Raw genomic sequence first — 71,509 nt, 5'->3', positions numbered from 1 at the left:
ATAAATACATAAAAAGATATGTGGAGGGGATCCCTGGGTGGCGCAGCGGCTTGGCGCCTGCCTTTGGCCCAGGACGCGATCCTGGAGACCCGGGATCGAAACCCACATCAGGCTCCCGGTGCATGGAGCCTGCTTCTCCCTCTGCCTATGTCTCTGCCTCTCTCTCTCTCTCTCTCTGTGACTATCATAAATAAATAAAAAAAAAATTTTTTTAAAAAAAGATATGTGGAATAGAATAGAAAATCATATACAGAAATTTAGTATATAATAAAGATGATGTCTCAAATCACCAGGAAAATAACGAATTTTTAAATAAATGATTAAACGATTAGATTAAATGATTAGAACATCAGGATAGTCACATGGAAGTTGATACAATTTGATCTATACCCCATACCATATACCAAAATCAACTCCACACTGATCAAAGATGTGAATTTACAAACTGAAATCATACACATACTGAACATACAGGTAATTTCAGTGTATAGAAAGGTTTTTGGCTTACGATACAAAATTGGCCATTTGAAAAAAATAAAAACATTTTTGCATGTAAAAAGAATTGCAATAAATGTACCACTCTGGGCTGAGACGTTGATAGCTGGAGAGGCTGGGGTCAGTGGGTGGAGGGTGGCAGAGGACATACAGCAACAATACGTACTCAACTCAATTTTGCTGTGAACCTCAAAGTACTCTAAAAAAAGTCTATTTTTAAAAAATGAAATAATTGAAAAGGGTATGGGAAATGCCCAATTTGACATACACTAAAAGTATGACAACCCATTTTGTTGTCAAAACCATGGGGAAATAAGACACTTTCATATGTTACACCAATTGGTACAACCTCTGGAGGGGAATTTGACAACGTAACTAATAAAACTAAATGCATGTATGCTTCAAAGTATTGGTTATTTTATGATTTCTAATAAAACTAAATATGCATTTCTATCTGACTCAGAATTCCATTTCTAGAACTTGACTCTGAAGATACACCTCCAACAATATAAAAATATACAAGCATAAGGTTAGTCACCGTAGCAATGTTTGTAACTTGAATATATTTAAAACAACTTAAATACCCATATGTAAGAAAGTGGTTGAACAAACTTGGTATAGGCACATATAATGGAGTACTATGAAGCTGTAAAAGAATGAAGAAAACCTTTATGAATTGACGTCAAGTGATTTTCAGGATATTCCGTAAACTTTAAAAACAATGGTATAAAAAAGCATGCTACATTTTGTATAAGAATGAAGTAAAAATAAAAAAATACACGTGTATGTGTGGGTACCTGGGTAGCTTGCCTCTTGTTTTTGGCTCAGGTTATATGATCTCAGGGTTGTGGGACCTAGTCCCCGTTTGGGCTCTGTGATGACCTTGGAGCCTGCTTGGGGGTTCTCTTTCTCCTTCTGCCCTCCCCCTGCTGATGCTCTCTCAAATAAATAAATAAATAAATAAATAAATAAATAAATAAATAAATAAATAAATAATAAACAACTATAAATCCATTCATTTGGCCAAAAATAACTTTTTTTTTAAGATTATTTATTTATTCATGATAGTCACAGAGAGAGGAGAGAGAGGCAGAGACACAGGCAGAGGGAGAAGCAGGCTCCACGCCGGGAGCCCGACGTGGGACTCAATCCCGTGACTCCGGGATCGCGCCCTGGGCCAAAGGCAGGCGCTAAACCGCTGAGCCACCCACGGATCCCAGGCCAAAAAGAACTTTGCAAAAGGTTAAAGAAACTAATGCATGTGGTTATCATCACAAGGTAGGTGAAATGGGATTAAAAGGACCAGCAAATGGCATCAGTGTAAATAGGTCAAGGACTATACATTTTTGTAACACACTCAACATTTTTACTTTTAGAACTGTTACATTTCACACATTCAATAAAACAGACAAGAGAAAAATGTTAAAATGTAATACAAACAAAAACAAATGAGTCTGCTTTTCAAATGATTAAACACCCAGAAGGGAAAAAAACAACTCAAATAGCACTTTAATACAGTCTTAGGATTATATAAACTCAAGCTAAACATAAAAGAACTATAAACAATTACTAAAATCTCATTAGTGGGGCTTTTTTCTCTCCTGTGGTATAGATATATTACTTAGTGTATACCCTAGAACTGAACAAGTATATACTTTGGGTAAAATGGCACACACATTCCTCTTTCAGAGAAGGGAATTATAAATATAGAAAAGGCAAAGGCAAGAATGAACTCTGTAGTGATTAAATGGAATTAGAAGTATCAGTATGAGGCCAAGGTTTTATAGTATATATGAAAAAAACAGGTGTGTATGTGTCAAAGTATGTGTTTATTTTTCTAATGACGTCTGCTGAAAGGTTATATAAAGAATGAAATCCTAGTAATAATGTGCATACTAAACACTCAGATCTTGGTTTCTAAACACATTCTCCACTTAATGCTATCAGGGCTCCTGGAGTAATGGCTGATTCCGGGGCTTAGAAAGTATAAGATGAACCAGAACATCTTATTGTGCCAGGTAAGAAGTGCTCAAATAGAGGTGACAATATGCCAAAAGGACCCAGGAGCCAGGCCGAAGGGGCTGCTACTGTACGAATCTGGAACAAACAGAACATCAAAATAAATATTGACTGTAATAAGTTTTTTTTTCCAAGATTTATTTATTTATTTTATGATAGACATAGAGAGAGGCAGAGACACAGGAGGAGGGAGAAGCAGGCTCCATGCCGGGAGCCCAATGCAGGATTCAATCTGGGGACTCCAGGATCACGCCCTGGGCCAAAGGCAGGCGTCAAACCGCTGAGCTACCCAGGGATCCCCTGACTGTAATAAGTTAATAACACAATAAGAATCCATACAGATTCAAAAAAAGTGAATAAAAATGGAGAAGGGAGTTTTTCTTATTTTACAAAAGTCAATAAGTAAATGTAGAAGAAATGATGGAATTTTAAAAACCACCATGTCAAAAAATAAATAAATAAAAATAAATAAAAATAAAAACCACCATGTCCAATCAAAAGAAGAGTATTTAATTGTTTCAGGTAGAAATCTAGTGGGTGAAAAGTTTATGAGATCAGGATATTTATACAATCTGAAAGTACTAGATATTTAATAATTACGAGACAAGAGTACTTCACAGTACCGAAACCTACAGAAACCTGGAAGATACCACCTTAACCAAATGATTAAAGTTACTATTACCAGTAACACGATGTCCAAGTTACCCAACAGAAGGTAAAGAACAGAACAAGACATCACCTCTGTGCTATCTTGCCAAAAATGTATAACCTAAATATGCGGAAACATCAGACAAACCAAATTGAGGGAAATTCTACTAAACACATGACCTAACCCCTTAAAACAAAAGCCAATGGGGCACTTGAGTGGTTCAGTCAGTTAAGCAGCTGCCTTCAGCTCAAGTCACAATCTCAGGGTCCTGGGATAGAACGCTGGGCATGGGGCATCCTGCTCAGTGGAGAGTCCGTTTCTCCCTCTCCCGCTTTCCCTGCTTGTGCTCTCTCTCTCTCCCTCTGTCTTCCTCTCAAATAAATAAATAAATAAGATCTTAAAAAAAAAAAAAGTCAAGGTCTGAGGACATATATTCCATGATAAAGAAGACATGACAATTAAATGAAATGGGGAATGATGGACTGATCTTGGGCAACAAAAACTGGTTTCTTCCCTTTCCTGAAAAGGACACTAGTGGAACAATTGACTCAACTTGAATAAGATAATAGTGTTATATGAGTTTTAATTTCCTAGCTTTGATAGCTGTAATGGTAAGGAGAACAGCCTTGTTTTCAGGAAATAAACTGCTGCGTCTATTTAGGACAGGCATTCTCAACTGGGGTTCTAGGAAAGAATGAAGCTCTATAGGAAACAATTTGAGTATTTTTTTAATTCTCCCAAGAATGGCATGTAACTAGGAGCACTGGACATGCATAGGAGAGAAGTTAATTCATTACATACTTTTAGGGCTTAATTCTCTTAAGACTTTAGTGCTTAGCATGTCATAAGACTTTAGGGCTTAATTCTCTCATAGTTTGAGGAGAATCATTATGCCTATAACCTAGTCTTAGAGGGTTCAGGGAAAACATATATATGAATATGTATGTGTATATAGAGACACAGAGAATCATAAAGTGAATACAGTAAAATGTTAACATTCAGGACCATGGACAAAAGGTAAGCATTCTTTGTACTACTCTGCAACTTTTTCTTACGTCTGAAATTATTTCAAAATCAGAAGGTATTTTAGTCTGTTTAAAAGAACATGAGAGCTGAGAGTTGATATATTGTACTAGTTAAAACTGAATGTTCAAGTTCTGGAATCAGATTTTGGTTCAAATTCCCACTATGCTTCTCTGTAGCTGCAAGAACTTGGGTAAATTACTTAACTTCCTTCAGCTTCAATTTCCCCTTTGATAAAATAGGAAAGATCCCATTACATGCCTCAAGAAGCTGCCATGAGAACTCAGACATCACCACGAAAGGACTCAGCTCAGTACCTATGTCTCTACAGATACTCAATAAATGACAGGTTCTATTATTTTCTTAATTTCATCTTCACACACACAAAAACCCTCTTTATCCAGTCCATCCTCTGCATCTGCCTCGTGTAAAGCTTTGTTCAGAATCCACTAAAAATTAACTAAATCATAAGCAATAAAATAACTCAGCCAGTTAACAATGAATATGGAGATTCTGCAAAAGCTAGAAAAACAGTAATGGATAAATATTAGGAGAAAAAAGAAAAATTCAGAATCAAAACCAAGTAAAGATATGCAGGCATATGGACAAATAGCTAGTAGAAGACAGTAGAGACTTTGTGGAAGCTTTGTCTTTTAAAATGTGTATTATTGCTCAGGTCAAAAGTACAGCAGAATGGAAATAAAGGATTCTGAGTTTGGCAATAGCCTGGTAAATGAAATCAGAGTCTTGCCTAAAGTTATCAGCCCAGGATATTGTATTTATCCTAAGTAGCCAATAAACTGTGGGACACCAAAAAGAAAAAAATTAAAAAATTAGGAAATCATTTTCTTATTCCTAAGTCTTTTAGAAGCCAGCACCTAGAAAATAAAACACTCTGGTTTGTCAAAACTTAAAGTAGACCATGACACTTCCCTAGCTCAAGATATTATCATTTCCTATCACACTCAGAATAAAACCCAGTTCTCACTGTTCTACATAATGTGGCACCTCCAACTATCTTTACCCTCACGAACCACCTTGGAACTTCTGCACTTGTTCCCTCTGCCTGGGACATTCTTCCCCCAGGTAGCTTGCTTCTTTCTTTGATCCAAGTCTCTGCCTGAAAATTAATTCCTCGAAAGGAGGCACATCCTGACTACTTTATATAAAATAACTATGTCCTCTTATTCTCTTTTATTTCTCTTCACAGCACTTATCATTCTCCAACTTTATGGTACATATTTTATATCTGTTCATTTATTTCTCTCTCCTACTAGACTACAACTTTCATTAGGGTTAGGACTTAGTATTTCATTCACTGCACTATCCCTATACTCTAGAACACATTTGTTGAATGAATGAAAAATATGAATAAATACCACAGCAACAAAAAGGACCGACCACCATAATTCTTAGGGCCCTCATAGCAATGCAACGGGCCAGGCTGGCAGTCCTGGCTGGTCCATCTGGCAATCTCAAACATATCCTGTGTGTCCTAGCTTCAGGGTGCCCTCCTCCAAGAGGTTTATCCTACCTCACCCTAGGGGGAGACTGGTTCTCTCTTCCATGGCTAGAGTCAGAGTGTGCACAATAAGCAGGCATGCAATAGAAGTCCAAACAGGGAATCTGAGTATTGAACTTCAAAGCTCAAGGTTATTCTTACAGTTGAAGGATATATGGGACAAGCAAAGTCGATAAGGCATTAATCTAAAAAACAGATAATGCTTATTGTATCAGGCCCAAGGCGATACATTTATCATTTATCTTTCATTGACTGCATGGATTATCTCATTTAATCTTCCCAAGAGCTTGGTAAAATAGGTATTAATACCAATATTTGCACTTAACAGAAAACCTTATGCGTAGGGCAATTAAATAATTACTCAAGAACTCATGGCTATTAGGTAGCATGGTAATGATTGAAATTTCAATCTTCTAACTAAGGAGGCTGCCTAAGCATTGGGCATACTGCCTTTTTTGGGCTGGAAATCAATCAAGAAGCAATTGCTACAAGCCTACTGCGAATACATATGTGGGAAAGAAGTAGAAAATACACTTAAATTGGCAGAATAGGATCCAGTTTTAACACTATCTCAGGACCTAAGAAAGTATCAATCTCTTTTTCCTGTTATCTTCTTCCAATCATTCTTGTCCTCCCCCACCTCCTGTTCCCAAATCCATATTTATAGAGAAACATGTAGTCTGGTATGCCACTTACCATTAACAAAGATTGAAGATGGCCTTCCTTTTGGCTTCAAACAGTCTCTAGTCCGTAAGTACTCACAATACTCAATTTTCTCTCCTAGAGAAAAAACCAATAATGTAGAAATTTATAATTTTTTGGTGAAATTTATATATTTTTCTGGAGCTGGACGTCTAAATATTGGTCCCATTTACGCCCCAGTCTGGTCAACATCCTTCAATCACATCTAACTCTTCCCACAATTGCTTACATTCCGTTTCTCCTGCAAGAAATAGCTGCCACTGGTAGCCATCACTTCCTTCCCAAGCAGCCCTAGACAAAACATCAAGAATCCTTCTGGATAATGACTAACTTTCTTAGGAAAACTCTGAGTCTTGTTTTACTTGTCTAAAATATTTTTTTGCTCATTTTTTCTTTGCATTATCTCCACTTCTAAGGTCAAGGACCCATTCATTATTCGACCACAATACATCCCAAGACACACCATTAAGTGTATACAATACACTTCTCCAAACATAGTTATGAATAGTTAAAAAACGGTATTCTTCTGCATATAGATCTGAGTACAACATAACTAATCTCCGCCTTAAAAGACGGGGGGGGGGGCTTCATTCAATGTCCTTGGGTTTTTCCCCAACAGGAGAGATACAGAGCGCTCAGAAAAGTGCCCGGTAATGTTTATTGTTATCCTCTCCAGGAAGGACCGGACTGAGCTGCTCTTCTTTCAACTTTTCATTGACCGTCTTTCAGTCCGCTGTCTGGGCGGGGGCGAGGCGGGGGAGGGGTTACGGACCCCGCTCCGCAGCCGGCTGCAGGGGCCCAGGGACCGTGGAGGGCGTGGGGTGGTCGGTCTCTGGTCCGGCCGCGCCCCCCCCCCGCCTCCGCCTCCGCCCCTGGGCCCCGCGGCCGCGCCCCTCCCAGGCCCCACCGGCCCGGCTTACCCCGGCGGCCGCAGGCACCGCCCCTCCGTCTAGGACCGCACTTCCGGTTAGTCTTCGGACACTCGGGTTTGGGTTTCCCGGCAGCCGCAGGCTTCGAGACGGCGGACCTCAGGGCCCACCTTCGGAAAGAGAAAGAAAGCAAACCTGGGGAGCCGACGAGAGCCAGAAGCAGCTTCCTTTGCGCGGCTCGGGAGGGGAGCCGAGGCCAGGCCGCCCAAGGAGCGCTTTAAGGGCCGACAAGGCCGGATCCGCGAGCCTTTTCCAGCAGGCTCGGAAGCAGCCGGCGTAGCCCCGCCCCCTAGAGTCACATGACCACCCCTGCTTCGGAGGCCGGGGCGCCCCGCCCCCGGCCTCTGGGCCAATGGGAGATGAGCTTCTGTGAGGGGGCGGGGCCCTGGGGCGCCTGCGCTCCGGGCCGCCGGCGGTTCGGGGCGGGGCGGCCAACAGCCGGGTGCCTGTGAGACCCCTGGGGTCCTGGTTTGAGGGCGGGCTCCCTTGCCACTTTGAAGAGAAACAACGTTGTTTCTGTTACAGTGTCTGCCTTCTGTGCTCTTTCCTGAAAAGCAATTAAAAGAGGACTCGAGCCAGAAGTAGCGTCACGGAGCCGAGGGCCACCCTGAGAACACCCGGAAGGATCCGGGAGAGATGGAGGCTCCCGGAGCGCGGCGGAAGCGCTCAGCCACCCGAGATGTGGCTGGCGAAACGGAGGAAGTACTTCACCGGGGGTGCTGGTAGCAGCCGCGCGGAGGATGGGACCGCCCGGGATCACGGGGGTCCCCGGTCCTGCTGCTGGGCTGCAGTCAACGAAGACCAATCACTTTTGTTTGGGTTGGAGCAGAAATAAGATTGCCTGCACAGTGAGAAATCTGTGAAGGTCTGCTTTCCCTGTTCGATTGTTCAGGGAACAAAAGTTTTTAAAAGGCCCTCAGGCAGCAAAGAGGGAGGATAAATACTAAGAAAATAAAGGAGGAAAGGCTGGGTGAGGTAGCCAGGGACCTGGATTGTGAGCTCAGTACTGGGGATAGGGAGCGGTGAAAACATCAGTGTTTTACCAGTCACGCCTTCAGGAGTAGCCAGTCATGTTTCTGATCCTGGAATTCTCCAGAGGAGCTGCAGTTCATTTTAATTTCATATATATTTTTAAAGATTTATTTAGAGAGCGTACAAGTAGGGGAAGAGACAGAGGGACAGACTCTTGAGCAAACTCCGCACTGACAGGGGAGCCCAACACAGGGCTTGATCTCAGGACCCTGAGATCATGACCTGAGCTGAAATCAAGAGTGGGTCTCTTAACCTAGGAGTCATCCAGGCGCCCCTTTGTTTTTAATGAGAACTAAGGCCAAAATATTCTATCTATCCAGAGTCGTCTTAATATTTGAAATAACAACTTTTAAATTGATATATGTGGTGTGTTCCAGACACTGTTCTAAACACTTTATATGTGTTATCTCATTAGCTTGTAACACAAATTCTGATATGTATTATTATTTTTATCTTAGAAGGGAACTGGTGCACGCAGAGATTAAGTGACTTGCCCAAGATCACACATTTAGTCACTGGTGAAGCTGAAAGATGAACAGTTTGATACCAGAGCCTGTGCTTGCACCCGCTCTGTTTGTATGGCTACCTGGATAGTGGTGAGTGTATTCTGGGAAAGTACTGTAGTAAAAATCAAGCAAATGGTTCTGATCCCTGCACTCCATGTAGGAAGGATTCAGTACATGTTGAACTCTTCAGCCTTTTCTTTCAAGAGACATTGGCCCAATCAAAGTGCTCATCCTATTTATTGTTTCATTCACTCAACAGGTGTTTCTCAAGCACTGCCAATTCATGTGACTATATTGGATTTTAGGGATTTATTTTTTTATTTTTTTTAAAGATTTTATTTATTTATTCATGAAAGACACACACACACAGAGAGAGAGAGGGGGGTAGAGACACAGGCAGAGGGAGAAGCAGGCTCCATTTAACCCCGGGACTCCAGGATCATGCCCTGAGCCAAAGGAAGGCACCAAACTGCTGAGCCACCCCTGGATCCCAGATCTTAGGAATTTAAAGATGAGTGAGACTCAGTCCCATTCCTCTAATGGCTCACATCCTAGCATGGAGACAACAGGGGCCATAAGTGGTATGACAGAGGTAGAAGTTCCATAATATATTCTGGGAGCATAGAGAAGGAGTACCTAAGATTTTTTTTTTTAAGTACATAAGAATTTGAGAAAAGTTCAGAAAAAACTCGGAGTGGGGAGGAGGGATGAAATATGAGGTGGAGCTTAAAAGAACAGAAGCAATGAGATGAGACTGGAATGAAAGATGGGAAAAAAGAGATACTTGAATGTGATTTCAATTAATGGATTTATCTTGTAGGAAATGGAAGCTATTCATGAGATAAGCTTAATTATTTTCAAGCTTAAAATCTTTAGAAATAATGGTTTTATTTTTATTATTTAGTTATTTAGAAAGATGATTTTACTTTAAAATACAGACAGAGGCAAAACAGGAAGCTGGGAGAAAAGGATAAAGAATAAGGAGTAGCCAGCAAATTATGAGGAAAATGAACAAACAAAAATGGGTCAGGACAACCAAGGGAGGAGAGTTTCAATTAAAAGTTTGACAACAGGGGCTCCTGGGTGGCTCAGTCAGTTATATGTCTGCTTTCAGCTAGGGTCATGATCCCAGTATATCGGGCTCTTTACTCAGTGTGGAGCCTGCTTCTCCCTTTCTGTCTGCCTACTGCTTCCCCTGCTTGTGTTCTCTGTCAAATAAATAAAATATGTAAAAATAATAATAAAAAAATAAAACGTTGACAACAGCAATGTCATATGTTATAGAGATCCGTTGGGAATTCCTATATTCTAGGCATGTTATAAAGCTCCTTATACCTACTAACTCAATCATCCAAGAACCCTTTGCTGTTTAATCCTCACAACAACCCCATCCTAGGGATGACGGAAATGGAAGTATAAGGAAGTTCAGTGTTTTGTGCAAAATCATGCTGCTGGTACATGGCAGAATGGGGATGTAAACCCTGGCAGTCTGGCTTCCTGAGTCTGTGCTGGTTACCATTACCTTATACTCTCTCTCTCTGAAGAGGATCTATGGAATTTAGGATAACCAGGAGTCTTTTGTGTTTAATAGGGGCAGCTTGCGTGCAGTATGGTGGAAAGGGAAGAAGGGGACACAAGCTGTATAATTTCTTTCCAGAATCTTGGTTATAAAAATGAACAATGAAAGGCCATCTCTACTGTAGAACATAGGACTACTAGAGGGAGTAGGGCCTACAGCTTCAGGGTGAAAGAGATTTGAATATGTTGCTAAAGGGAAAATGGCAGTGGAGAGGATGGAGATTCAGGAAAGGAGTATCTGAGGCCACTCAGGAGATAGGAGAGGCTAGGTTCTAAAATATCAGGGGAATCAATCCTTTAACCGAGAAAGAGTCTGAGATCAGAAGAAGGAAAATACATCTGCGCTGCTTGGGGCTTGTTCAGAAACCCTTTTAGGATTTGGAGGGAGGAATCCCAACTAGCCACAGGTACCTTATTCATCAGGCTTCCAATTTGTTATATTAGTCATTCACTAAAACCCTGATTCAGCAGAGTTAGAGTCTCACAAAGATGTCTTCTGTTTGATATACTCCAAAGTTAACAACCAACAGCACATTTTAAAAAAATCACCATCTTGCTGGTTCAACAATTCCAAGAGGATAGCATCGCTGTCCTTCATGTTTTGATTTCCTAGGGCAGCTCAGATTTTCTCACTGAGGAACACCCAAGCAAGAGGAAAATGAGCAGACACCCCAAAGTGGCTTGTCACAGGTATCAAATTAATTTGAGGGTCTCATTTTATCTTTTTGTTGTTAAGCCACAGCAATTGCTTCACTGTTAAAAGTATTTATTTTTAACTAAGTATTTTAGGTCACACAAAAGTTGGGAAGAGAAAGATGGATGTCAACTAGCCCATGTCCAAATCTGAGGACAAAGAGCTGCCTAAAGAAATGAGTAGCTGGAACAAACCACAGAGATCACAATGGCCACTGGCCAGTGGAGTCAGCTGCCTGGGTGCACATTCACGAGCCACATTCACAAGCACCACTGGGGTGTAGTGAGGGCAGCAAAGCTGCTGGCCCCGGTCATTACAACTTTTTAGGAAAGGAGAAGCATGAGCTCCCTCTTCAGACATGGCCTTGATGCATTTGTGCTCCTTCCTGGCCCTCTCCCAATCCATGGCATTGAATTCCTCAGTGGCCATGCTCCACACACCACTCTCCTTCAGGCGGGCAGCATGTGGCAATTCCAAAGCCTCCAGGGTGTGAGCAGGATGTGTAAAAGCTCTGAATGCCACAGCTCTCACAGAAGTGTGATGAGAAAAAAAGTCTCGAAAGACCTCATACACAAGGGAAGCCATTTTAAATTTCTTTCTAAGTTAGCATGAGTACCTAAATGTGGTTCAAACCCAAAGCCTAATTTATGGCCCACCACACATGCATTGTACATCGCTTTGTAAATGAGTAGCCTGAAGGAAAATCAACTTATCTTTGAGCTGTCAATGTTCCTACCACTGGCATTCCTTTGCTATAAAACTCATTCCTGCCTGTATGCTAATCTATGATCTTCTGAGCTCCTACAAGATGTAAAAAAGTATATAACGCTGTAAAAACTGTTCATTCTCCAGAATATTTTCTAATCTGTGAACAGTGTGTTTCCCTGGCAGCTGGCCTAAGTTGGGCTCAAGTAAAACACTCTTTCTTACTTTTAGAGATTCTAAAAGGCTTGTTCATTTGGCATGGGCCAGTGTGCTAGGCTTTGTTGTGCTTTGAGTGTATATGTGGTTATGCCCTTAGCTCCCTTCAGGAGCTTGGTGAGAGAAGCCTGAGCAATGAAGTATCTGTTCTGCTGCTTCTTGCAGATACTGCAATTGCAATCAGAAAGGTATACGTCTGGAAGATGGCGCCGAAGGCGAAGAAGGAAGCCCCTGCCCCTCCCAAAGCCGAAGCCAAAGCAAAGACTTTGAAAGCTAAGAAAGCGGTGCTGAGAGGCGTGCACAGTCACAAAAAAAGAAGATCCATATGTCACCTACATTCCAACGACCCAAGACTCTGCATCTCCGAAGGCAGCCCAAATATCTTTGAAAGAGTGCCCTCAGGAGAAACAAGCTTGATCACTATGCCATCATCAAGTTCCCCCTGACTACTGAGTCAGCCATGAAGAAAATAGAAGACAACAACACACTTGTGTTCATTGTGGATGTCAAGGCCAATAAGCACCAGATCAAACAGACTGTGAAGAAGCTCTATGACATTGATGTGGCCAAGGTTAACACCTTGATCAGGCCTGATGGAGAGAAGAAAGCATATGTTCGATTGGCTCCTGACTATGATGCTTTGGATGTTGCCAACAAAATTGGGATCATCTAAACTGAGTTCAGCCGGCTATAAATTTAAATATAAATTTTTTCACCATAAAAAAAAAAAAGAAAGGTACAAGTCTGCTGAGACCCAAATGTTAAAGTGTCCTGCTTTGCATTGGCAGCCTCCTGGGTGTTATCCCAAGGCATCCAGCAGCAGCTCAGTGGCCCACTGGCAGGGGAGCGCCTGACAGCTCCTGGAAAGTCTTCCACTGGTCACCAGGAGAAGAGAGCTGCTGTCCAGGGCCATCTCCTGGGCCCAGCGACCACTATCTCCATTGCTGCTTGTTCTGTGGGTGCCTCACTGGCCACAGCTCCCACTCCCAGCTGGCCTGTGGAGTGCTATTTGTGGCTGGTGTTCAGGCCTTGGAGATCCAGCTGCTTCTGCCCCAGGTGGCTTGGTGGCCCTGCTGCCCTTTGCTGAGAGCATTAATTTAGGAGTCTCATTTTATCTTTAAAAGTCATGCAGTTTACATTCTACTCTATAATCTAGTTGGGCACTAGAGATAGAAAATAAGAGACTGGTTCCTTACTCTTTATAAATCATATTTTATTTTTTTAAAGATTTTATTTATTTATTTATAGACACACACACACACACACAGATACACACACGCGCGCGCGCACACACACAGGCAGAGATACAGGCAGAGGGAGAAGCAGGCTCCGTACAAGGAGCCTGACATGGGACTCCATCCCAGGTCTCCAGGATTACGCCCTGGGCTGAAGGTGGTGCTAAACCACTGAGCCACCCAGGCTGCCCTAGAAATCATATTTTAAAATGAAATAGATGCATGCCTCACTCAGAGATGGCAAACTATTAGTCTCCTTGCCATATTTAGGCAGGTAACACCAAGCAGTTGTGACTTTCTTTTCCACTCAACAAAAACTTGGACTCCGGTTCTTCCTCGATACAGTATTCACTCAGGTTCATCTCGATACAGTCCATCCACAGAATGAACTTTGATTTGGGAAATCTCTATGTATAAGAGACAAGTTTAATTCAATAAGATATGCATTGGAGGAAAGATCAGTGCAAAGTGCAGTAAGAGCACTGAAGGAAGGGGTTTTCTGCTTGGACGGATCTAAGGGAACTTTACAACAGGAGGTATTCAGTCTGTGACTTGCTCTGGCTTTGCTCTACAAAGTCTTCAGGGGTCCCAGTTCCTTCCAACTTATACTTCATCATCCCTTGTCCGGTAGGTAGATTTCTAGTCGTCACATTCAGATTTTAGATAGAAACATGGAGGAAAAGACAAGAAAAGGTGAAGGGTTGTGGGCCAGCTCTTATTAAAAGAAGTCTCCAAGAAGCCACAGCTCAGGCAGCCCACCCTCATCTCCTTGACCAGACCTTAGTCACATAGCCACACCTACATGTAAGTTCCATTCCTATAGAAGAAGATGCATATGGACATTACATGGGGCCAGGGTGGGGGATGGGAAGGAGGGGGAAAATGGTTGTTTTGTTAAGTAAATGTAGGAAATACTGGATTCTATTAAATGGTCTATTTTTCAGTGTGACTCTTGTATGCCCAACCCCTGACATGTAATATATATGTCTTCTTCCATAGGAATAGAACCTCCTATAATTAAGTAAATGGACAGCAGAATAAGACTTAATTCCCTTACAGCAAGAGAGGATGAAGAGGGATATCCACTGAGTAAGAGGGATAAGAGAGGTTAAAACAACAACAACAACAAAACCTCAAAAACCTAGAGAGAATCAGCTTAGGGAAGCAACAAGAAATAAACCTAGTAGTAAGCAGGGTCCAGTACATAGGGAGGGAGTGGATTATATGGGGAAGGCAGAACTTTTTTTTTTTTTAAAGATTTTATTTATTCATAGACACAGAGAGAGGGGCAGAGACACAGACAGAGTGAGAAGCAGGCTCTATGCAGGAAGCCCGATATGGGACTCGATTCCGGGTCTCCAGGATCACATCCCAGGCTGCAGGCGGCGCCAAACCACTGCGCCACTGGGGCTGCCCAAGGCAGAACTTTGCGCAATCTGATAGAAAGCAACTGGAGATTTGGCCATATCCAAAATCTCCTTTCAAAAGAGCTCAAGTGGAAGGAGCTAGCTCAGACCTGGCAGGGAGAAACAGCAGAGGGATGTTCCTAAGCGTGTCTTGTCCTATGCCATCACTGGCTCCATTCCATCTTCACCAGAACATGAATCTCTCCCAGGAAGAACACAAGGAAGCAGGTCAAGTCTCTGTCTTGGCCCTCAACTTCATGGCCACCTTCTTGCTGAAATAGACTTATCCTTATCCTGGGTCCCTGTCATGTTCCTTGACAAGCCGATATTCAGTAGTGTCTGGGATATCTGTTTGGAAGGTGATTTTTTACTTTCTCCTGGTGCAAAGGGACTAGGTGACAACTGTGGGGAGTGGTTACTTTTATTGTAGGCTAGGTCCCCTCTAAGGTGGGTGTTCCTGACCCAGACCTTATATTGTGTTAGGAAGACTTAAGAAATGCAGACCTCTGGGGTACCTGAGTGGCTCAGTTGATTTGGCATCTGCCTTTGGCTCAGATCATGATCCCAGGACCTGGGCCCCACATTAGGCTTCCTGTTCAGCTGGGGGTCTGCTTCTCCCTCTGGCCCTCCTCCCCATTTGTGTTCTCTCTTAAATAAAATCTTTTTTTTTAAAAAAAAGAAAAGGAATGCAGGCCTCCAGGTAGACTTTTACCTCTAGGTAAGTGTCAGCAGGCAAACAGGCTCAGACTGAGATCTCACCCTTCCTGAACTCCTCCATTCTCTCTATCTTCTCCATCTTCTCCGAGTCCTTCAGCATCCTGTCCCTGAGCTCACCTGTCCATCTTTGAGTTCTCTCTCAGTTCTTCTCCTCTGCTCTTGACAGTCTGTGAATATGAGTAGGGCAGGTGGGGAGGAGCATGTGAATTTAGAGGCTAAAAGAATCAACTCCTGTCCCAAACTGGACTTTCCACTTCCTCCTCAGCATATTTGTGGCTGGTGTTTCATTGTCTTTGTCATTATACTCTCCTCCTCAAGCCTCATTTTGGTAGCATCCTTCCAGACCTTTCCTCTTTTTCCCTCAGAGTCATCTGTTTTTGCTGTCTGGGAATTCACTTTGGTTAAGGGATCCCCATCCAGTTGCTTTGGTTCTGAAGAGCATCTGGGTTTAGGGATTGAGATGAAGGGGAAGGGACAACATTGTGAGTAGGATTGAATGGTTAGAAATTGTGATCTGCAACCCCTGGACAGGCACATTTCATCAGTCTGAGACCTTTTTCTAGGATGAGACACTAGAAAATGAGATGCCATATTGGTCCTAAGGAGAGTGTATGGCATCTGGGGTTGCCAGATTTAGAATAAAAAAAAATACAGGGGGCCTACTTATATTTGAATTTTAGATAAATAATGTATTTTTAAGCTTTTTTTTTTACATGGGGCTACTTAAACTAAAAAAAAATGATTCATTGTTTATTGAAATTCAAATTAAAATGGGCATCCTGTATTTTATTTGGCAGCCCTAGAAGTAGCCTTTGTGCGGAAGGAGAGACAGATTGTGTGAAAGGAATTCATTTCTAAGTAGGAGGATTCGTGTTAAATGAGGCAGAAAATTCCACACCTTCCCTAGGATGCCTCTATTTGGGATGGTGAAGAGACAACCACATGAGTGAGATAGATCGTGTGATTAAGATAATGAGATCTGATTATAGGAGGGAGTGATATCTGTAGTTAGGGTGAAATATTTGGAAAGAATAAAGGTATGGCAATTTGGGAAAGGAGAAATTTAAGTTTGGGCTAATGGTAGGTAGGAAGACAAGGCATTGGACATGTGGGGGAGAGGACAGGATCAGGGGACAGCAGAGGTTTAGTGTGTGGGCCATATTTGGGTGAGTTTGGATGGAAAGTGATTTCAAATAGGTGGATGATAGATTTACATTGGTTGGACAAGCATAATTAGGCTAGCAGGTGGGCAGTACAGAGGTATGAGTTGTGCTTGGCTGTTTAAAGTGTGGAGAATTGATGAGTTGTAGAGGAAAGTGATCAATGAGCTTTTTTGAAGGATATGTTTTATAGATAACATTGGAATGCCATTTGAAAAGGTTTTGAATCCTCCTTAAACACTATGCAGTCTTTTTTTTTTTTAAATCATTCTGCAAAGCAACTTACACACTAAAGAAGCAGGCCTATTTTACCCGTATGACATGCACTAACACAGATGATCTTAGTGATGAGACATAATCAAGATCAAAGTGGAACTTCCTAGGACACTTTAAGGAAATAGCTGAGATCAGGGCTGAGGCTTTTCCTGCTCAAACCTAAGCTCACACCAATGGTGGACTCCAGAGAGCAGTACTTTTCTTACACATGGAGGATACATTTATGATTACTGAGCTCCTGAAGCACGCACTACCAATGACGACTTTCACAGGTGTCAGACCCCAAGTCACCTGTTAGTGTCCTCGCTTTATACTTCATCGTGTTCCTGAGTTCTGGTGATTGTCCTCGCACCTGTAAATCCAGCCAGATTTTAAGTTGGTCAAGGGAAAGGTTTTATGCCATGCCACCTCTTCTTAAATTACCTGTTCTCTCATTTGTTGAATTTATCTGGCTACCCATATGAAGACATCCATTATCCTTCTCCTGAATACCACCTGACTGCCCTTCTTGACAGTATGTGAATATGAGTGGGGCAGGTGGAGAGATGTCCAGCATTCCATATTCTCTGTTTTGCAACTCTCCATTGTGTCTTTCCATCTTGATTATTACAAGTTGATAATGCAACACCTCCTTCCCTGAGTTGTGGGAAGGTTGCAGTTGTGGTAATTGGTGCAAAGAGACCAGCACAGTGGCTAGGGATGAAATAGGTACTTATTAAAATGATAGTTCTCTGAAGAGCACAAACCACGGTTTGGTTTCTTTTGGCTCCAAACTGTCCTGAACCCAGCAAACACCAAACAAATACTGACAATTTGAGACTGCTTGTTAAAATCTGTTTCTCTTTTTGTCTCCACTTCTCAATGTTTTCATATCTCAATGGCTTTGTGAAATTTCTCTTCCTCCTTCTATTTCCCAGGATTCCTTTCTTTCAGTTCATCCTCAACCAAATATACCTGGAGGACTAGCCTTGAGGGATGAACACAACCTGAGGAAGTCTGAGCCTAAAGCATGTTCCTGGAATAGACTGAGGCCTTATGAGATAACCCTTTGCAGTAGTGAGAGCACCTGAGTATTTGACTTGCATCTGCGAGCCTTCCTGTGCATTACATTCTGTGCTCTAGGAGTCTCTCTCGTAGTTCATGAGTCGTTTGGTCAAATTCCCATTCATTCCTCCCATGGAATTAGATTCAGATTTAGACAAGAAGGTGGTTTAAAGAGATTCATTCTCAGCTCAGATGAGCAAGTGAAGCCTCTTGTACAAGCCTGTGTACACCTACACAACGTTTCTAAGCTTAGGGACTCCCGTGATTCTGCCTCCCCTAGCTGAGTGCCTATACAGCTATTTCAGAAGGCAGACTGCGAAGGAGACATAATGAGCCTAAGTTTAGCATACAGCTGGATCAGTGGGGTTGGGAGGAAAAAAACCTCAGACCACCACCCTCTCCTTTCTTGCCCTCATTTCAAGTGGATTATGCAAAAGCAGCTGGTTTTAAGTAATTTTCAGGCAATGACTTAGTCTGCCATTTGCTACTTCAGAGTTCCTGTTTTTCCAATGTTGACTGATTTTGCATTGTTGGGGGATCATGTTAAAAAATCAAATTTTTGGAACGCCTGGGTGGCTCAGCAGTTGAGCGTCTGCCTTTCATTCAGGGAGTGATCCTGGAGTTCCAGGAATGAGTCCCACATCAGGCTCCCTGTAGGGAGCCTGCTTCTCCCTCTGCCTATGTGTCTGCCTCTCTGTGTCTTTAATGAATGAATGAATGAATGAATGAATGAATAAATAAATAAATAACTTTTTAAAAGATCAATTTTTCTTTTTAAAAAATTGTATTGTGGTAAAATATATGGCGTGTAAAAAAATGTAAAGCATGCCACCTTTAACCACTTTTAAGTGTACAATTTGAAAACATTAAATTTACAGTGTTCTCCAACCATCACTACTATTTCCAAATCTCTATCACCCAACTAGAAACTCAACCATTTTATACTTGTTTTCCTCCAACTCCTCATATTCTCAAATCCATGTTGTCTCTATGAATTTACCCCTTCTAGGGCAGCCCCAGTGGGGCAGTGGTTTAGCACCACCTGCAGCCTGGGGTGTGATCCTGGAGACCCAGGATCGAGTCCCTGCATGGAGCCTGCTTCTCCCCCTGCCTGTGTCTCTGCCTTTCTCTCTGTGTGTGTCTTTATGAATAAATAAATGAAATTAAAAAAAAAGAATTTGCCTCTTCTAGATATTTCCTATAAATGGATTCATATAATATTTATACTTTGGTGTCTGGCTTATTTCACTTAGCATAATGTTTTCAAGATTCATCCATGTTTTAGCATGTGTGAAGACTTCCATCTTATGGCTGAATAATATTCCGTTGTGTACACACACACATTTGATTTATCCATTCATCTTTTTTTAAAATTTTTACTTATTTATGATAGTCACACAGAGAGAGAGAGAGAGAGGCAGAGAGAGAAGCAGACTCCATGCACCAGGAGCCCGACGTGGGATTCGATCCCGGGTGTCCAGGATCGCGCCCTGGGTCAAAGGCAGGCACCAAACCACCGCACCACCCAGGGATTTCTCCATTCATCTGTTCATGGATGTTTGTGTCATTTCTACCTTTTGTCTATTGTGAACAGTGCTACAGTGGGCATTGGTGTGCAAGTATCTGTGTGGATCTTTGTTTTCAGTTACTTTGGGTGTATACCTAGGAGTAGAATTGCTAGCTGATAATGGTAATTCTATGTTTAGCTTTTTGAGGAAGTCAGCTGTTTTGCACAACAATTTACATTTTACATTCCCATTGGCATTATATGAGGGTCCCAATTTCCCCACAACCTTGCCAACATTTATTTTCCTTTTCTTTTTAGTTATAGCCAACCTAGTAGGTATGAAGTGATATCTCATTGTAGTTTTAGCTTGCATTTTCCTGATGATTAATGATGAACATCTTTCCATGTACTTTTTGGCCATCTGTACATCTTTAGAGAAATTTCTCTTTGAATCCCTTGCCTATTTTACTTTTTAATTAATAACAAATTTTAATTGAAGTATAGTGGACACACAATATTACATAAGTTTCAGGGTACAACATAATGATTCAGCAACTGTATATGTTAGTCTATATTCACCCAAGTGTAGCCCCCATCTGTCACCATATAATGCTATTACAATACTATTGATTATCTTCTCATGTTTTCTGTACTTCCCACCCCTGTGGTTTATTCATTCCATGACTGGAAGCCTGGACCTTCCACTCCCTTTCAACCATTTTACCCGTTCTCTTGACCTCTTCCTCTGTCAAACACAAGTTTGTGTTTTGTATTTAAGGATTTTTTTCTGCTTTTGTGTTTGTTCTTTTGTTTTTTAGATTCCACATATAAGTGAAATCATGTGGTATTTGTATTTTTCTATCTGACTTATTCCACTTAACATAATACCATCTAGGTCCATGCATGTTGTCACAAATGTCTCATTCTTTTTTTATGACTAAGTAATGTTCCTATATCTGTTTCTATATACCACATCTTCTTTATCCATTTCATCTATTGATGGACACTTGGGTTGTTTCCATATCTTTGCTGCTGTAAATACTGCAGTAAACATAAGGGGAGCATACATCTTCTCAAATTAGTGTTTTTGTTTTCTTTGCGTAAATACCCAGTGGTGAAATTACTGGATCATATAGTAGGTCTATTTTTAAGTTTTTGAGAACATCCATACTGTTTTCCAGAGTGTCTGTGCTAGTTTGCATTCCCACCAATAATGCACAGGGGTTCCTCTTTCTCCACATCCTTGGCTCCACTTGTTGTTTTTTGTCTTTTTGATTCTAGTCGTTCTGACAGGTGTGAGGTGTTATCTCATTGTGCTTTTGATTTGCATTTCCCTGATGATTAGTGATGTTAAGCATCTTTTCATGTGTTTGTTAGCCATCTGAATATCTTCTTTGGAAAAATGTCTTTTCAGTTCCTCTCCCTGTTTTTTAATTGGATTATTATTGTTATATATCATACAAGAATATTATGTATTATATACAACTTACAATATTATATATTATAAAATATATAATATTATTATATTGTTTAAGTTCTTTATATATTTTTGGATATTAACCCCTTAATGGATACATCATTTGCAAATATCTTTTCTCATTCAGTAGGTTGACTTTTCATTTTATTGATGGTTTCCTTCACTGTGCAAGTTCTTTTTGCTTTGGTAGAGGTGGCAGGAATGTAGGAGCCCAGGCAGGATAAGGAAGACAAGTACAAAGACTTGGATTGTTTAACCCAAGGATAGTGCAGAGGGCATCCATTTAGGAACGGGCCCAAAGTATGGAGTTGGAGAAGAAGAGCGTGGGTCAGTATGAGGTGTTCAAGCCTAATTAGTGCAAGGAAGGTGTCTGTCAGAGGCAGAAGCCCAGCCAATGATGTCAAACCCTGAGCAGGATGAGGAGAGCATCTCTGTAGTATAAAGCAAAGGCAACTGAAATAGAATTTGTGAAAAGGACTTTGGAGTGAGCTGTTGGTGAGCTATTATTTTTGTACATTCCCCACATAGAAATGTTCAGAATGAGTTGTCTCTTCTTTTTTTACTAAATCTTCACAAGAGAGATGCCAACAAGGCCAGTCAATGGCACCAAAATATGGGGGACACAGTGGAGAGGCCATGGTTAATATTAAGGCAATGTTACCCAAATTAGTTCTTTATTGAGATTAGTCTGCAGTTTCAGAGCTCTTTGGGGACAACCAGGCATGAACATTTTCCACACGTGTGGGAAACAGAATAGAAAGAGGATTGGCCCAGGAGCAACTTAAAGCCAGTTTAGGGATGCCTGGGTGGCTCAGTGGTTGAGTGTCTGCCTTTGGCTCAGGGCATGATCCCAGAGTCCTGGGATTGAGTCCCACATTGGGCTCCCTGCAGGGAGCCTGCTTCTCCCTCTGCCAATGTTTCTGCCTCTCTCTGTGTATCTTTCATGAATAAATAAACAAAATCTTAAAAAAAAAACAGCGTAAATGGGCTGAATAGAGAAATGAAAGCAACTCAGAGAAAAAGAAGCAGGAGGAAAGAGAGAGGAAACATTTTCCCCAACAATTGTCAAGTAGCCGCCATTCAGCAGCTTCAGGGAGTGAAGGGAAAAGTTTGATATTTATGTCAAGTATGAGTTTGAATGTGACAGGGAGCTCAGCATTTTAATTTTGGGACTGAGACTGTATTACTCAGGATAAGTCATGAAACTACTTAGGTCTTCATATGGACATAGGGGAAAAAATGAGTCCCAGTGAATGGAAATAAAATGATAATGGAACACCTTCAAATATATGGTCTATATCATCATGTCCTAAACCCATAAGATAGTTATGGACTAGGAGTCACAGGGCTCAGGGAAAATAAGACAAGATCATATACGAATGAAAATAGCAAGAATGGGCCTTGAAGAATGAAGATGAGAAATCATGGATGTATGGATCAGGCATGAAGTTGGAATTCTTCTAATGACTTTTTTAATTGAGGAGGCTTTAACAAACACATAAAGGGAAGTAGTGACAGCAAAGGCTGAGCATTTTGAGCATGTTATGGGCTGAATTGTGTCCCTCCAAAATTTGTACGTTAAAACCCTAACCCTTGCTACCTCAGAATGTGGCTGCATTTAGAGATAGGGCCTTTAAAGACGTAATCAAGTTAAATGAGTTAGAGTGGACCCTAATCCAATCTGACTGGTATCCTTTAAGAAGAGGAGATTAGGACAGAGAGAAACTAGACATGTACATACAAAGGAAAAACCATGTGAGGACACAGAAGGTCACCATGGACAAGTCAAGGAGAGAGGCCTGAGGAGAAACCGAATCTGCCGACACCTTGATTTGAACTAGGATTTGATCTAGCCTCCAGGACCGTGAGAAGAATTTCTGTTGTTTAAACCATCCAGTTTGTGGTATTTTGTTTGCAGCAGCCCTAGCTGAAGAATACAGAGCGGAAGGGTTATGTTATCAAAATGAAGTATTTCAGAGGATATATTTAATTGTAAGAATGAGGAAGTTTGAGAGTGTGGGAACTGGGCCTTTGTTTATCCGGCCAGCTCCTGAGGTTAAGGATTGTTCAGGTCTCTGTAAATCTCCAACCTCAGTATAATGCTTGGCACAGAATGTGTTCTCAATAATTATACGTAAAATGAATGATGAGATGAAAAGGAAGAGAGATTTAAGAGAGGTTGTATAGAAATAATCTGTAGTGATTCTCAAGATTTCTGGTGTCAGGACCCTTTTTTTTTTTTTAATTTTATTTTTAAGTAATCTCTGAACCCAATGTAGGGTTTGAACTTATGACATTGAGATCAAGAGTTGCATGCTCTACTGACTGACTCAGTCTGGCACCCCAGGACTCTTCATACTCTTAAATATTATTGTGAAACCAAAGATCTTTCTGGATTATATCCATCAACATTTACTATGTTAAGATTTAAAACTGCAAATTTAAAAGCATTTACTTGTTGGGGTGCCTGGCTGGCTCAGTTGCAGAGCATGAGTCTTGATTATGGGGTTGTGAGTTTAAGCCTCATGTTGGGTGTAGAGGTTACTTTAAAAACAATTTTTAAAATCTTGGAAAAATTGTTAATTTTTTCTAAAATAAAAACAATCAACTTATTAAATAACATTTTATGAAAAAATAACTATATATTTTTTCTTTAACTGTCCTTAATGACTGGCTATGTCATATATGAACAAAGTTTGGCTTCATACAGATATGTTGTTAGAAAAAGTAAGAGTATTTTAATAGCTTTTTTAGTTAATTGTGGATATTCTTTTTTGATTTTATAACAAAACTTGACAGGTGGCATCTTCTTAGGGTTGGTTGTAATGTGGAATCTGAAGCCTTATCATTAAGTTTGAATGGATCTTTTAACCCATGTGCATTTGGTAAATAGGTTGGCATATTGGTCCACGGAGGCATTCAGCTTTTCCAAATATTGAAACATTTCAGTATATAATGTCAAACAAACAGGAAAGAACATTCATTAATACCATCACCAATCTCATCAGAATATATCTCATCAGAAATATCTCTAAGTATTAGGGACACCTGGGTGGCTCTGTTGGGTGTTTGCCTTTGGCTAAGGTCATGATCCCAGGGTCCTGAGATTAAGTTGGCATGGGGCTCCCTGCTCAGTAGGGAGCCTGCTTCTCCCTCTCCTCCTGCTTGTGCTCTCTCGCTCACTCACTCTCAAATAAAAAAAAATAAATAAATAAAATCTTTTTTAAAAAAGGAAATATCTCTAAGTATTGCAAAGCTGCAAGTTCATGAAGTCTCCTAACTGCTAATTTTCACTTGAAAGCTAATAATTCATCATTGTAAACAAATCCTCTCAATTATTTTCTTTGAATTGTTTTTTAGACAGATTTCTTTGATTTTTGAGAAAAATCTCTGAATATATCATAGTTTTACCTATTTGTGCTTTCAAATAAAAATGATGTTCCATGAAAACAAAACATCTAGATCAGTTTGCAAGTCAAAAGTCATCCAAACACTTTTCTTAGACAATCATCCTATTTTTATACACAACTGAAGTGCTTTTTCTGCACTTAACATTTATTCATATGGATTATTAAAAAGACATGTACTTAAGGGTAAGAGCTAATAAAGTGATTTTTTTTGTTACTGCATCATCAAGGATATTCTCAAATAAGTCAACAACCACCCCCGCCCCAGCCCTATATGTGACCCCTATGAACACAATGAGGGCGAGTACCTCTTGATATACTGCCTTGATCCATAAGAGGAACCAGCAGTTTTATCTACTGTTTTTGCACCATCAGCCTTTTTCATAACAAATAAAAGCCTTGATATTATTAGGAAAATAAGTTTGGCTTCACATACATTGAAAATGTCTCAGGATCTCCATGGATCTGTTCACCACACTTTGAGAACTGATGTTCTAAAGTATGGGGATTTGAAGGACAAGAGACCAAGCTTGCCTTGGAAGTTTTGAACTGAGTCCTCAAGCATATGGCAGGTTGCGAATTAATGTTGGTTGAATGGACTGGAGAATCCATAATTGTATAAATATTTGCTTAATTGAATGAGTGCAGTGATGTGGGTAAAAATGGTGGAGAGAATATGATCTAAAGTGGAGAAAGCATGCTTTTTGGAATCAGAATCTGCTTTAAAGGTCTGGCTTTGCCACTTAGCAGCTGTGGGGTTAATTCTGCAGAGCCTCACTTTTACCAGGATAATGATATATAGATTATGACCAAGAAATTAAATTGGGACTAAATGAAATTATGTGTATAAAAGTCTTTTAACAAGTGCAGTCTACCCCCTAACATGGTGTTTGAACTCAAAAATCTCAAGATAAAGGGTCACACACTCTACCCATAGAACCATCCAGGTTTCTTTATATGAATAAAGTCTTTAATAGAGTTTTTGGTTGTATACAGGTAGAGAAAGCATGGAGACTTTAAAAATCAGTTTGTGATATTTCAAGGGTAATATCTCCGGAGACATCAGTGGGAATGTAGTCAAATTGACAGGTAGGTAGGGACCATGGACATACTATTTAGTGAGTCTACTTCTCCAACAAAAGAAGCTGTGGACGGTAAAAGATCGGCATCTCTGAAGAGAAGACGATCTAGATCAATAGGGAATGAAGAAAATACTGGCCACAGGTCAGTTTTTTAGTAGGAACAGCAGAAATTCCAGAAATTACATGATTCATTTAAAATCTAACCAGAGGTAAGCTCTCACCGCCTTCTTAGCGCAGTGGGCAGCGCGTCAGTCTCATAATCTGAAGGTCCTGAGTTCGAGCCTCAGAGAGGGCATGTGTTTTTGTCTCGAAGCTTGTTCACCTCACCTCATTTTCACAGTCGACGACAACCTTACTTTTAGAGACCGGGGGGCATCCTGAGGGCTGCGCTCACTGCGCCTGGGATGTGGTTGCTCCTGTCCCAAATCGAGAAGGTGACAATCTGTGAGATGCGGGGAGTTCCCGCAGCAGGTGTTCGGAGCCGCATTCCACCGCGCTCTGCCTCCTGCCGGGGAAGTCCGGGAAGCCTGCGGGTCGCGAGAAACCGGGAGGAGGGGGGTGCGCGGGGGCGGGGGCGGGGGCGCGCCACCCCTGTGCGGGAACTGCCAGAGGCGCCGGGAGGAAATCCTCCACCGAGGCTGGGAGGAGGCGCAGGGGCCGCGCTAGTGCCTGGAGTTCAGGCCGCGCCTTCCCCGGCGGCCACCTGCCGAGCTGCATCCCAGCGCCGCGTGCACCTCGGGGTCCTGCTTTTCCCGTCTGTTCTCAGTTTTAGGGGCACGTAGAAGACGGGGACATAGTGGATATCTTTGAAGCGTAGTGAATGGGCTCTTTCTGCCCTTTTTCCTACGTTTCCGCCCACACTCGGCAGGCCCCGCGATATTCTGATCGACCCGACCCTCCTAACAGACCGCTTGTGTCCGACAGGGGACACAGGGGAAGCTGGGTGGGGGTCCCCGCGGCCTCGGAAGGGCTGAGAGAGGGAGGAGGTCCGGGCCAGGAGGGGTCCTGGGGCGCCCGCAGTGCGCTGTGCTGGTGCAGTGTGCCAGGCGCCCCGCCACCCCCCCCCCCCCCCTTACCAGCAGTTGTGAGAAGTTAATTTTAGTGGTGACAGCACCTCTCCGCTCCCTGGATCTGGGATTTACATGCGGGATTAGCCTGGGGTAAAGGAAGCTAATGTCGTGGGCCTGGAGAAGCTGGACTATTTATAATATGCGGGGGCAAGGTCTCCAGGCAGATACTGGCTTGCAGAATGGAGTGCAAAGTGCCGGACACTCAGGCAAAGGAAGGTTACGACACCCAGTGGAATTTATAGAAACTGGATTCACTCAGGTTAGGACACCCAGTGGAATTTATAGAAACTGGATTCACATGGAAAGAAAGGAAGGAAGAAAGTGTGGGGAGGTCTGTCAACTCAGTGCTAACCCACCTGCCCGGGACCCCATGGCCTCCCTATTTCAACTGTAAGACCAGTCCTGAACAATAGCTTCTGAAAACCCTTCAAAATTAGAGATGGAGACAAAGAGGCCATTGTCTGTGCCATACACAGAACCCAGATAGTTTCCCCTCTTTTGTTTTAGAGGCTCCCAGAGATGGAAGCAAATATGCAACAGCTTCCCAAGCAAAAAAGCAATTCCACCCCGACTGTTGTCAGAACTTACTGAGGTTTAGACAGTGGGAGGGAAGGGACTCACTGGGCAGTGGGACACTCTGCCTTTGGGCTCTTTCTCACAACCTTTTCACGGCTTCAACATGAGCCCAAGCCCCAAGATATCTGAGGATGATGCAGGCGGCATGAGGAGGTCCTGTGGCAGGAATCACCCTTGGATAATAAGACATTATCATGGCTTTCAGATCCACAAATGCCATGTGCACTTGACTTTTAAGGCCACCAAACTGGAGTGAGGATGGAATAACCGCCTACCATCCCAGAGGGTACCCAGGGCGGGAGCAGGAGGACCAGCCATGGCTCTGTTGTCTACACAAGTTCCCAGGCCCATGGAAGGGAGCGTGGTCCATCTGGGGAAGACCACACCAGGAACTGCCTGGCTAGTTAATACAGGTATTCCAGAATTTCCTTCCATATTTTTCAAAGTTATGATTGTCAGCTGACTGTTGTGGCTGACACCGTGGCTATCTGGTAGCTTTGGGGTAGGCCATTCTACACTCTCTGTTTGCACATCTGTTCCCAGCATGTCTAGTCCACGTGTAAGTGGAAAGATCATGTCTTTTTTTTTTTTTTTGGAAAGATCATGTCTATGGGAAAAATTATCATTTATATGTAACTCAAGATAAACACTTTTTTGTTTGTTTGTTTGTTTGAAATGCCAGTTAAACACTCTCTCCTTAGATGTAAAAAGGAACCAGGTGGGTTTTTTTGTCTTTTTTTTTTTTTTTAACTAGCTGAGCTTAATTGGTGGAAAGAAATCAAGTTTCAGCTTTAATTTTTGTTGCTACAAGAGCCATTTGGAAACAGACAGGGACCATGCAGTGTCTGAAGACTGTCATTCAGGCTTCTGCTTCTCACTCTTCCCCCAACACTACTGCTGGTCTGTTGTGCTTCACACTATCCCTACTCCATCTCCTTCATAGGTAAACCATCAGCCCCCCTGGAGCAGCAGCAGCGGGCTTTCCCTGGAGATCTGGGGGCTGCATGCTGTTCCCTTGGCTCAGTTCTCAGTCACTCTGATGGATTCCAATTCTGAGTTTCACTACCCAGCAATCTCACTTTCACTGCATATTCCTGGCAACTAGAGATCTCATCCCACAAATTCCATACTAACTGAATGAATAAATACACTACTTATGTGACTTAAATAAAAGAGAGGTTGATTGATCTTTGAGGACTGGGACAGACTGATAGAAACTTGATCAAAGGCCGGGTCGATCTGCAGAATGTCTCTTGTCCAGGAGCCGAGACTGGGAGGAGACGTGAGTGCAGTATCTCTAGGGTGAATGGCAGCTGTTGGATTACCAGCTGATCTTCTTGCAGCTGCAGTCAGAGCAGCAGGGCTAAAGCCCCATCTCATTACAGTTCTGGGTCTGCAGGGGACATGACAGGGGCTGAATTCTGTTACCTCCCTTAGATCCCTATACCCCAGCAGGCCCTAGTTGATCTTTTCTCCACAGAGTGCCTGAGCAGCAGGGGAAGTAAATGCTGGGCTTGAGGTTTCTGCCGCCTGAACTTCTTTACTCCTGTGAACATCTATCTGGCCCTCAAATTGCTAAAGCTTCATGGGAACCACTGAGGCTGCCTGCTTCAAATTTCCCCCTTCCCTCACAACTCCAGCCCAGTCTGATCCCTGCTCTCAGCCTTGGGCAGGTAAAAAAGTAAGACGTGTCATCGATGAGACTCGGGATCAAGATTACAATGACCCCATGATGCTTGTGTGGCCAAGTGGGTTAGTTCTTGACTCTTTATTTCAGGCTTGTGAGTTCAAAGCCTGTGTTGGGCTCCACCCTACTTAGAAAAAAAAAAAAAGAATATGATGAATTTTTGCTTTTTCTTTTTAGCCTGTGTTGGGCTCCACCCGACTTAGAAAAAAAAAAGAATATGATGAATATTTGCTTTTCTTTTTACCCTTTTGAAATAATAAACTTGTAGTGTAGAGATTATTGGGGCAGTTACCTTACTTTTAAATTTTTTATTTTTTTGAATAGATAACAATTTAACACAGTTCAATATTCAAGAGGTTTTCCAAAGGGTGACAATGTTCCTGGTGTTCAATTCTGTCCCCTGAAAGCAATCAAAGTTAGCAAATGCTTATGTATATTTCCAAAGATACTTAAGGAATGTACGAGAAACTATCTGTGTAGCTAAGTGTAATTTTATTTATTTATTTATTTATAAAAGATTTTTACTTTTTTATGAGAGACACACAGAGGCAGAGACATAAGCAGAGGGAGAAGCAGGCTCCTTGCGGGGAGCCCAGTGCAGGACCTAGGACCCCGGGATCACACCCCCAGCCGAAGGCAGACGCTCAACTATGAAGCCACTCAGGTGTCCAGCTAAGTGTAATTTATGTATCTGGTCCCTTGCTACATGGTTTGTGAAAATCTGCTTTTAACAATAGACCTTGGATCTGTTTGTTTTTTACTTTATGCTCCTCTTTCCCCTTTCAATCCCACTAAAGATTCTATTTTATTCATCTACCATATTTTGTTTAACTGTTCTCATATTGATGGGTCCTTAGGGGGTTTCTGGTCCCTTGATGTTACAAACAATGCTACGATTATTATATTACGCACATTTTTTGGCATATGTAAGGGGATATGTGGCATGAATTCCTAGAAGTACAGTTGCTGGGTTAATTTTGAGAGATTTGCCAATTGTGCTCCAAAAAGTGTTGTACTAGATTTGGAGGGAATCACAGGTGAAGTAAACTAACCCTTTGTGGTCAGGGAGGAAAATAGATCAGGTTTCTCAGAGACTGATATTTATTTACATGAATGACAATTCTCAGATAAAGTGTCACTTGTTCAAATGGCCCAAGATTTGTATGGGCACATTTTGGGGCAGGGAAGATGTACAGCTCCTTGCTGGTGGGACTTGTGAAGTCCCAGAAACATGTAGGTCCTGGGGTTATGGTAAGACAAAGAAAAGATATTCTGCCGGGGGGGCTCCCCCCAGCCCCTCCCACTCCCGTTGCTCCTGTGCTCAGAAGGGGCCTGCGCCTTTCTCTCTTCCTTCCAGGACTTGTCCCACTTTTCCCTTTCACAGTCTTCACTGAGTCTTCGTGTCCACAGAGGCCTGATAAGGCCAGGAACCCAGAATGCCTCTTCCATCCCTTGGGCTGTCCAGTTCCAGATAGAGTCTCAGGCTGGATCCAGGGTCAAGTCCCAGGGAGCCCCTGCCACGGTCCATCAGAGGTCAGTTCAGATGGGTCTGCGGGGGGGGGGGGGGGGGAGGGGGACCTGGGGTGAAGGCTGGTGGGGAGAGGAGGTTCTCAGTAAGAGCAGACAGAACCCCAGATGCTGACTGCATGAAAATTTCAGAGACACCTCAAAATGTAAGAGAAAGAAAAATAGAATTGAATACATATGAATAAAGGAATAAAATACAATTGATTTGCTGTGTTCTCAGAGGTATGCTGTGAACACACACACTTTGCTTCATGGCCTTGGCCACAAGTCCACGGAGCCGGTGCCACGCAGTTAGAGGCTTCTGACTCTCTTTTCTGTCCCCTGTCCCTTAGAAGCTGGACTCCTGGAAGGAATGACTGGAAATTGAACATTGTTCTAATCAGAAAACTAAAAAAGAACATTTGTTCCTGTCCTTCCCTTTTCTTTCCTCTTCTTCTCAAGGTCACGCTTGTAATTACGTTTTATTGGCTACAGAGCCAAACAATTTAGAAATGGGCATTTTACGCACAGGCAAGGTCCCAAAGGCATGAAGTCATCAGGAATGAAGGAGAACCAACAGGTGGCTAATGCATAGAAGGGAGAGCAGGGTGACGTTCTCGAAGGTGAGAGGCTCTGAGCACTTTGTTGTCTGCAAAAGGGCCCTGTTTCAGTGATTTTACACTGAACTGCAACATGGCCAAGTCTGTGTTTCTCAAAAGATAGCTGTGGTGCTGGCGCAAAGGGAAGAGTTGAAAGTTAAGTTCAAAGGTCAGGAGAAACATTAGGGCATCACTTTAGTGGACCTGGAAGAGACGTGGAATGGCTTTTCTGGCAGTCAGGGTAGGCTCATTTGTCCCTATGAGCCTTGGGAGTTCAGTCACCATCGGGGCAGACATCAGCCTCACAGTGTTGTATGGGGAGATAAAAACAAAAACAAAATAATAAACTAGATAGTTTCAAGTGTGATGGAAGTAACAACTTGATGATTCAAGGGCAAGTGCTCTGAGGGGATGATTTTGAGGTGAGTCTAAATATGTGGAAAGTCAAGTATATGAAGACTCTTGAGCCTTGAAGCAGACGGAATAGTAATGCAAAGACCTTGAGACAAAATTCACTTGAGTTATCAAAAGGGAAAAATGAAAAGAAGCTAGTGTTTCTAATTTAGACAAAGAGGTAGAACTCATAGAATGTAGTGAACAACTGAATGCAGATGATGAGAAGGGACAGAAAAGTCCTGGAGTCTCTTGCTTGGGCCATTGCATGGTTGGTGATGCTTTTTCCAAGACTGGATATTCTTCACTAAAGCAGATTTGGAGAGAGAAATTATTAGGTTCTTGCCATGTTCTATTAGTTCTGAAATATCATGGGATGATATTCAGAGATATCAGTGAGGGGTGGAGATATCAGTGAGGGGTTATGGATAAAGGTTGGAACTCAGGAGAGATGGCCCTTCAGAATATAGATAGGGCTTGTAATGAAGCACAGAGAAATAAATTGTATAGGGCTGTACTACTCAATACAGTAGCCACTAATGATATGTGGCTATAAAGTATTTGAAATATGCTTTGAAATGGGATGTGCTATAAGAGTAAAATATATAGTATATTTCAAAAACTTAGTAAGAGAGAAAAAGAATGTAAAATACCTCATTAACAATTTTTATATTGATCACTGTTGAATTGATAATATTTTGGATATAGTGTTAGATAAAGCATGGTATTAATTTCCCTTGTTTCTGTTTGCTTTTTTTAAAAAAAAATATTTTATTTATTAATGAGAGACACAGAGAGTGGGGTGGGGGGGCAGAGACACAGGCAGAGGGAGAAGCAGGCTCCATGCAGGGAGCCCAACGTGGGACTCGATCCTGGATCTCCAGGATCAGGCCCTGGCTGAAGGCAGTGCTAAACCGCTGAGCCACCTGGGCTGCCCTCTGTTTTTTTTTTTTTTTTTTAATATTTTTTTAATTTTTATTTATTTATGATAGTGAGAGAGAGAGAGAGAGAGAGAGAGAGAGAGAGAGAGAGGCAGAGACATAGGCAGAGGGAGAAGCAGGCTCCATGCGCTGGGAGCCCGACGTGGGATTCGATCCGGAGTCTCCAGGATCGCGCCCTGGGCCAAAGGCAGGCGCCAACCGCTGCGCCACCCAGGGATCCCGCCCTCTGTTTTTTTAATGTGACTGCTAGAACATTTAAAATTATGTGTATGATGCATATCTCTATTGGGTAGCACAGGTATAAGGCAATAGTTCTGAACCTCCTGGTGAGAAGGGGATCACATCTGCTTAACTCTTTACGTACAAGAATGGTCACAGATTCCTGCCCTCCCCCCAAATTAGCTTGAGATAAGAAGTGGCCCAAGGACAGAACCTCAAAGAATATTTATAGAGAAAGATAGAGAAAAAGTGGAGATACAAAAGCCCCTGAAGAGTTCAAGGAGAACTAGTCAGGGGAATCTCTGGGTGGCTCTGCGGTTTAGCACCTACCTTTAGTGCGGGGCATGATCCTGGAGTTACAGGATCAAGTCCCACATCAGGCTTCCTGCATGGAGCTTGCTTCTCCCTAACCGCCTGTGTCTCTGCCTCTCTCTCTGTGCTTTTCATGAATAAATAAATAATTTTTTTAAAGGAGAACTAATTGGTGCTATCTAAATCCAAGGAAGAGATCTTACTCATGTGATAGGGGGAAGGACGGAGAGTATCGCAAAAACCACAACCCCAAGTAAGAAAAAATATAGACGTTCCCACTGGATTTTACAATTTCAAGGAGATCATAGTGGCCTGAAGGAAAGCAGTTTAAACAAAACCCACACTTTCTTTAGTGTTTTAAGTCTCTCTTCGTTCGTAGATGATCCCTTGCTTTTCTTTTAAAATTGTCGTTAGAAAAAAAATAAAAATAAAATAAAATTGTCGTTAGTTAACTAATATACTTTATTTTTTAGAGCACTTTTAGATTTGAAGAAAAATCGAGCCAGTTACATAGTAGACAAGGTCACCCTTCCTTCTGTATAGTTTCCCCTATTATTAATATTGTGTGTTAGTGTGGGACATTTATTATAACAGGTGAATCAATATTGATACATTATTATCATTGACTGAAGCCCATAGTTAACATTAGGATTCACTCTTTGTGTTATACATTCTATGGGTTCTGACAAATGTACAATAACATGTATCCACTATTCTAGGATCATACAGATTATTGGTTATGCCAACAAACTTGTTGAAGGGACTATATATTTTTTATCCTACATAATTTCCTACACTGTGGATTTATTCAATCTCATCTTCTTGGCATTCCTTGACATATTTTTCAATTTGCTCTACTTCTTGTAAACTGGTAGTTAGAGGTACAGGCTCACTTAGTTTCAGTTTCAAATATTTCAACAGTAAAATTTGAGAGACATTAAGTGCATCACTTTACGAGGTACATAATGTCTGAATTTCCCATTTTTAGTCGTCAGTGTTAACGTTCATCCATGGGCTTGAATGTCATATACATAACATTTATATCATGTATATAATCATATATTGATACATACAATTGACACACAAAGTAAATTTAGACACTATTAAAAGAACAAACATAAGTGTGAACAAAGTATTAATTCTCAAATGAACACCTTAGAGAAAAATCAAAAGCATACTTTCAGACTCCTTAGATGATCAAAAAAATGGGAATTTTGAATGACCTATTTCTTGGATTCTGCAGAAACTGCTCTCTAGTTTAAAACTCTATCCTTAAATACTCTTTAGTTATAGAACATTACAATAAATCATCTGTGCATTTAATATAAGGAGTAAGAAACAGAAAGAGACTCTCAAGAAAGCCAGAAAAAAGAATGGTAAATGGAAAAACAGGGATTAGCTGGAATATAGCAAATCTAGTTCTTCATTTGAAAAAATAAAAAACCTAAAATTGCCAATTATCAGTCAAATGTAAGAAAAACAGGAAGATGAAGAAAGCACAAGAAAGAAGCAGAATGAGTTAGTGGATGTTATTTTAGATTTTAGAGATGTGGTGGGATAATTTTTTGAATAATTAATCTGTTTTATTTTCCCGCACCACCCACTGCATCTGGGCAAGACAGTGGCCATATGTCACAGAACCTTCACTCTAGATGCTGGGGGTACAGTAAGATTCAGTGGTCTGTACAGACTGTGCCTGGGCACTCAGGAAGCTCTAGGAAAGAGAAAAACAAACCAATAACTTTAAAAACAAACTTTCTGAAAGACATAACATTTGTGAAGAAGATAGGACAAGGAGTGAGAGACCGTGCAGGCGCCATTTTAGCTTTACTTGTCTGAAGAAGGAAAATTTGAGTTGGGACCAGAGTACTTAGAAATGCCAAGCCTGGGGCAGGAGTAGGAAGGAAGGGACGCTGGATGGTGGACCAAGGCTCTCCATGAGGAACAGTAACAAAGTACAACAGAGGAGACAAAGTTTCTTGGATCTTTTCCCAGGGGAGAAGCTTCAGGTTTGTAAATAGGAGAGCAAGCAATATACAAACTAAGGAAGGGGGGTGGTTTAGAACACCTCTACACTAAGCAAGTGCTCTACCACTTGAGCTAATTCCTGTAGCCCACCCATGGGCAGACTGACCACACCCCACTCTCATTCCGAGTTCATTCCTTGTTACTGGGGCTGCCCCAGCCAGGACCAGATTGAGGGTGGAGATGATCAGACATTGCCATGGGCAAATCTCTGAACCTCAAGTGTGAAGGATGGGGACTTCCTTGGAAAGCCTTGTCACGTCTTCCCAGTTTCACTTTCTTGACCTCTTGGAAGTAAAGAGAACACATTCCAGATGTGGACACACCATGTCTATTCCAGCCTGCTCCCGAGCTGTGATCATTAATGTTCATTGCAGGCATGGCTGCCAGAGAGAAGTAATGGGGCAGCCTCTCCAAGTCCAGGGCCTCAAGCCATCCGTGTCACATCCCTGGGCCAGGCCACTGGAAAGCCCTACTCCCATTTCCTAGAGAAGCCCCAGAAAACCAAAGACCTAATTTTGTTCAACTTCCCAAAGGTGAAACCTGTCTGTAGCCCAGGATGGGGACAAGAGGAACGACTGGGAGAGAATTTTGAGACCAGTAGGTCTAAGTGAAAACACAAGCTTTGTTAAGTTGGGTGGATTAATAGTTTCAAAGAAAGGCAGAGAAGGCAACCGCCAGCATCAGTCCCTTCCCAGAACTGAATATCTGTGGGGATAGTGACTCTGAAATAATAGTTTGCTGTTAGCCTGAGATAATGACCACGTTTGCCCCTCTTCTCCTTTCTAAGTGCAGTGGACACTCTTCCACTTTCTTCTCCAATTCTGGATATAGAATTAACACACTTGACCTCAGTATTTTGTCTGTTGCAAGCTGTCTGTTGCAATGGTATTCCATTAAAAGCTCTTGATCTTCTTGCCTCCATTTCAACTTTGATCTGAGCCTCAATGTCCTCACGGTTATGCTAGTCTGTAGTGGAGATTTCTTAGATTTCTCAGAGAATACCCATTCCTGAGGCTACACATGGCATTTTTCTCTTGTAGGGCTCAGGGAGCGATGATGAACCTTGGAGGGGAGCCAGTACTGCATCTTGAGCATTTTAACCTTAATCTGTAGATTCATTGCTGAAGCACTTAGCACCAGGCCCAGAGGGTGAGGCCAGTGACCTACACAGAAACTGCAGCACTAGTATTAATTTATGGAGCAATTTCTGTGGTCTAGACCTGTTCTTGATGCTGTACATGTATTAATCCAGGTAACATATCTAGAGATAGCCTACAGTCTCCATTTCCATCTGAAAAAACTTATGAAAATTTCTTGCTGCAGACCTCAAGACTCTCATGGCCAAAAGGGAAAACAAATGGAAGTGATACATTGCTCTTTAGATTCTCCTTCCTCCATCCCTACCTCTCTTTCTCTGGTCCACTTGGCAACCACATCTTTCTTACTACTATCTAGACCTTCACTTCCACAGGCCAATAGAAGAGGGCTTTTCCCTTGTCATCTCAGTGGACCCTAAATTAGCTCATGTCCCAGAGTGTAGAGGACTCCAAATTTGTTTTCCACCCAAGCAGAATTCTTCTTTAAGATAGGAACATAGGCATTTCCTCTAACTATAACTAATATCAAGTAGGGATTTTGTTTAGTTAGTATTTGACGTGTGGAGAAATGATATACAAGTAACTAGAAGCCTTTTAGGAGAGAGTCATTTGAGATTCAGTAAAGACTGGATAGTGAATAAGAAGCTTGAGCCTTTCGGGAAGCCTGGGTGGCTCAGTCAGTTGAGCCTTTGACTCTTGGTCTTGGGTTAGGTCCAGATCTCAGGGTCTTGAGATCAAGTTCCACAACGGGCTCCACTTTCAGCAAGGAGTCTGCTAGAGATTCTCTCCCTCTGGCTCTCCCCCTGTTCTCTCTTTGTCTCGATCTCTAAAATAAATAATTTTTTTTTTTTTTTGAAGTCTTGAGCCTGACAAATCCACAAGAATTCCTATGTGTGAGAAGGAAATGTGGTTGGGGAAGATTAGGAGGGCATGATCCAAAGAGTGACTGGCAGGTACAGGCATGAGGCACTGACCTTCTGGAACTGCAGATGGTTTTGGGCAGCTTCAGGGCAGGGTCCTTCTTCATGGTCCCAGTTTATGAGGAGTGCACATGCTAAGAATGCGATTCTCATATGAGAAACAAATTCATCAACATGCATTATTATTTGTAACATTTATTGGCAAAATTTATAAACAAGGAAAGAGATAAGCACATTTAATCAATAAAAATGTTTTTCTACTTCGATCACTATCGGGCAATACTGAGAAGGATCATGTAGTGTCAAAGAGGGAGATTTGGGAGGGGGAGAAGAGAAAGATGTTTGATGAAAGGGTAAAACATTGGCAGCAGCCCTAAGGACCCACAGGATCTCCCAAAATCCAGCACAAAGATCAGTGCCCCCTTCAGCATGACTCTGCTAGGGCCAACTGAACTGAATGAGAACTTCATGCTGTTTCTAAGTAAAATGGAATAATGTTGTAATTTCAAAAATACATTTTTAAAAATGTGGTTCCTCTTGGTAGTTAAAGGAAAATCTGGAGCCCAATATATGTTGAGCACATTTTCAGAAAATTCAGGGAGATAAGCAAAGCACTGGACCTTGCCTTCTTAGTGAAGGCATACCTGAAAGCAGAATTAATAGCTAGCTCACATCTTTTCCCATCGTCCTTCCAAATCCCTCTTTCCTTCTTTGTCTTCTTCTTAATACTTAGCCAACTCTCAGAGAATCTAATAGACAAATTTACATTAGCTACCGTACCATGGGTTGTCACTGTGAATGAAATACTAAAGCAATATCATGATAAAAATAAAAATAAAAATTATTGTTCATAAAGTGTAAGATGTATTTTATGAAAAAAAATTAAGATGTAATAAAATCCAGATTCTCCTATGTGTGCCTCCTGACACAATTCTCAGGCTGTTCCTCACGCTTTGTACCCCAAAGGAGAAAGTTTGGTTTTCCTACCACATTTTTTATTAACTTTGAGCAGAGGCCCCAAAACCTGTGTTTATAAAAGACATTTTGACCTATCTGTTCCTTTTTTGGTTTTGTATGTAACATTTTATGTTTTATTTTTTCTTTTTAAACCAGCACATAAGCGTTCAGGGGAGATGAGCTAAAGAGAAGTCTGCCTGGTGTACACCTCTCCAGATGCCCATGCAGCCCAGGAATTGGGGGAGCCTGACAGGGTTGCAAAAGCTGGAGAATGCAGGTGTCGATCCCGCTACCTCTCGCATGCTAAGCGAGCGCTCTACCACTTGAGCTAATTCCCCCTGATGTCTTTGCTTTTCAGCCTATTTTTTATAATCTCGACACAAATTTCATTCTAGTGCAACTTCAGTTTCCACGTAGTTCACACCCTCAGGAAACTTCACTACCAAGGGAGAGCTGGGACTGGAGCTGGTCAGAGACAGCCTGGGACCCGAAAGGCACACACCACCTCTGCGTGCAGAAGGGAGGGACAAAGCTGTGCAGCTAGCTCTGCTTCAGCTTCACTCTCCGGATTAGATGAGAGTGGGGGGAGGGGTCCTTCATTAGCAACTACTCGGAGTCATCTGGGAGTGCATTGCACTTGAATACCACCTTCTGTACTCCGTCTCCTAAATCTGGGAACAAACCCAAGCATCTTTCCACGTGTTGTTCCTTCAAATAATTCATCTTTTATCTGATATCTCTTAATAGTTTCTCCTTTAAGGGAGTTGGGATCTGCTGTTATCTATTTCCTCCTTGAGTCATGGGCTTATCTGTTGAATTATAGATCACTGGATCTAGCAATTATTTTTTAAAGAAGTAACTGGATTGGGGAACTCAATTATGGTGGTTTACTTTACAGTGGTCCATATTGTGATGCCTATTTTAAAAATATCAACATGATTGAAGCATAATGTATATACTGTGGAGGTCGAGAGAATTAGCATGTTTAACATTGGCATGAGTACAACCATTGTAGCTTTGGCAGCCATCTCAGGCCACGATGACCAGGCCACTGTGAACAGGAACTGAACTCTACCTTACCCTGGCTACAGGCAAAATCACAAAGCACGCCCTTATCGGAATAAGGAAGCAAGAGCTTGTGAGACCTCTTTACTGGAGATTCTCACACCCCTACCCTTACTGAAAAACCCCACCTTACCCCTAGACCAGCCCATAAAAAACCAGCTGTAAACCACCTCGAGTCCAAGTCCCTGCTCCGCTGTGTTGGGTATACTTGGACCCAAGCTCGAGTTTGTTAATAAACCCTCATGTACTTGCATCAGTGTCGGTTCCTTGGTGGTTTTCTCAGATTTGCAATCTTGGGCACAACAATACAACAAAATGCACACATTTCAATGAATTTTGACAAATGTACCCACACATGAAACCATCACCACCAAGAAGATATAGGACACTTTCACCCTAGGAGTTTCCTAGGGCTGCCGTAACAAAATACCCAAGGCTGGAAGGCTTAAAACAAACATTGATGGTCTTAGTTGTAGAGGCTAGATGTCTGAAGTCAAGGTTTCTGTTAGGCCATGGCTCCTGAGCAGAATCCTTCCTTGAATTGTGTTCTTGAATTTTGGATGGTTTTTCACTCAACATGTTTTGGAGATTTCGCACAACTTTGTTGTGTGCATCAGTTGTACATTCTTGTTACTTCTGGCTGTTTTTCCATAGTCACATCAGCTTGCCTTTGGTCTTAATTTTGAAACAGAGGGTCTGAACCAGCCAGTGTTAGGACAATTGGAGCTTCTTTTGTGTCATTCAGCATAACTTGTAAACTTTTCCGGTGTTGTGAGTCATAGGGCTTTTGCAAATTCTCAATTTGTTAATTTCTCACTTTGTCCTCTTTCCTCCCACTAGGGCCACGCAGACCCAGTTACAGCCCAGTCGGGGAGGCCTTGGCTGCGAAAATCCTCAGCGAATCCGGAGAACGGTCTCCTAGAAATATGAAAGCCGAGAAGTTAAAGGACTTCTCTAAGGACACAGAAGCTAAAGAGGGAGAGGATCCCCTCCCGAGCTCGCTTGGTCTGTGGCCGTATCCCGACGGACGCGACCTTCTAGACAGCTGAGGGGATTGGGTGTGGGGAGGGGCGCGGGGCTCCGCGGACCTGGTGCTGCGATCCCCGGGGGTCTGTGCCTGGTCTCGGGCGCCAGCAGGGTCCGGGGGCGGTAGCGATTGCCGGCCGCCTGTACCCCTGGGACCCAGCCCGGGAGCTGAGGGGTGGGCTGTGCGGGTGGGAAGAACAGAGTCCAGGCCGGAGAAGGGGAGCTGAGGCGCGGAGAGGCCTCTGTCCCGTTGCGCATCGGCTTTCCAGGCCTGCTCAGAGCGCGCTGGGACAGCACTGGTCGCTTCCCACGGACCGTGTTGCCACCTCCGGGCACTCTCCCGTCTCTCTCCAGCGAGCAAAGGGCTCGGGTCCCTGACAGCTTCTTTCTCTCTCCCTCAAGGCCCCCCTACCGATCTGAGAGAGTGGGGTGTCCCCTGATTGTCTAGGAATTCCGCAGGCACCCCAGGTTGCAGCGTGCTTACTTGCTTGCTTGCTTGATTTCTCTCCCACCCTCCCAGGCTGGAGATTTCTCCTCTCCTCTCCTCTCCTCTCCTCTCCTCTCCTCTCCTCTCCTCTCCTCTCCTCTCCTCTCCTCTCCTCTCCTCTTCCCCTTCCTTCCTCATCTTTCTTTTTTTTCTTTCTTTTCTTTCTTTTTCTTTCTTCCTCTCTCTCTCCCTCCCTTCATTCTCCTTCCTTCTTTTTCAGGAATATTATTGCTATTATTATTGAAGTACAGTTGGCACAGTGCTAATTTAGCTACCAGTGTACAACATAGTGATTTGACAATTCTATACACTAGTCAGTGCTCATCATGATAACTGTAGTCACCATAGCAAGTTATTACAAAATTATTTATTATATTCCCAATGTTGTGCTTTTTATCTCTGTGACTTATTTATTTTATAACCAGAAGTTTGTACCTCTTAATCCCTTTATTTCATACTCTCATCCCTCTGTCAACCACTAGTTTATTCTCTGTATTTATGAGTCTGTTTATTTTGTTTTGTTTTTTGTTGTTGTCGTCATTTGTTCTTCTTTCTTTTTTTTTCTTTTAGATTCCATATGGAAGTGAAATTATATGGTATTTGTCTTTCTCTGACTTATTTCAATTAACATAATCCCCTCTGGGCCCACACATATTGATACAAATGGTAAAGTCTTATTCTTTTTTATGGCTAATATTACATTGCATATATGTACACACCTGTCGATAGACACTTCTATCCATTCATCTGTTGATAGACACTTAGGTTGCTTCTATATCTTGGCTATTGTCAACAACGCTGCAATAAACAGAGGTGCATGTGTCTTTTCAATTAATGTTTTCATTTCTTTGGGTAATGGAATTACTGGATCATACAGTATTTCTATTTTTAATTTTTTGGGGGATACCCTCGTACTGTTTGTCATGGTGGCCACATAGTTTGCAGGAGGGCTCCTTTCCTCCACATCCTGGTCCAGGTGCCTCATGTTTGTTTTTGTTTTTCTGACAACTTAAAGATATGTTTCAATTTTTTTTCAGGTTCCCAGGGGTTTGACCTGTGGGGGGTGGATTGGGGTGGGGTGATCGCTGAGGTTGGTCATCAAGTTCAAAATTTGGAGGCAAGGAGAGGAAAAGCTTCTTTGTGTGTCCTGTTCTCTCCTGCGTGAAATTCGCAGGGAAATGATGACAAGGAAAGGCATCACAAGGCTGGATTCTCTGCAGATCGTGGGACAGTCGTGGGACCGTGTCACACGGGAAAACATGGCGAGCTCAGGCTGAGTTCACCAAGCCCTCACAGAGACTGAGTACTACAGGGAACTGTAGCTCGTCAGGCTCCAAGGCGCGGGAGTGCTCCGCCCCAGGGCGCCACGACCTAGCCCATTCCCGGAGTGCCTATCTTTTCTGTCTTTGCCTTCCCCTTCTTGGGCGTCTGCTTTCCCGCCAGACAAAAGGCACAAAGTGTGTGTTTCCTCAACTCCTTTTCTAGCTTTTTATCCAGTTTCCTGTCCGCAGCCTCTCCCCCAGGCTGGGCGCCCAGGCGGTCTCCGGAGAGGAGGAGGAGGAGGAGGAGGAGGAGGAGGAGGAGGAGGAGGAGGAGGAGGGGGGGGGTAGGAGGGAGGAGGAGGGAGTCGAGGAAGACGCGGGGCCTCCACCCGCCAGCCGGGAGCACTTGCAGCAGGTGCAGGAGGCTGGGCCCCGGGTTTGCACTCTGCGGCGGTGCCTGGGCCTCAGGAAGCCGACCCGGGAAGACCCGCCAGCCCGAAAAAAGTGAGCTGGAGAGAGGTAAGCGTCAAGTCCAAAAGTCACGAGCAGTAACGGCACTAGAGCAAACGGTGAGAGGCCGCGCACCTGCTTGAGAAGCGGGCGGTGGGCGGAGACTCCCTCACTGGTTCAGACGCCCGGTGCGGGAGTCACGGTGCAGCGAGGTCCTGGCTGCTGCGGGGGTGCCTGCCCCCTCCCCGTGGCTCTGCGACGCTGCGGGCCGCCCACCCCACTTTACCTAAGATCCCAGACGTTTCCAAAAACGAATCGCACCAGATTCGTTTGGGGGAGAAATGGCTAGCCGGGCGGAAACCCGCGGGCGGAGGGGACGTCAGGGCTCCTATCCCAAGCGGAGCGGTCACCCCCGTCCCAGAGCGAGACCTGCGGAGCTCTCTGAGGTCCGTTTCTTGGTCTAAGGACCGGGAGCCCCAACTTGAAGGTGGGCGGCTGTTTGCACCCACGGCCTGAACGTGTTTCGAGAAACAATGCAGACACGAAGAATGCAATGGAACATGTTGGTCTCAAGTGACTTTTGCAAATAGAACTATGGGAGTGCTTTCCCGAATTGGGTAAAAATGGGGAATAGGGGTAAAATTCTGCCTTTAAGGGAAAATGGGCGAAGAACCCAGTGGGGATTGTGCTAGAAGCCGCGTGTAGAGGAGCAGGTGGAGAGCCAGGGTCTCCAAATTCGACTCCCGCCAGTTACTCCGTGGGAGTGAGTTCGGGAAGCAAAGTAGAAAGGATGGAAGGAGCCGGGCCAGAGGAGGGATACAAGGTGGTGAGATTGTCTTTCAGATGATTGTCGCGAAAACTCAAGGTCCTGAAACACCTGAGCAGGTGACATTTGAACTCTCCATGTGTAGTGCTGTATTTTAACTGAAACGTCGGGCTTACAACGAACCGAAGATCGTGACTTCTCCCAAACTCCAAGGTGAATTTGAAGAAAAGCCTTTCTTTCAGAGTGATTGGAATAATATTGTTCTTCATTATGTGTCTAAGGTTAGAAAGTACCCAGCAGCACTTGGCCGGTTAGCTCAGTTGGTTAGAGCGTGGTGCTAATAACGCCAAGGTCGTGGGTTCGATCCCCGCACGGGCCAGTGTACCTTTTGTTCCCATTTCCATTAAAAACTGCTGTGCTCTAAAACAAACAAACAAACAAACAAAAAAACCCTAAGAGATTAATAAAAGAACAGATCAACAACTCCTTAATCTCAACAGGGTGGAGAGTGGTCAACTGTGGTTTTCTGTGTGGGATTTCCTGTTCTGGGAGGATCCGATGAGAAGGGAACTGAGAACAGAATGAAAAAGATGTGAGCCTCCAGAAGGGAAGTGAAATCGGTAGCAATGTGAAATCCAGAAACGCTGGGCTTTCCCATCTTTTTACATTTCCCAAGATGTTCAAAGATTCCTCAACCATTACTAGCTCCTCAGATGAATTTTTCTAGTTATGATTCTGCTTACTTGCAGGGGGCTGTCCTTGGCCTGAGCAGGGAGAGTAAAGCCTTTCAGAGCAAGTCAGAGCAGAGCCCTGGCCTCTGCTCCAATCTTCACTCCTATTTCCTCTTTTTTCCAGGACTTGACTCCAGGGGTGCTGGACTTAAGATGTTTCATACAGAATGCTCAAACTTTCATTGCTCTTTGCTTGTCAAGGTACTTGCTAGACCTGAAACCATCTTCCGGGAGGCGTCTTGTCTCTGATGTCTCTCCCAGTTTTCTGAGGTTGGATTGTGTTCCTTCCAAAACTCCTGGAGATCCAGGAAAACATCTATTTTGTGGCATTTACCAAGTTATGAATGTCTGTTACTCAGCCATCTTCCCTATGAGATCGTAAGAGCCTTGTGGGCAGGATGCTTATTGCCTAGTGCTAAGTGCTTTTAAAAATCTGCATTAATGATAAAAGAATGAAAGAAATATGTGCAGGCCTGAAGGAAAGAGTGTGACAGGTGCTTCACATGGACCTTACAGGTCTGTGACATCATGCTGTCTGAACACAGTGCACTGAGGTCCATTGAGGGGTAGACTACAGTACATGGTGTTTGGACCCATTTCTCTGAATGTATCCCCAAGGCTCATTCAGAATGGCTGTGTCCCCAGGATCAAGGTGGTGGTACCAGGATCAGGACAGAGCATGTCCAATAGATCCAAAGTCAGGGAAAGTCTAGAAGGTTGAACTAGGCTGAGGCTGGGAGATGGGAGGAGGAATCTGACCACCTCAGACCCTAAAAGATGGAAGGATAAATATAGACAAGAAATGATCCCTTTTGGTTTCACCACTTGTAGTCTCACTGACATCTACCGACAACTCTAAAACATCAGTTTCATTACTATCACTCTTCTGCACTCTGACCACTCTTGATTTCCTCGTTTTGATATGATCTTGGTTTCCTCTCAACTCTGGCCTTTGTATCTGTCAGAGCAGGTAGTTACTGAGACTTTCATGGGATGGCTGGAGGCCAGCAAGGAGGAGGCCATGGCCAGCCACAGGGAAGGTCCAGGCCTGTCCTGGCAGCCCTCACAAGAAGCTGAATCACACCAGATGGGCCCCAGATGGCAATGCCACCACAGGAAACCCCTGAGCAAGTTAGGAAGAAACACTGAGAAACTTGCCTCTAACCTCAAGTTATAAATAGCCTGCCCCTATTAATAACCATCAATAAAAGATAGAAATCCAATCTCTAGGATGCACAGCTGTCTCTCTCTTTTTAAGACTTACTTATTTTAAAGAGAGAGCAGGGGCAGGAAGGGGCAGAAAGACACTTTAGCCCACTTTGCTTCCCAGAGCCTGAGGTGGCACCCAATCCCAGGGCCCTGAGACCATGGCCTGAGCCACGAGCAAGTCAGGTGCTTAGCAACTGAGCCAGCCAGGCTTCCCTCACCAGCCTTTAATCTTCCACCCTAACGTCTTTAACATGTGTGTAGTACATGTAGACACATCAATTTTGTGATTTTCACTTTCTATCATCAACCAGGCTTTAAAGAACTCAAAAGAGAATAACAGTGTATCATATCAACCCAGATGTTTCCTGTCTCTGCTCTTCTTCATTCATTCTTAGTATCTAAGATCCCTTCTGGTATCATTTTTCTTTTTTTTTTTTTTTTGGTATCATTTTTCTTGTCTCACAATCTGTCTAACTCTTTTCTAGCACTTCCACTAATAATGGATTCTCTGTTTTACCTTTGAATGAGGATGTATTTCTTTCACCTTTATGTCCAAAGGATAGTTTTTGCTCTACTTAGCTTTCTGGGGTTAATGGGTCTTTTCTTTCAAAATTTAATAAATGGTGTGTCATTTCTTTAAGGCCCTTGTGGTCTCTGATGAGAAATACATAATCATTCAGATTGTAGTTTCCCTTTTGTTTTTATCTTGACACGTTCAAAAAAATTTTTTTCTATTGTTTCCAGCAGTTTAATTGTGAGATGTCTGAGTGTGGATTTATTCAGCTTTATCCTGCTTGGGGTTTGCTGAACTTCTTGCATCTGATTTATGTCTATTGCCAAGTTTGGAAAATTTTCAACTATTAACAATTCAATTATTTTTCTTTTTTCTGGGACTTCTTTCTCCTCTACTTCTGGGTCTCCAATATTGTGAATAGAATTTCTTTGTTATTTTCCTGTTTGTCCCTGAGGCTCTGTCCATCTTTTATAAAAACCCACTTTTCTCTCTGTCATTTAGATTGGGTTGCTACTATTGTTCTATCTTCATGTTCATTGAACTTCTCTCAGTTATCTCCTGATACAGAGACAACTCAGTGCTTTCATAATTTTGGTAAATACACTTTTCAGTTCTGAAGTTTATACCTGGATTTACATCTTCAGATGATTTGCTAAGATTTTCTAACATTCCATTCATTTCAAAGAATTCTTGCCCCTGATTCTCGGAGCATGTAATCATCACAGGTTTAAAGTGTTTGCCTGATGATTCCAACACCTGTGCCATCCCAGAATTGGTATCTGTCAATTCTCTCCTCCAAGTGATTTAAGACTTCTTAGTTCTTCATATAATCCGTATAGTTTTGGATTATAACCATTTATATATTATAAGATGTTGTATCTTACTTAGATCTCAGGGAGAATAGCACCAGTTTTGTTTTCCTGGGTGCTTTGCCTTATACCAAGTACTAACCAGACTTCTAAGTAAGTGTTGTGGTTTCAAGGTCCATTCCTTTTTCAAAGCCTTTACCATACTATTTGGAGATCTCTGGAGTGTGTGCAACCCCATGACCAGTGTGGACTTGGGCAGTGGGCTACCACTTACTGCAGTTCTCAAAGTCTGTGCTGTGTTCTTTAGGGTCAGAGCCACTTATACACAGCTGGAAAGTGCGTTCAAGAGTTCATAAGTAACTTTATGTGTTTGCTTTCCATGTGTCTTCCGCAATATTTTTTGGTTCCCTGGGGTTCACTGTCTCAGTCCACTGACAAAAGAGTTGGGCTCTTATTTCCCTGGCTCTGCCCTGCACTCCCAGGACTGTGCTACATTTAAGGCCAAACTGCAGGAGAAATGGAGAAAGAGAGCAACTGGGCAAGTCTCTTGGGATCACAGCTTCTCTGAACACAAATTGTAAATTGATGGTAGATCTGCTTACCCAGGGGTAGGTGGACTCGGGAAAGCCAGCCTTGAACTTGCCCAGAGGTCATACATGATAGAAACATCCAAATTATTGCGTTCAAAGTGTCTAATATTTTCTAAGTGCAATAGGCTGAAAGATGTGGGGTTGGGAGCTGGAGATTTGGGTGGAAACAGTAAAACCTGGAGAATGTGGGCATCGACCCCACTACCTCCCACATGCTAAGCGAGTGCTCTACCTCTTGAGCTAATTCTCCTACCCTATGTGCTTTTGTCTCCAGTCTTTGTTCTGGTCTCCACGTCATTGTCCACTATGCTGAGGGGCCCCCAAAAGACGGGGAAATGTCAAAGCCTTTCATATGAAACCAGAAATCACCTAAAGGGTGTCTTCTCAGATGACGCAGGGCCAGAGAGGGATGGACACCTATTCCTCCGCCAGAGAAAGGAAGAGAGCAGCTGTGGGAGACCTCTGGCGTCTGAACCCATTGCGCGGTTCAGACTTTCCGTAAGTGGGACGGGCTGGGGGTGCGGTACCAGATAAGCACACGTCCCCGGAGAGCAGGGGGAGGACTCATCCAGCACGCGCCCGCTAAGGTGGCACAGCTGTCTCTGGATGGTTGTTTCTTAAACAAAACCAAAAACACAGAAACAAAAGGGGGATTATCACTGTTCTTTTCAGCTGGAATAGAAAGAGACGGTGATTTCCTTTCCTCCCTTCTCCCGGGAGAGGGGCAAAAAACAGGTGCTGTTTCCGCCCGGTTTCGAACCGGGGACCTCTCGCGTGTTAGGCGAGCGTGATGACCACTACACTACGGAAACTCGCGCTAGCCCTCTTCTCCGAGATCAGTGTTCAATTCCTGCTAAGTCATGCCGTGGAACCGTTCCCTATCTACCCCAGGTGAGAGAGCAGAAAATAAACCCAAAAACCCAGACAGGAGAGCTATAGAAATCGCGTCAGAGCGAAGAAATAAAAAATGGACATGGAGGGATACAGATGAGGAGAGAACACAGGGTAGAAGGAACAAGCATGTAGGCAGGATTTCTTGTGTTAAGAGATATACCTTTTCAATTGGAGGTGTGTGTGTGTAAAATAGACACAGAGGGAAATGTGATTGAAAAGCCTGGACATAGAGAGATATATTGAGGAGAAGGGGTTGTCCAGGCTTAAGAACCTTTGAAAAGTCCCGGGAAGGTGGTTTACACAATCAAAGTAACATTTTGGAAGAGGTTTTTTTTATTTGGAATGACAAAGAGGTTGGAAATGGGGCAATTAGAATGGAAGAAAAAGGAAAGAAGTTATAGAGCTAGGAAAGGGTTGGGGTTTATCCTGTTAATTCTTGAGATTATCAGTAGCAGGAGTCTTTCTGGGTCATCAGTGCCTGGTACACTGCCTGGCATAGAATACTTCCTTCACAAACATCATAAGATGGATGAAGGGAGAAGAAAGAAGGATTCTGGCGAGGTTGTGTAGGAAGGATTTACAGTATTCGTCAAGACACAGGGTATAGAGATCTGAGGGAGAGGAAGGAGTCAAAGGCACTTAGAAGTCTTGAAACAGGGTGGCCAATACAGAAGAGATTTTGATTAATGTCTGGTGAATGGAAGAATAAATCCATTCATTTACAAGCACCTGTTATATGAATGAAAGAATGAATGGTCCTGCCAGATGGGTATGGGATCTCCTTAAAGAAGAACTACCTGAAGCTCTTACTTATTTCTATTATTCTTTCATGCCTTTTCTCTAAAAATTTCCCTAGCTTCACAATCTTTTTTTTTTTTTTTCTGACAGTCTGGGTCTGTATGATCCCTTCAGACCCGTGCTGCTCAGAGACCTCAGACTCACAGATCTTTATTACATCCTGTCTCTCTAGGTGACCCTCACCAGCCTTCTTTGCATCCCAAGGCTAAGTAACCCCCACAAATCTCAGTTACAAAGTCACGGAGAGGTTTTCTTCTCACCAGGATCTCTCTGTCCGGAAAACAGGAGTAGGAGGTCCACCTTCCTACTAGCCAAAAAATTGTGAATCTTGAGTTGGAAATGCCCAGCACAGCCCAGTGCAGATGATGATCTCCACAGAGCTCTCTCCACAGCTTTTTTCAGGTTTTCTTTCTTTGTCTATAGCCCAATGACAGAGTATTGTCAAAGATTAAGACTGAGATGCCTTGTGGGTGAAATAAGATAAGAATCAGATAAGATAAATTGATAAAGATAAGATAAATCTTAAAAAGATTCAATATTTCCTGGAGTTGAGTTCAGGAGAGAAGCTCTAGGGATCACAGGTGCCTATTAAGAAGGAATGAAGAGTCATAACAAGAAAACAGGTGCCCTTTCCTCTAGCTTTGAGTGCAAAGAAGGCATTCTAACATTTGACCTGATTCCCACACTCTAACACTCTTTTTGACTAATGGTCATTCTAAGCATGTGCCCTAACTAATTTTATAGGTCTAACCTGGTACCAAAGGGTTGCTTCCCTGCCATAGAAGAGGACCTAACTAAGGGCAGGTCATCTCAAACATGATTTCAGCAACAGCAGAATGAAAAACAATGAATTCTGTTAGAGAGTGTTGGCGGAAGGAGAATCCTACTATATATCACCACAAGAATGATCTATCTCTGAAACAATTTCACATGATCTTGAATGACAGAGGGCCAATGAAAGGTCCCACCTGGTAGCCAGGTGAGATAACAGGGCTTTCCAGAGGTTGTGTATCTTACTATAAAAATAGGGTTGTGATTGTTACCTGGTTAGAAATATGGACATCTAGGAGGAGAATTTGGGGCTGCCTCTCTGGTCCTCACATCTGCACCATTATCTCCTCCCATTGTGTCCCAGGTCACCGGGTGGGGCCTGATCCTTTTCCCTAACTTCCAGAGAAAGATAAGACTGTCATAGGGGTCTTCCTATCCTAGGATCCTGGGACAAAGATAAGACAGGGGGAAGAGGAGGAGGAAAAGTTTTTAAGTGAACACTGAAACTGGCTTTACTAAGCATTTAATTTTAAAGAAACTTAAAGAAATTTAAAAATGGTCAGGAAAGATCAACAATAAAAACACTAATACTCCAGGAGTCAGAATCTCTTTTCGTTCTAATTATCTGTCAGAAATTTTGAGATTTTGAGCCAGAAATAATGGGAAAAGGCTTTTCTCCATTATGAAAGAAAACCTTACATTTGTTGTCTTCTTTTTTTTGCCTGAGCTCAAGAGATAAGAACTCTGGTGCATATGTCTTTCAAATTGTGAAATGAAATCAAAATTGCTTCTCTCCACCGTGGACTTTCTGGTCAGAGTCGCTGCTTACCATCCTGACCTCTTGAGCCCTCATCTGTGTACTGAGACCCTACTATGTGCTCAGATTACATCCTCCCACAGCTAGGCTTGCTGCTTTTCCCAGAGAACAATCGAAGCCCATTTGGAGCGCTTTCCTTATCCAGGAACTATGGGAACATTTAGAAGGGAAGCCTGTTCTGTCCAAGAAGAGAACCCTGGTGAATTCTAATCTTAATCTGCAAATCCATTCCTCAAGTATCTCTAGTGAGCATCTATTCCACAGGGAGAAGGCAACCAAAGTAGTAAATTGTCTACTGATCAATTCCTGAGTCTGCTCCAAGAATCCCTCGCTTCTCATTCTCCATATGAAGAAACATGTTAAGGATCTATCAGGTACCACTATTTATCCAACTAAGCCCCTCTTATGTGCAAATAGCTCTCATATCCCCCAGTTTTCTTGATAGGTAAAGATGACTCTAGTGACAGTGTTAGAAAAACTTTGGTCACAAGGATCTCAGCAAGCAGGATGGAGAGACTGAAAAGTTTCTTCATGGTGAGAACTCTCATCACTCTTTTCTGGAAAGCTAAAGGAGCCACCTCCACACTCTTGACTCCTTTGATTAGCTAATGATTACCCGCCCCCAGTAAACATTATCACTAGTTGATTATGCATTTTTCATATTTGCTTCTTGTTTGTTTCCCTTACACTCCCAACTGAGCTGTAGCTCCAGGAGGGAGGGAATTTTTGCCATGTTTTCACCCTTTAATACTGCATCCAGGACCATCCATTAATATGTGCTCAAGCGATATTTGTTGAGTGACAGAATAAATGATTTGACACTTCTTTCACCTCCTAACTGTGGTGGGGCCAGTTCAGAGCAGGAAGTGGGAAGAGAAATTTTTCCTGTTTCTTCCATAAGACAGAAGGAAGACCAAAAATATAGTATAGCTTGTAGTTTCTGGTGCACTTTAAATTTCTTCACCTTTCATTTCCTGAAACTACCGGGAAGCTCAATGAACTATAAAACTGGTGTAACCTTCCTCAGCAAATTCTCCATCAGTGCTCAAAAGTCCTTGTAGGAAATATCTGAGAATTTTTCCTTCTGTTCCTGTTTTTTAATCAAAGTAACTGACCTGGGGAAAAACCTAGTCTTGCCCTCTCTGAGACTCAAACTGAGGACCTTCAGATTATGAAATTGACGCTCTGCCTACTGTGCCAAGAAGGCAACTGCCCATGGTCTTTCACATTTAAAATAAAATAACAAATATTATTATTTTCCAAGCACCGCTGGTTTTTTTTTTTTTTGGTTTCCAGCATTTAAGAAATGCTACCAATGTGACTTGAAAATCACTCCTTGTGAGCCAGTGCTGGACCCAAAGGATTTCACACCCAAGATGAGTGAAGTCCAAGCCTTTCCAGTATTCACCCAAGGATAGGTCCATCTGGGCTGTAAGACGGGGGGGCAGTGATGCCTGTCTTTGCTGCTCTGCTGTTCTAATGATGTGGTTTGTCCTTCCCTCAGAGCTCTCTTACACCTCAGGAAGGTGTAAGGCGATCTTACACCTTCCTGGTCTCCTTTGTAGAAAATAAACATAGGAGGTGTTTATTTACTATTGGTTCACTGATGGCCGACTAAAAGAATGAATGAGTGGGTGAATAAATAATCCTCATATTTGTCTACAGTTCAAACTTCTCTGTCTTGGTCTGTTTTATCTTCACTTACATCTACATGACTGGAGACATTCTCCCTACCAAACAGCAACAAAACAACAACTTAATAGAAATCTTGCTGTTCGCTTTGTTTTGTTTCGTCATGTACCATAAATTATACTGAGAGATCTATGGAGATTATCTCATATGGTCCAATTGGATTTTGGCAGCAAAACTACTTATCAAAATCTACACTTTCAAGATATAATGGAAGTGCAAGTAAGTTAAGTATTGCTCCTGCCATCCCGGAGCTTCTAAGTGGCAAAGCATGAGTCAAGAAGCATACTTCTAGATTCTATACTGTACGCTCTTTCTCTGCTCCAACTCAAGATGTCTCTGTTCTCCACAGTAGCTCATTCATTCATACACAAATATCTCACTCTCAGCCTCCTTTATGTTGGCCTTTTGGGCTTAGACCCCCCACATCAATATTGATTCATTGTCCTCCTTCAAATCCCACATCCAGTGACTTGAAAATTACTGAGCACTGTTGTTGTGCAATTCTTTTGAATCCATCACTTCTCTTCCATTCATTTAGTACATGTTCACTGGATAGCTGTCCTTTGCCAGGCACTGTACTGTGCTCAGGTATTCAGAAGGAAATCTGATGACTGCAGACCTCAAGAGATGGGAGGATAAATGTGGACAAGAAATGATCCATTTCTAGTTTCACTGCTTTGTCTCTCTGGCATTTACAGATAAATAACTCATTCTAAAATATCAAGTTTAATAACATCACTCTATATTAATTTATCTTTGTGGTGGTTTTTTCTTTTTACTACATCCCTTTTATAGTTATTTAGCAGTTAATCTAGGTTGCTAATAGTAATTGGTACATGCATTACCATATACATACCTGATATTTTACAGTCTATTATAGAATCAGTGTTTGTTAGACCATTCAAGTCATATATAGAAACCTTATCATCATGTAGGTCCCTTTATTCTAACACCTTTGTGGTGTGTATATAGTATATTCAGATGATGTGTTATAACTTTTGCTTTCAGGCATCAAAAGCTTACTTTAAAAAATAGCAAGAGAGAGAGAGAAAGAGAGAGAGAGAGAGAGAGACAGAGAGAGAACTTTAAAGAACTCCAGAGAATAACGCTCTATTGTCTCTACCCAGATATTTCCTATTCTGCTCTTGTTCCTTTGTTTCTGATGTTCCAAATTTCCTATCAATTCTCTTCAGTCTTAAATCTTTTTTTTAAAGCCATTCTGTTACCAGTGAATTTTCTCAGTGTGCTTTCAAGAGAGAATGTATTTATTTCACCTTTATGTCTGAAGGATATTTTTGCTACTTAGATAAAATTTCAGATGGACAGTTATTTTCTTTCACCGTTTAAAAAATATTCCTTCTTTTCTCTCTAGCTCCTACGGTTTCTGATAAGTAGCCTTCACACACTCAACACCTTTTCCTTGTCCTCTGGCAGCTTTCAATTTATTTTCTTTAATTTCATTGTGATGTGTCTGGACCTGATTTTCTTTGAGTTCATTCTTCGTGAGCTTTCCTGAACTTCTTGAATCTGGCTTATGTGTTTTGCACTTTCCCGGACTGTGCTGAATGTTGGGCTAAGCTGCAGGGGACACATGGAGAAATACAGAAAATGTGTATGCCTCATCCTTCGGGGATCACACCTCCTCCGAAGAAACGGGACTTACTATAAACTGGCAGTCTACATACCTACGTCTTGGAGAGCCCTCACCAGCCCTGTCTTGTCCATTCCCATACGTCAAAATTCAAAGAAATACCCGCCACTTTCTCATTTTCTTGAGGTTGAAATCGCCCCCTGGAAAGTCAACGTCGGACAAAATTTGGAGAATGTGGGTATCGATCCCACTACCTCTCGCATGCTAAGCGAGCGCTCTACCACTTGAGCTAATTCCCCAACCACGCCTTAAGGATCCTTCCAATTTTTCTTTCAGGAATAGAAGCGCCGGTTTCTGCTTATTATTCGCTATTTCTGATGGCCAAGAGCAAGGGGCAGTCAAGGCCATTAATGCAGAACTGGAATTCAGCGAGGAGAGCCTCTTCTGCAGACTGCCCCCCGCTAGGGCGCGGGGAGGGCACCGGTTCCTCTGCGCGGAAAGGAGGGGGAGAAAGTCGCTAAGAGAAAAATCCGGTGTCGCCCAGATCTCCGGATGCACATTCCCGGGAGAGGAGCGCGCCGTTTCCAGCACGGTAGGATTCCGGGGAGCGAGGGTCGGGTTGCTCTGCTCCCCCGGGATGGGGACCACGCGCTCGGCGCCGCTGCAGCCTCAGGAAACGGGCGGTGGGGACCGTCCTGGGAGGTGGAGGCAAAAGGAAACGGTTGTTCCCGCACAGTTTCGAACCGCAAGCCTCTAGTGTGTTAGGCAAGCGTGATGACCACTAAACTACGGAAGCCGCTTGCCCCGCGGGGCTTTATCTTAATTTCTGAGATCGCGTTGACTGCAGGTGCAGCGCTCCGGGCGGCGGCCACCAGCGACCAGCGCGCGAGCACAACGCGACCCACGAAGGGGTCTCGCGGGAGGCACCAAGAAGCACCGCCGCATCAGGGCGGAGGAACCCGCAGCGGAACCTTGCCGGGTACAGAGGAAGGGGGAGCACAAGGGGAAGCGAGCAGGCGCGGTCGTAGGAACTGCGGGGATCGGGAGAAAGGCGGAGGGGAGGCGACGCCTGTTACATTATTTGAATTAAGAACGTAGGGCTCGGCGGAGGGCGGGGCCGCGGGAGCGGACGGCAGAGCGCACGCCCTCTACCCGCCAGAGGCTGCGCGCCACCCGCCGGGTGCCCACCCGGCCCGTGCTCCCCCTCCGTGCCCACACTCCCCGTGCTGGTGCCCGGTGTCCCCCCGCCCCGCGTCCTTCCGCCAAATCCTTGACCCGCCTGGCGGCGCGATCCCCACCATCGACGGCCGCCGCCGGGCCTCCCACCCGATCACACGCCTGGACAGTACCTGATCTTGGATCTTTTTTTTTTTTTTTTTCCTTGTAACGGCGCACACAGCACCGGGGCGGGGGCCAGGACTTCGCTTCCACCACATGGGATGAGCTGTGCAAGGTGGAGGAAGGCGGCGCAGAGCCGGGGGACGAGCCCGGACCGGACAGGAATCCCGGGGAGAAAGAAGGGGGCCCCAGCCTGGCCAGGAGGGGCATTTTTGTCGGAGGAGGTATTGGGGGAGTCCCTGAGCGCCGCGGGTTCCAGGGGGGCAGCGCGGACGCCCATTCCCTCTTCTCCCCCGAGAGAAGCCGTTCCCGTGGGGCAGGAAGGGCTCTCAGCTCTTTGAGATCGAGATTCACAGGAATCTAACAGGATTCACAGGAAGGGTTAGCCTGGGAAATGAGAAAGGGAATAGCCGGGCCCCGGAGACGTCAGACGCAGGTAAGGATGTGTGGATCTGAGGCCTCTGTTCAGGGCAGCACTGAGAGATTACCTAAAATCAGAGAGGGAGGGACTAGAAGGTACTGACACGATCCAGGCTCTGAGGCAGATCAGGGACAAGGTGTGGGGCAACAGGCACTAGGATGTGGTCATCCCTGGCTGCCTGGGCCTCACCATTTCTGTAGTGCATCCATTGTTTCATGACACCCAGAACAAATTCCTCCGGATCACCAAAGAAATTATAAACAGAACCAATGAAGACCTTTCCCAAGGCCATACCTGTGCCCCAAGACAGATTTTTCTCTAGGGACTCAGTCAGCTGCAGATTGACCCAACATACTGTCCGTGCCCAGCAGGAAATGCTATAAGGTCATTCCTTTCCCAGCAGTGCACAGAATCTTGTGAGAGTTTGAGCAAGGGTGTGAGGTCGGGGAGGTCATGACCCATAGTGGGCTGAGCAGTGGGACAGTCCTTGCATCCATCCCACTTACAGACATCAAGGGTCCAACATGAGGTTCTGGGAATGGAGTGGCTGGGGTCTTAAGAGGTCCAAGGCTGCTTTGGGACTGTGAGGTGCAGTCTGGAGAACTGAGGAAAAGACAAATCTCATATGTGGCTGTGCTGAGGAACTGTCTTCTTGCTGTTCAGGGAGGCCCCTGCCCTAGCTGTCAGCCTCTCAATTCTTCCACTCTTGCTCCGGACCTGATACAGTTGACTCTTTCATCACTGAGGCCATTACTCCAATGTCACTGCCTTAGGGGACCCTTTACTGTCCTCTCTAGCTGAATCAGTACCCTACCTGTCCCTCTCTTCATCATCTTTATAAAACTCCGTCCTGAAAAGGATCCTAAATTATTGTCTTATTTTCCATATTTCCTCTAGAGTATAATAAGCTTCTTGACAGGTTGGCAGTCTAGATCCTCTCAGGGTCTAGAGTTAGGATGATGCTATTCTTAGCTATTGGCTATTCAGACATTAGTGACTTGGAGAGGAAGAGCTTTTCTCTGTGTTGTGTTCTTTCATAGGGTAAATTCAAGAAGAGACCTTTCTTAAACTGAGGCAACATGCCAGCTGAGAGGCCCTTTGATTTTCTGCAATGGACAAGATAAATGGGCACAGCTGAAAGGAGACAAGATTATTCCACTTGTTATTTCTGAATATGCATTTCTGTTTTGCAAGCATATAGTATGTCTCTTGGAGCTCTTACTGACTTCATGGTAAGGCAATTGCCATGATTAATTTGTAAGAAATAGAAGTAATCTGCTTTTCTTAGTGGCCTGCATGGTCATATATAGTGGTTAGTACTCTGGTTGTGACTGTAGTGGGGATCTGAGTATGGCAGTCTGGAATCTACTGCTTTCATTCCCTCCACTCCAAAACTGAACCTAAGGCTTTGATTGGAAGCTAAGTTTTGTTCCATTCAGAAGAAATATATAAAGAAAACCTTCTGTGCTTCTTTTTGGGCACTGTTGGTCAAATCAGGAGGGGAAAGAGTGAGTTTTCTCAATTTATTGTTCTCTTTCTCTTTCCACCTCCATTCAAGGCAGTGCTCACTTTAAAAAAAAAAAAAGATTTATTTGAGAGAGAGCACCAGTTGGGGGGGGGGCAGAAGAAGAGGGAGACAGAATCTCATCTCAAGCAGATTCCACGCTGAGCTCATTGAGTGAGGAGCCCCCATGGGGCCCAGGGCTCAACCACATGACCATGACATTATGACTCTGAGATCTTGACCATGAGATCACAACCTGAGCAGAAACCAAAAGTCAGATGGTTAACCCACTGCACCACCCAGGCATCCTCAAATTATGTTTTGAGGATGAGAGGCCATGCAGCTGCTTTACCCAAGGGAATTTGCAAAGTCTCAGAAAAATGAAAGAACGTTTTTTTTTTTGAAAGAACAGGTTTTGAAGGTAAATAAGAATGACTTATTTTTTCCTAGAGTCACATGGGATAAAACTTCAGGAGTGAAGCTGTTAGGCAGGCCGACCCTCTTCATGAATGGCTTTGGATGCCAGGTAAAGTATTTGGACAAGCTCTCTAGCTAAGTTTGCTGGTGAATGAATTTAGTCTGGACTGTAACTGAATTTGCACCTCAACACCGCTCCAACAAAGGCCAGAACTTAGAGCTACATGCAAAGGCCAGGAGGAGGGTCAGAGCATCATCAGAGTGGTCCAGGCAGAGAAACTGATACAGTAACTTTGGTGGAGTTACGACACCTTCATTCATTCTACAAATCATTTGAGTGCCTACTGCTGTTCCTAGGCTGTGTGTGTGTGTGTATGTGTGTGTGTGTGTGTGTGTGTGTGTGTGTGTGTACGGGGGCGGGGCAGGAATCACAGTGCCTCCCAGGATTCAAGGATAGCTGCTAGGTGGTAGTGACCCCTGGCCCTTGGGTGAGAAACTCTTTTGAAGTCTGCTCTCATATTGAATTTTCTGGGGAGGTGCTGAGGAACACTGCTCTGCACGTGGAGGAATGACATTCCCTAAGGCAGCATGGTGCATGAGAGGAGCAATCAGTTCTTGATTTTGAAGTTGGATACAACAACCCTAACCAGCAGGGTGATTGGTGGGACTTTCCTCTTCCAGAGTCTGAAGATCCCAGTGCAGGAGTTCAAAGTGAGTTTATTTTCCTGTGTACAAAATATCAATCGACTTATCTGTGTCAAGAACAAAATGAATCCTGAATCCAACCAACAGAGACGTTAAGAAAACATATACTCCCACCGTTCCTTTTACAAATAGCAGGTTTGGGACTGCAATCAGAAGTTGATGCAAATTTCAGGAGAATAAAAATGCATCCCTTTTGGGAAAATAGGTGGAGTGCAGAGTGGGAGCTGGGCAAGAATCTAGGAGCAAAGGGGCAGAAGGTGCATTTTTGTCTGCATTGGTCAACTTGACAGTCTGGGAGAGAAAGAAGGAAAAGTTTGTGTTCAGTCAGCCTCTAAGGGTCATCCAGGTGCTGTGAAGACAAATCAGGCAGGAAGTAGGTCAGGCTATGGGGTAACAGGGTAGGTTGGTAACTGGGGTCATCACACTAGGCAGATGACATTTGAACCTTCTTTATTTATTATTTAAAAGAATTATTTATTTATTTATTTATTTATTTATTTATTTATTTATTTATTTATTTATTATACAGAGAGAGGCAGAGACATAGGCAGAGGGAGAAGCAGGCTCCCTGTGGGGAGCCAGCTGTGGAATTCTATCCTGGACAGTGTGGAACTCAATCTCAAAACTCCAGCATCACTCCTAGAGCCAAGGGCAGCTGCTCAACTGCTGAGCTAGTCAGGTGTCCCTCCACTTCAGAGTTTCAAGGTGACTGATGTTTTAGGCTAAAAATTAAAAAAAGTGATAAAGTCTTTTAGGCTTCTAAATGAATTTGAAGGGGGGGATTGAGTCACTCTAGAACAGTATTATTCACCATTCAGGGAAATGCTTGAGATATCTGATTAAGGCTTTAGTTTTCTTAAAGTTCTACTGGTTACAGCGCGTTGCTAATGTCCATCACTTACTAATGATCTGGGTAATCTAGATAGCCTTTACCTTGCTAGGAATTTCCAAAGCAGAACCAAGCATAAGTACACCCAGAGGTCTGGTACCAATGAGTCTGTAAGTAGGAAGGCGCTGCCAATGCAAATCCCAACATAGTTTTGTACTGCAGGGAACACACCAGAGCTATTACTAGTGGTTGTCACTAGCAGTGGTGGTGGCATCTGAGTTTTGAATCCAGGATGTATTTCCTCTTCCAAACTTTATTTTTTATTTTTTATTTCCAAAAGCACTGTTTTTATTTATACAGAGTCCTAACCACTTCACAGTGGCAGGAGGAGTGGGAGCGGTTCCTTTTTCAATCCCGGGGCCTCCATGATGTTGGTCTGTTGTTACCAAACACAGGCAAGTGGTGTCATGGATTTGGCAAACTAACTACAATGTTTAGTCTCTCTCTGCTAGAGCAACAAGGTGAGCATCAATCTCTGCTTCTGAAAGAATCCTGAATTTAAGATTTTCAACTGTAACTACTCCAACTTCTATTTCTGAAGGTTTAAAATCAATTGATAGAACAGTTGATAGGCATGTAATTGCAGTTTCCACTGTTTGTTCAAATGTCGGATCAAATTTCTTCTTCACTTTTTTTTCAAGGAAGCTGCTTGACTCCGTTTGTTTAACTCCTGCTGCAGTGGCTTTAAACCCACAGTAGTAACCTGCAGGATCACCCTTGTATACCTGAGGGCCTTGTTCTTCATCTATACCAATTAAAATCATACCACAACCAAGAGGCCTCATTTCAGCATTCTGTGTGTAGACCTGAGAAATATCAGCAATTCTTTTGCACAGCATGTCCACAGGAGTCTCATAGCCATACTTGTATTTCCAATTAGCTGCCTCATAGTGTAACCTCTGCACCTGGGATCTGCTGTCAGCTGTCATTCCTGTCATCACACAGCCAAGGTTTTCAGTTATCTTGAATGAGTTAGTCACTGTGCTGGAATCCAGTAATTTGTCAGGTACTTTCTTCTGTGTGACAATTACTGCAGTCTTTCCCTCTAACAGCTACTGATGTAAGGCCACCCTGGTCAATAGCCTTAAAAGCATATTCTACTTGGTAGAGCCAGCCCTCAGGTGAAAAAATGCTAATATGACGGTCAAACCCAGCGCTGGAACCCCGGGACATGTTGGTGAACCCACTACTTCAAGCACTGTCTCTGAGCCCCGTCTTCAAACTTTAAACTTTCCTTTAAAAGGAAAAGTTTGGGCTACATTATCCTACCAGGCCACAGCACAGCCAGGATGGAAGGAGCCCCTGACTCCAGACCCTTCTTTTCTCTTTTCTGATGCTCAAATTCTTTCAGACTCCTCCCGCACTCTCCCAGCCGTGGTCTTAAAGGAGGATAGAAAAATTCATCCTTTACTGGCCAGGATCTGTTCTCTGTCCTTCTTCTGCCAGCTGGCCTGCCCTCGTGTGCATCTGTGACCCCCCTTCCCCCCCGCCCCGGGGAGATGAATGCTGGCAGGTCCCAGGGACCTGTCACTTTGGGGCAGCCAAGCATGGAGGTGGGTGGGGTGGCTGTTCTGCAGGCACCGGCCAGTGAGCTCCATCGCATTTTATGCCGCCACCCTGTCCTAGCTGAGCCCAGTTCCGCACCCTGGTCACCTGGTAGATACAAACTCCAGGTCTTCCCTGTCACCTTGTGAAGGGCTCCCCACCTGCGGGCTGCTTCTCACTGCAGCAGGTTCTTACTCCTGACCCGAGATTCCCTGTGTCCTGCCCTCATCCTTCGGCAGCTTCTCTCTTCTGTTGGTTATGAAATCACTGTCAATTGTTTCCGGATAGACCTGAGCAGCTGAACACTGGAGGAAATTAAGCGGGATTCTCTGAGAGTTCTGTTAATTCTCAAGAAAGCATTAACAAAGAGGCAAATGTCCTCAAAGGGGAGACTTTTTCATGCAAAATGGGCAGGTATAGAAGATATTATGAGTTGATTTATGCCAGATTCTTGTCTTACTCTTTTGTATGTCTTTTCCCACTCCTCTCATCTTCCCTCAATCCTTCTCAAGGATGTGGTGATGGAACAAGAGTTATAATGCAACTTTTATGAGGACCTCTTTATAATAAGACGGCTTCAGAAGGATTATTGGGTGCACGTTGGTTATAAATAACACAGCATACCACTCCCATTCCCCCACCAAAAGGGAAGAAGCTGCTGAGCCAGCCAGGAGTCGAACCTGGAATCTTCTGATCCGTAGTCAGACGCGTTATCCATTGCGCCACTGGCCCTGCCGACAATGGCATCTTTTAAAGCATTGTTAATTAGTCTTCATGAAGTGCCTGGATTTTTATATCACCCAGTCTCTGGATGTGGCTCTTGGGCACTGGGCCCCCTTCCGCTTTTCTCTGCTCTTCAGTTCCCTGGCTGAGAGAATGTAAAGCTTTGCAGTCTATTGTGAAGACTCGTTAGTTCAATATCCTGCCAACCTCAGGACGTTGACCTCTCGGTGACAGACCTGCAAGCTCCCAATGATGGCGTTTAAGGCTTAGCTGTTGGAAACTGGAAATCAGGGGCCAAGGCCAATGTGAAGGAACAGAATGAAGAAACACTCTTACAAACCTAATGGGGTGAATTCTTACCCAGTTTGGGTTTTGTTCTTTCCTGTGTTCCCAGGTAGAGTGTATACACAATTGTGGCATTGTGATGTCAGCTGCTGTTTGCTCAGCGATCTTTCTTACCAAATTGTATATTCTTTGAGGGCAGCTCCCATAGTGTCTACAATAACTAATTTTTCATTAAAAGTCTGTGTGGATGGATGAAGAATTGAGAGCATAAAAAGGCATAGCTGGTGGTATATGTAGGTAGGCATTCCGTGTCTGTATTCCGTGCTCTCCTAACCCTAATATTTAAATGGAAGAACAGGGAAGGACCATGTACAGCTATGGTGTTCTCATTTCCTGAACATAGCTTGGAGGCTCACAAATGGTTTGCTTGCTTTGGAGCTGGGGCTGGGCAGGTCCATTGTCTAAAGCTAGGGATAGACAGTAGGGCTGGGCAGGAGCTAGTGGCTGAGAATTAGGGCTCCTCCTAAGTGAATAGACAACTACTCTGATGATATGAAAGAAAAAGATTTGGATGCCTGGGTGGCTCAGCACTTGAGTGCCTGCCTTCAGCCCAGGGTGTGATCCTGGGGTCCCGGCATCGGGCTCCCTGCTTGGTGCCTGCTCCTCTCTCTGTCTCTCTTCATGAATAAATAAGTAAAATTTTTTAAAAAGAAAGCTTAGTGAACCAAATGCACACCAGATTGACATTTTTCATATCATTTAGGTGGTTTGTTTTGAGTTTTCCCTAATGCCAGTGATCAGAAGGATTTAGAACATAATGCTTATGCAAAAACTCACTACAAAACTTACATATCTACCCCTAAAGAGCACTCCTCAGTAACAGGAAACTTTCAGCAACAGATCCAGAACAATTGAAAATACAACATTCGATGGCTTAAACAAAGTGATTTATTTTTTTTTAATTTTTATTTATTTATGATAGTCACACAGAGAGAGAGAGAGAGGTAGAGACACAGGCAGAGGGAGAAGCAGGCTCCATGCACCGGGAGCCTGACGTGGGATTTGATCTCGGGTCTCTAGGATCGCGCCCTGGGCCAAAGGCAGGCGCCAAACCGCTGTGCCACCCAGGGATCCCCCCAAAGTGATTTATTATTACACATAGTCCAGAGGGTAGGAAAGCTATATGTCAGGTTAATTCAGTGGCTTCATGATGTCATCAGATCTCAGATTTAAAAAAAAAATATTTGCGCACTGTCCTTTTCAACCTGTGGCTCTCATACTCCAGCTGGTTTCCCTGCAGTTCCTCAAACTCAAACAAAAAGCAGACAGGCCTCTTTCTGGTATCTCTTGTTGAGGACAACTTCTCCTATACACTCCTAGTAGATCTTCTCCCACACTGGCCAGATTTGCATCACACATTCTTACCTAACCCAATTATTTCCCAGAGTAGGACCACTGTCATTTAGTAGATCAATCATCATTCTTTGTTTGGAGCTGAGAATGGGGTCCATCTCCTCCAAAGCCAAGGAATACAGAAAGTTATGTGAATAAAAATATTTTTCTGTTGGAAAAGAGGACTGAGGGCAGTGGTGCAGGGGACTGGTGGTGGTGTAGCCAAGCAGTATTAGCTGCTATACTCGGCTCCAGCCCCATATTTGAAATAAAATGAAATAAGTATTTTTAAAGCATTTTTGAGGGCTGAGAGCTTACATTAACCTTCACTGGTTCTATAGCTAGATTTCCAGGTCCTTCCAGAGCCTCAAAGAAGGATTTTGACCTATGGTGTGTGTTCAATACTGTGTTCAGTGCAAGTACATTAATTGCATATGACATTAATTGTACATGATTACATATTGATTCTGATATTGCAATTGTATAATTGTGGCTATTAGTAATGCCATACATCACAGATCTTTGTAACTGTCCAGTTAAACGATCCCACAGTTTCTAGATTTGAAGCATCAGAGGCTGATGTGCACAACACAGAACAGAGCACTGGAGTTCAACCTGAAATGGTTGCCTCCATCTGCTTCTCCAGGATGGAGCAGGAGTCTTAAATTATTAATTCCAGAATCAGTAATTTATGCCATCTATATTTGTCTATAACAAATCTATATCTCTCAGTGGTTCCCACACTTATTTTTGCAGTGCCTGTATAGCTGTTGATATTTTTAATTTGTTTTATCACCATGGTCTGCTCATCTCCAGCATTACTGTAGTTTAACACTTTCTGTCTTAAATTTACTCCCTATTCTTATCATTATTCATTAGAAGAAACTTGATGTGGAAAGAAAGCAAGTATAGAGAGAAACCCAGATTAAAATCTTGACTCTGCCTTTGATTAGCTATGTGAAATTTGGACAATGTAAGTTTTCAGTTACTGCATTACTTTATCTGAAATAGGAGGACTATAGTCACTTTGCAGATTTGTTGTAAGATTAAATAACATAACACAGGTAAAGACCTGGCAGGTATTTCAACTGTCAATAAAATACAGTCATCATTGATAGCAATGTCCAGTTCCTGTCCTGTCTTCTAAAATTTAATCTCAATATGTCAAAAGGCATTTACTGCATATTCACTTGCCAAGCAAAATGTGAACCCCTAAGGATTTACAGATAAAGCTTAATCCTCCTTTCTCAAGGAACTAACATCTAGTCAGAGAGACCAATTTAAACTCGTCATTACAATAAAACAGGAGAAGTGCTACCCCAGAAATAAAGAAGAAAATGTGTTAGCAACATGGAAGTAAATCAATGAACTCTGGAGGGGCAACCAGGGAAGGCTCTCAGGGAAGGCTCTCCCAGACCAGATGTCAGTGAAGCTTAATTTTTATTTTATTTATTTGAGAGAGAGAGAGAGAGAGAGCAGAGAGAGCAAGCACACACAGAGAGAGTATGAGTGAGAAAGAGCACATTCCTCACTGAGTGGAGAGCCTGCTTCAGGATTCGATCCCAGGACCCTGAAATCAGGACCCTGAGGTCAGGACCTGAGCCAAAGGCAGACACAGTCAAATGAGCCACCCAGGTGCCCCAAGTGAAGCTTAATCTTGAAGGAGAAGGAAATTTGACCTTGTGAAGAAGGAACTAAAGGGCAACAGGGCTCAGGATGTGCAAGATTAAAAGTTGCAGAAGGTGCCTGGCATAGTTGAGGAAAGTGGTTTCATGTAGTAGAACTATGGTTTGAATTGGCATGGAGAAATGAAACTGGAGAAGAGGCTGGAAAGGCAGCTTGCGGAACACACTAGACTTCAAATATACTAACAATAGTTTTTTCTAGATTTTGTAGGTTCGTTTCTTATACATTTTAACTTCTTTTGCATGTATGACATGCACTACAATAAAAAAATTAAAATATTTTGAAAGATAGGTTGGTGCCAACTTGTAAATAACTTTATCAAGATAAGGCATTAATCCTGAGGGCAGGAAGAAGGTAAAATAGGTTTTTAAAGAGAACATTTTCAGTTCTATATCTTAGGAAGATTGAATTAGGCTCTACTAGAGGGCAACTGCAATGGAGGAGGAGCTAGATTTCTAGACCCCCATAGTCTGAGCAGGGATGGCAAGGATTGCTCTGGCTACTGAGTGTGAGGAGGGCTCAGAGAGGGGAACAGAGATCTGGTTGTGGTGGAAAGGCTAGGCTTTGGTGATTCATCCAAAGTGGTAAGCAAGGAGAACTTAGGATAATGCTTATATTTATGGATCAGGAAATTCCATTGATCTTCATTGAATATTAAAAATAAAAAGTATCCTGAAGGAAATGAGTTCCACATTTTAGTTTCCAAACTCTCTTTTGTAGCCCTAATTATACCAGAACTTTCTTTGAGTCTATGAACTACCCCTGTATCTTTCCAATAAATTCAGCCTTGTTACTATGCTTTTCTGGGGTGTCTGGCTGTCCTGTCTCACCACCTGGCCTGGAAGTCCTTGGAGGACAGTAGCCCTGACTTAACCTCCCTATCACACTTTGCCCTGTGCTTTACATGAGGGAGGATCTCAGCAATAATTGTTAACAGAACAGGAAAAAAAAAAAAAAGCAGAACACAAATCCATTCCTTGGTGATGTCAAGAGAAGTAAAGTGTTTTGTTTGTTTGTTTGTTTGTTTGTTTCTGATGCTCAACATTCCCTGAAGTCATAGCCCTTACCTCCCTTCCCCTATGGTAATGATCCTGGTTTACCCTTTATTCTTTTAATTTTTCTGTTTCAGCTTTCAGCTTTTGATTACACTGTTTTCTACAGAGGACCTTTTTACATTGAGGTCATCCTAACCTCTTCAAGAGTAGAACCTTGTAGTCCTTTCCTGTGTCCCCATTGGTAGGAACATTCTGTGACATCATAAGGATGTGAACTTTGCCTTCCAACAAAAAGGTGAAATCCTACCCTGATGCTCCTGTTTAAATACACACACACACACACACACACACACACACACACACACTTCTCAGGGGTGCCTGGCTGACTGAGCCAGTGGAGTTTGTGACTCTTGATCTCAGGGTTGTGAGTTCAAACCTCATGTTGAGTGTAGAGATTACTTTAAAAAATGAAGGGCATGGGATCCCTGGGTGGCGCAGCGGTTTGGCGCTTGCCTTTGGCCCAGGGCGCGATCCTGGAGACTCAGGATCGAATCCCACGTCAGGCTCCCGGTGCATGGAACCTGCTTCTCCCTCTGCCTATGTCTCTGCCTCTCTCTCTCTCTATCTCTCTGTGACTATCATAAATAAATAAAAAAAATTTAAAAACATTAAAAAAAAAATGAAGGGCAACTGGGTGGCAAGTTAATTAAGTGTATCACTCTTGATTTCAGCTCAGGCCATAATCCCAGGGTTGTGAGCCCCGTGTTGGGCTCTGCACTTAGCACAGTCTACTTGAGTGTCTCTCTACCCTCTCACTCATGCTCTTTCTTTCTCAAATAAATCTTTAAAAAATTAATAAAAAACAACACGTCCCATATTTCTCCACCCACCAATGTCTGTTTTTATGGCTTATGCCCTTAGTTCTAACTTCTAATACTGAATAGGCAGGAGTATTGTATTCCTGTACAAGGCTGAAGGGCACTTGAGAGCGAATACAGGGTAATCAGGAAAATATCTGGGAAGACATTAGGTGGAAAACAGTTTTGTGTTAAGGCTGCAATGGGTCATACTACACCTTTCACCCCCTTCATCAGAATCATGTTAAGATATGTAATGCCTCCGACACCACCGTTATTGTCTAGCACACCGCTTGGCCAGTGGTGGGTACCCTGCATGTTTGCTGTGGAAGAAATTAATGAGTAAGTGAATAAATAAAAATGATGAAAGGACAAAGCAGAGGGTTGCTAAGAACCTTTCTTTAGAAGTTTTAAAAATGTAAATTCTGGGAAGGCTGGAATTATCTTTGTCTATTCTATTCACTTCTGTGTTCTGAGCTCCCAACATTGTCTGGCACAAGGCAGGTACTAAATAAATCTTTTTGGAATGAATCAATGAACAGGAACAAAAGGCTCATCCTCAGAGTGGAGGGTTGTCCATTTCTGTTGGGTATATACTATGCTAAAATATTTATCAAATTAAGTAGGATGTTAAAGTGTGCAACAGTAATACATTTCTAACTCGGAACTATATAGCTTTTTGTGTCAATCAGTTGTACTATTAAAAGAGGATAGCCTGATAATGCCATTGGCTGGGGAAAGAAGGGATATTCATGGCAGGAAATCAGAGGTAATTCAACAGGGTAAAAGATTGCTTTTGACAATCACATGCCCCTGGAAACCCAATCCTGAGACTTAGGAAAAATAGATGTTCCAAGGGAATATCTTTAAGTTACAACGTTGGTGGAAGCCCCATTGAGAAGAGCATCATATTTTGTTAGCTCCATGGCTCCAGAGAGTGTGATTCTTGAGCATAGTTTGGGACTGGTGGGATGGGGTCCGCAAGACAGATTCCAAACCTTTCTCGATAGAGGATCTACAGCTGCGCTACAGAAAAACAGATTCTCACATAAGCCACTATCTTCTCAAAGGGTGGTACATGACCAGTTCCATTCTAGATGCCTCGGAGAGGTTAATTCATTACCTGTGGTGGATACCCCTTAGGGCATTAGGGCACCTTAGGCTACGTCTGAGGATGGACAGATGCTGAGCCCCCTACACATTTTCCACATGAGAAAAGCTTAGGATTTTCTCAGGGTCTATGTATCTATAAAAAATTCAGTACACTTTTCCTCTGGTGCCCAAATCCCCTTTCTCCCCGGTGTTGAAGGCAGTGGGACATTGCTTAGTGCTCTTATCTTCGGTGGTAATCTTTTATCTGAGTTGCAAGACAATCTACCCTTAAGGACAAATATTATACATAAACTTCAAGAAGACTTCAGGGGCTCTTTTTCCTCTTTTTTTTTTCTTTTTCCTCTTTTGAACTTTATATACACAGTATCTTTCACTTGACTCCACATTTTTTTTTATCTTACCTCACAGCTTTTGTTTTGATGTATCATATGCACGTGAAAAATGGTAACTTTCTTTTTTTTTTAAGGAAAAGAAAAACAAGAAAATGCTTGGGATGGAAATGTCAGCTAATTCAACGTATTTAATGCCAGTTAATCCAACATAACCTCTCTTCCGCCTCGCCATCCGCAACAAAGACCCCAGCACTCTGGGGAAACCCGCACGCGCACGCACCTGGGGATCGCTCCTTCTCCCATCCTCCCATCTCAAAACTCTCCTAAGTATGGGGTCTTAAAAAACAAAACAAAACAAAAAAACAAACCCTGGTTTAACGTAGCCTAGAGGCAGCCGGCACTCCAGAGACTCCATCTTGGGCCTGTTTCAGTCGTTTCCCCTGGATAGTTTCCACTCCCCGGAGAGGAATGCCCGCGGGCGAGGAGCTCCAGGCTCCATTTCAGGGGCTGTTTCTCAGACCGCGTCAGCGCAGCCAACAGCCTCCAGCACACTTTGGTTTCTAACCTAATTGTCGGGAGAGAACCGGAGAGAGGCGGGGGCGGCGGCGGCGTACCTCCCACCCCCTGAGGCTCCGCGAGGCCGGGTGTTCCGGGGGCGCCCGAGCGCCTGCACCTGTCTCCCACCTCCACCCCCGCACCCCCGGTGGCCGGGAAGTGGCCGCCGCGTTCCCGCCGGCACAGCGCCCCTCCCCCCCCGCCCCGCGCCCTCAGGGCCCCGGAGTGGGCGGCAGCCTCGGTGCTCAAGAGGCGGCCCCGGGGCAGGAGGAGAGCGGGAGCACCCTGGCCTTGCCCCCAGCGGAGACCTAGGACCGGTCTCCGTAGGCCGTGTAGCTAGTGACCGGAAGTGGGGAGCAGGTGCTCCAGTGGCGCAATCGGTTAGCGCGCGGTACTTATACAGCAGTATGTGTGCGGGTGATGCCGAGGTTGTGAGTTCGAGCCTCACCTGGAGCATCATTTTCCAGCCAGAGCGTGCAAGAGCCTTTCCTCTTTGTATTCCCACGTCCTCTGGACCATGTCGCACCACCTTTGATATGTTTGATGGGTTCTCTAGCAGGTCTCTTCACCCTTCTCCTTGGCGCTTTTGCAATGGAACAACGTCAAGCATTTACAGACGGAATCCGTGATGCTGCAGTGAGTTAACTTCTCTTTATCCGCCCCGTGTTCTGCAGGCGTTCTCCCATGAACATCTCCTGACACCCCGTCTTCCCACTTTGCCCTAATGTTTGGTGATGGATACTCAGGGAGCCCCAGCACATACTTAGAAAGTGCTAAGTAACTTCCCTGAAGCGATAAGTGTGGAACTCCAGTAGAGGGAACTCAAAAATGAGAAATAGTGTGCCATCCCGGCCCTATTAAAGTTCCAGCTTGGGGGAACAATGAAATACTGATTTCTGAAGGTCACCCCTAGTATTTACCCCTCCCCCCACTTGAGTCTACCCTGATGAGCCAACAATCCGAGACCATAGAGCAGCTTTTGCCACCTGACAAACAGAGCCTGGCATCTGCTGATAATCCAGCAGCCTAGGACTGGAAGAAGATGTGTGATAAAGAGACCTAGAGACCAGAAATCTGTAGAACACCACCACAGGAATAAGCATACTGTTGTTCCTGAGGTAGGTAGGAAGTAGGGAGTGATTTTGACTTTTGACTCCCTTAACCCATTTTACTTGCCCCTCCCCCTTAACTCTGACAACCACCTGCCTGTTCACTGTATCTATGAGCTGGGTTACCCCCTCACCAAAAACAAAACAAAACAAAACAAAACAACTTTTCATGAAGCCTGAGGCAGATGCAACAATTTTTCAGAGGCGGGATTCAGCCAAACTTTTATCAGAGTCAGGAAAACCAGCAGCAGGACACAGACCACTGAAGGCTCCAGCCTCAGGCACTGTCTTTCATGTTAAAGACTGCAGAGCTCATTTGATTCTTCTGTCTTTGGACAGAATCTCTTACATATCTAATTCACAATTCTCGAGCATAACTTGTTGACCCAGTAAGACCACATTTCCAATATCCTAATTAATTAACAAGGGTAAATTTCACTAAAGAAAACCAATTTCATTATGTTAATTAGCAGAGCCTCTGGCGTTTATCAAAAATAAACAGTTTTTTAGTGAACACTAGTGCATTGTGGTTTCTATGATGCCAACTGACCATCCTCCAGATTGTGATATTTGCACAATGTCCTGACCCTAGAATCATTTAAAATCATTTTTTTAAATTTTTTATTTATTTATGATAGTCACAGAGAGAGAGAGGCAGAGACACAGGCAGAGGGAGAAGCAGGCTCCATGCACTGGGAGCCCGATGTGGGATTCGATCTCAGGTCTCCAGGATCGCGCCCCGGGCCAAAGGCAGGCGCCAAACCACCGTGCCACCCAGGGATCCCCTAAAATCATTTTAATACACACATTTATATTATGCTATATAGTTGATTAATTTATTGGTCCCTCTCTGTATCCATACCAAGATTGTGGGAGAGTGTTTGTCTTCATCCACAGTAGACTATATTTCTGAAATAGCTCTCATTCTTTTCTGAATGTGACCTTGGAATTGCCTCACCTATAATTGGACTCTTTCTCTTCCCCGTGAAGTTGGACTGGATTTCTAACTCCTTGGAGTAATGGAATGCAGTAAAAGTGATATTCTGGGGCTTGTGAACTCAGGCATTAAGAAAATATGTCAGCTTTCAATTTGCCTTTATTTTTTATTTTTTTTAAAGGATCTTATTTATTTATTCATGAGAGACACAGAGAGAGGGAGAAAGAAAGAGAGAGGCAGAGACACAGGCAGAGGGAGAAGCAGGCTCCATGCAGGGAGTCCGATGTGGGACTCAATCCCATGTCTCCAGGACCACACCCTGGGCGGAGGGCAGGCACTAAATGAATAAATGAATCTAATAACATTTCTGCCACTGCTCTAATGAAGATATTCATTATCTCTGCCTGGACCATTATGATGGTGTCCTAACCCTGTTCCTGACCATCAGAATTTACCCTGTATAAAGACATTCCTGCCTTTCTCTAATGCAAATTCAGTCATGTGACATTTGTCAGTTGATTACAAACTTTTACCAGAAAGAGATGTCCAAAATCCTTAGCAAACTTTTTTTTTTTTGAGGAGAGCCAGCTAGTCTTCCAACTCCTGAAATTTTGTTCATTGTGCCCTTTCTGCATGCTACCATAGACTGCTTCTTCCTCATTTCATCTTTGTTCATTTTTCCAGGTTTTCTAGTCCATTCCCAAAATGCCATTCTGTAAGGCAGCTAGATCCTTCTCAGTCCTTAGGTGAAACTGTAGGCATAGATTTAAGCAGAGGTGGAAAAAGAACTGGGAAGGCAGATGGAAGAAAACATACCAGGGAGACTCACTTCACTGGTCTGAGAGCAGCCCCTGGAGAGAATGAGAGGCAGAAGCAAGGTTTTCTTTTAATTTTCTGATTGGATCAAGGCCATAATTCCAAGTTTCAGTATTAGATTCAGTTTCCAAAAGAGGCCTCCAGGAACACAGATGTTTCACAGGATCTTTGATTCCAAAGTAAAATTGAAGAAAGCCGGAGAGGTTCAAAATGTGTTCGCCAACCTAATGGCGGTGCCTCTCATTCAAACACACACTGTCTGTGACCACAACTGAGCACCGCCTGGAAGTCATTATCACTGGGTTGTTCTTATGCTCAGTGACCTATTGTAATTTACTCAGATGCTGCTCAGAAAGCCCCTGGGATCAAAAAGTTGTACAAGTTTTCCCTCTGCTAAATGCCCAGGGTTCTTTCTGCTGTCAGCTGTGAAATGACTGTTTGCTTCAGTTCCAAACACCTTTTACTCATTCGTCTCATTTCCATCCTGCAGACAAACTTAAAAGAGAGAAAATGTTTACAGCCATCACCTCCAGGTCCTTCTGAGATTCCACATGGCAGAGACTGGGGCCTATCAGGGCCTGCTTTTCTCTGCACACTTATTTCTTCCTTGAGCTATCCTCACGTTCAACACCCCACCCTCTGCTCAGGCAGATCAGTGTCCTTCTAGTCAGACAGGAGGTGCCACTGGGCCAGGTGGAGGGCCTGGAGATCAACTCTTCCAACCCTGTGTGG

At 43.4% G+C, this 71,509-nt stretch overlaps 1 protein-coding gene, 6 non-coding genes and 1 pseudogene across 9 annotated transcripts in view; 3 read left to right on the top strand and 5 right to left on the bottom strand.

Annotated features, from left to right (window-relative positions):
• ZNF322 (zinc finger protein 322) overlaps window positions 1-7,609 on the bottom strand; it is a 22,852-nt gene extending 15,243 nt beyond the window's left edge. For all 3 annotated transcript variants that reach the window (XM_055322078.1, XM_055322079.1, XM_055322080.1), the window contains exons 1-2: window positions 7,331-7,609; window positions 6,405-6,488 (exon numbers count right to left, since the gene is read on the bottom strand). The gene's annotated coding sequence lies outside the window, so the exon portion shown is untranslated. The remainder of the gene's footprint in view (window positions 1-6,404; window positions 6,489-7,330) is intronic.
• Window positions 7,610-25,603: 17,994 nt separating this feature from the next.
• Window positions 25,604-25,676, top strand: TRNAM-CAU (transfer RNA methionine (anticodon CAU)). Its single transcript has one exon. It is a non-coding gene; the product is annotated as a tRNA-Met (tRNA).
• A 17,371-nt stretch (window positions 25,677-43,047) lies between these two features.
• Window positions 43,048-43,121, top strand: TRNAI-AAU (transfer RNA isoleucine (anticodon AAU)). Its single transcript has one exon. It is a non-coding gene; the product is annotated as a tRNA-Ile (tRNA).
• Window positions 43,122-47,334: 4,213 nt separating this feature from the next.
• On the bottom strand, window positions 47,335-47,407 carry TRNAV-AAC (transfer RNA valine (anticodon AAC)). Its single transcript has one exon. It is a non-coding gene; the product is annotated as a tRNA-Val (tRNA).
• Window positions 47,408-53,384: 5,977 nt separating this feature from the next.
• On the bottom strand, window positions 53,385-53,457 carry TRNAA-AGC (transfer RNA alanine (anticodon AGC)). The gene has a single exon. It is a non-coding gene; the product is annotated as a tRNA-Ala (tRNA).
• A 5,409-nt stretch (window positions 53,458-58,866) lies between these two features.
• LOC129507579 (proteasome subunit alpha type-6-like) lies at window positions 58,867-59,640 on the bottom strand (annotated as a pseudogene).
• A 996-nt stretch (window positions 59,641-60,636) lies between these two features.
• Window positions 60,637-60,709, bottom strand: TRNAR-ACG (transfer RNA arginine (anticodon ACG)). The gene has a single exon. It is a non-coding gene; the product is annotated as a tRNA-Arg (tRNA).
• A 7,568-nt stretch (window positions 60,710-68,277) lies between these two features.
• TRNAI-UAU (transfer RNA isoleucine (anticodon UAU)) lies at window positions 68,278-68,371 on the top strand. The gene is made up of 2 exons: window positions 68,278-68,315; window positions 68,336-68,371. It is a non-coding gene; the product is annotated as a tRNA-Ile (tRNA).
• Window positions 68,372-71,509: the final 3,138 nt, after the last annotated feature.

The sequence above is a fragment of the Nyctereutes procyonoides genome, unplaced genomic scaffold, assembly GCF_905146905.1.
Source record: "Nyctereutes procyonoides isolate TBG_1078 unplaced genomic scaffold, NYPRO_anot_genome, whole genome shotgun sequence".
NCBI classification, from domain to species: domain Eukaryota; kingdom Metazoa; phylum Chordata; class Mammalia; order Carnivora; family Canidae; genus Nyctereutes; species Nyctereutes procyonoides.
Note: the sequence above shows the minus strand (reverse complement) of the source record. Positions and strands in the feature narration are given on the sequence as shown.